We start from the raw sequence: 72,089 nt of genomic DNA, 5'->3' as shown, positions 1-72,089 counted from the left end.
ATCATGGACATACTTTCAAATGTTTTAAGTGATGCTCATGAGTGTTCATTTGATCATGTTATTATAACAAAGATTTTTGCCCCTTAGCATAGCTGGCTCTACTTGATACTTAGATATATAACAGAAAGTATGAACTTGCCCAATGTATGTAGTTCGAGGAACCAAGTATAACTAGGGTTCTGTTTGATTCTTAGGTGAATAACTTGAAATATCAATTTACCTAATGTATGTGGTCCGAAGAGTTAGGCATGACCAATATTCTGTTTGATACTTAGGGAAACAGCTTGAAATATCAATTTACTCAAGGTATGTGGTCCGAGGAGTCAGGCATGACCAAGGTTCTATTTGATACTTAGGAAAATAATAGGAAGTATTAATTTACCCAAAGCATATGGTCCGAGAAGCCAGACATAGCTAATGTTCTGTTTAACACTTAGATAGATGTCAGGAAGTATTAATTTACCCAAAGCATGTGATCTGAGGAGCCAGGCATAGCTAAGGTTATGTTTAACATTTAGAAAAATAATTTACCATATCAATTTACCCAAGGTATGTGGTCCGAGAATCCAGGCATGAGCAATGTTCTGTTTAACACTTAGATAGATGTCAAAAAGTATTAATTTACCCAAAACATGTGGTCCGAAGAGTCAGTCATAGCTAAGGTTCTGTTTAATACTTAGATAAATGACCCAAAATATCAATTTACCTAAGGTATGTGGTTCGAGGATCCAGACATTACCAATGTTTTGTTTGATACTTCGGAGAAATAATTTAGAATATTAATTTACCCAAGAAATGTCGTCCGAGGAGACCGACATGGCCGAGGTTCTATTTGATATTCAAACAAATAGTTGAAAGCATGATGCACAATATAACAAACCCAAAATATCGTAAAGAAAGTTTTCATTAATAATAATACCTTCTTAGGTTGTTTACATTCCAGGGGCGTTGTACACCTTTTTCATCTAGATCTTCAAGGTAATATGCACATATTCCAGCCACTGATGTGATACAATATGACATTTCCCAGTTAGGTCCCAATTTTTCCCATGTTGGGTTCTTTGTAGTTCCCAAAACATTTCTTAATACCAAGTCTCCAAGTGCTAGTAGTCTTAACTTTACGTTGGCATCATACCCCTACTTGAACTTGTGTTAATAATATGCCAATTAGACCATGACATTTTCTCTTCGCTCTTCAATTAAGTCAAAACTTTTCTTTAATAGCCCATCATTGCTGCTCGAAGTGAAAGAACTCATTCTCAGTGTAGGGAATCCAGTCTCTAAAGGAATAACAACCTCGGCCTCATAAGTCATTGAAAAAGGCGTCTCCCTAATGGACCTACGAGGTGTAGTCTGGTATGTCCAAAGGATGTGTGGCAACTCTTCTACCAATTTTCCCTTTGTGTCATCCAGCCTCTTTTTAAGTACACTCACTATGATTTTATTGACAGCTTCAGCTTGTCCATTCTCCTATGGATATGCCAGGGTACATTGCTGCTCGAAGTGAAAGAACTCATTCTCAGTGTAGGGAATCCAGTCTCTAAAGGAATAACAACCTCGGCCTCATAAGTCATTGAAAAAGGCGTCTCCCTAATGGACCTACGAGGTGTAGTCTGGTATGTCCAAAGGATGTGTGGCAACTCTTCTACCAATTTTCCCTTTGTGTCATCCAGCCTCTTTTTAAGTACACTCACTATGATTTTATTGACAGCTTCAGCTTGTCCATTCTCCTATGGATATGCCAGGGTGAAATATCTATTTATTATGCTCAGGTCACAACAATACCTCCTGAAGGTTTTGCTATCAAACTGAAGACTATTGTCCAAGATGAGCGAACGAGGGATTCCAAACCGAGTGACAATATTTTTCTAGACAAATCTCTTGGCATCTATATCCTTAATATTTGCTAGTGGCTCAGCTTCAACCAATTTGGTGAAGTAATCCATTCCGACCAGCAACCATCTCTTATTCCCTGTTACTTTAGGGAAAGGCCCTACAATATCCAAGCACCATTGAGCAAAAGACCAAGGACTGGACAAAGGATTAATGACTCCTCTAGGTTGGTGAATGTTTGGGGCAAATCTTTGGCATTAATCTCATTTCTTTACATTCTCTTGTACTTCCCTCTGCATATTTGGCCACCAATATCATTAAGTGAGGGCCCTATAAGACAAAGATCTGCCCCCTGTGTGGCTTCCGCAAATCCTTTCATGTAATTCTTCTAGGAGTAGTTCAATGGTTTCAGGGTGTATGCATAGCAAATATGGGTCAGAAAAAGATCTCTTATACAACTTTTAGTTCCCGGACAGCCAAAACCGAAGAGCCTTTCTCCGTATCTTGTCGGCCTTGGACTTACTCTCAAGAAAGATGTCATCTTTAAGGAATAACACAATAGAGTTCATCCAGCTAGAACCCACCTTTATTTGATGAACATGAACCACATTTTTTCCTACCTCAATGGGTTTACATAAGTCCTCCACAAGGATCACCCGAGGTAAACTTTGTATGGAGGAGGTTGCCAGCATAGCAAGAGAGTCAGCATGGATATTTCTACTTTTAGGGATTTGTGACAAATTAAAAGACTCAAATCCAGACTGTAAGTGTCTAACTTAGTTCTCCATTCTTACTTCTAATGGGGATTCAGCAAACTCGGCTACCAAATCAGTAAGGACCTGACCCTTGACAGAAGTGCGAGGCATGTACTTGATATCAAAAGCCCCTAGGATCGTACCCCACTTGGTAATCCTTCCTGTATAATTAGCACTTCGAAGTAGAGATCTAAGCAGAAGTTGGGTTAGGACAACAACTGTGTGATTGGAAGTAGTGGGGGGAGCTTATGCATAACATGCACCATTACTAAAATGGCCTTCTCCAATGGTAGGTAACAGACCTCGCCTCATGTAGTGACTTGCTCACATAATAAACTGGCCTCTGCGCACCACTATCAACGCGTACCAACACCAAGCTCATTGCATGGGAGGCCACTACAATATAAGCAAACAAAACCTCATCCACCTCAGATCTGGACATAATGGGTGGCTGAGAAATGTATTCCTTCAACTACTGGAAGGCTAGGATGCACTTCTTAGTTCATTCAAATCCCTTCCACTTATTTAGCAACTGAAAGAAAGGCTTACACCTGTCTGCTGACAGAGAGATGAATCGGTTTAAGGCAGCAGTCATTCCTATCAACTTCTGGACCTCTTTGGGGTTTTGAGGTGGTTGCAAATTGTTTATTGCTCTAATTTGGTCAAGATTGACTTCAATTCCACGGTAAGTAACTATGTACCCCAAGAACTTTCTTGATCTAACCAAAAGAACACTTAGAAGCATTAAAGTGCAGCTTGTGTCTCCTTAATATCCCAAAGATATTCTCGAGGTCATTAATATGCTCAGATTTTGCCTTACTCTTTACCACCATATCATCTATATAAATCTCAATGTTCTTTCCTAGCTGTGGCTTAAACATCGTGGTCATCATCCTTTGGTAGATAGCCCCTGCATTCTTTAAACCAAATGGCATCACCTTGTAATGGTAATTCCTAATAGGAGTAACAAAAGTTGTTTTCTCCTGATCATCTAGGGCTAAAGGTATCTGATGGTACCCTTGAAAGACATCTAAAAAGCTCATCTGAGGATGGTCAACAGTTGCGTCCACTAGCTGATCAATCTGAGGCATGGGGAAGGGTTCTTTTGGATAGGCTTTGTTCAAGTCTGTGAAGTCTACACATACCCGTCATTTCTCATTTAGGGTAGAACACTTCTTTAATAGTTACAACCTGCTTAAGCTTGTTCACCGCTTCTTTGACAGCATTAGAATGCTCCTTAGATGAGCACCAAAGTGGTTGCTTTCTAAGGAGGATAGCTAGGTTGACATTCAAATGATGGCAAATGAAGTTTGGATCTACCTTAGGAGCTTCATAGGCATTTCAGGCGAACACATCAATATTCCTCCTAAGAAACGCTAACCGTTCTTTCTTCTCCCGAGGAGGCAACTGAATTTCGACCAAAAAAAACTTCTCCGGATCACCATCTATAGCAATTTCCTCCAACCTCTCAAACTTTACCTCTTTTGACACCACATCTGTAGATAGAACCGAAATCCTTAATTGCTATGAGCCCCCCTCAGTAAAGGCTAAGGACTTAGCTTCAGGCTGATGTATAATTGCAGCCACAAGGCATTGCCAAGCCATAGATTGACTCCTCACAAGCTCCTCAATCTGGTCCCCTGATGGATACTTCACCTTCAAATTCAGAGTTGAAGAAACGGCCCATAGGGCATGGAGCCAAGGCCTTACCACAATGGCAGTGTATGGGGAATAAACATACATTACAATAAAGTCTACCTCTACCACATCCAAACCTGCCTGTACGAGCAATCTAATCGACCCCTTGGGATGACAACTTTCCCATCAAAACTTACCAAAGGTGAATCATAGGCTGTCAAATCCTCAGGTTTTAAGTTCAGCCCTCTGTATATGTCAGGGTACATAATCTCTGCACCACTGCCTTGGTCTACCATCACCCTCTTCACATTATACCCTCCTATCCTAAGGGTGACCACCAAAGCATCATCGTGTGGTTGGATGGTTCCAATTTTGTTCTCATCCAAAAAACTTAGCGCCGATCGGATCTCCACTCTAGCCATCTTGGGCTCAGAATTAGAGTCCTCGGCTGGTAACCAAGCTACAGACATCACCCTAAAAGGATGAGAACTAGTTCTCCTATGTGCAACAAAAATGACATTAATTGTACCTAATGGGGGCCTTGAAGAAGCATTCCCCTGATCTCCTAACCTTGCTTGGTCTTCTTGCCTACTGGGCCGATACAGAAACTGTTGTAACCTTTCATCTCTGACTAGTTACTCCAGATGATTCCATAGAGTTCTACAATCCTCGGCGGTATGCACTCATTCTTGGTGGTATTGGCAATGAAGACTTTGGTTGCACCTCATGGGGTCTCCTCCTATCTTGTTCGGCCATTTGAAGTATGGCTTATTCTTGATCTTCTCCAAGACTTGATGCACTGGTTCTCAGAACACCGTGTTAACCACTTAAGGAGCCGTAAACCCAGATTGTCCAGCAAAATCCCTTTGGGGTCTGTTATTGTTGTAGCGGTCCGACCTGAAATCCCTCATCTCTTGAGGGATAACCTTACCCTTCCCCTTACCTTATTGTTGGTCTTCCTCGACCTGCTTGTATTCATCAATGCGGTCCATAAGCTGACACACACTTCTTACCAGCTATTTGGTCAAGAATTTTCTCAAATCATGCTCGGTGGGCAGGCCGACCTTGAAAATTCTTATAGCCACGTCATCAAAATCCCCATCAATCTTATTAAACATCTCCCAGTATTTGTTCGAGTATGTTTTCAAGGTCTCACATTCTCGCATGGACATGGACAATAAAGAATCTAAAGGTCAAGGAACCCTAATGCACGTAATAAAACGAGACTCAAACGCTCGGGTGAGCTCCTTGAAGGAGTCAATAAAACCTACACCCAGACCATCAAACCACATCATCGCCACTGGCCCCAAGTTGGATGGGAATACCTTGCACATCAATGCCTCATTCTTGGAGTGTACAGTCATTCTCTGGTTGAAGTGACTTATGTGCTCCACAAGGTCTGTACGACCATTGTACATGGTGAACGTGGGTTAAGTAAACCACCGAGGAAGTCTCCTTCCTTCAATTCTGTGCACGAAAGGTGATCTAAAAATTTGGTTGAGTGCTCTGCTCATCGCATCATTTCCTAAGCCATTGGAAGGTGAGCTCCTGTTTCTGCACTCATGGTGGTAGTTCTCATCATACGAGAAAGACTAATTGAGGGGAGTCCTCGGTTTGGGCCTATAACTGCCATCTCCTTCCTCACTGGAAGAAGAAACAGACCTTAAGGGAGTTTTTCTTCGTAGTTCATGACGCAACTTCCTTTGCAGATGATCAATCTTCAGTTGCATGTTTCTAGCATTCTCCTCATAAGAGACGTGGCTCCCACCCCAAGACTGGCTCCTAATATGGGTAGTGTACACACTTCCCTCCCAGTCCCTTATTTGTTCAACATCATGGAAGTGATCTTGCCGCTGAGACCCCATAGATTTTGCTTGGTTTGGACCTAAACCTACCATTGTTGAACATTAGACTCACTATAACACCAGAAATTTTCACAGACAATGCCAATTGTAAGGAAGCAATTTAGGTCCCTAACCCAAAGGATAAATGAACGTATGCTCAAAAAGCCCAATACAATAAATTTGTAGAGAGTGGGTTAGAAAACTAGGCTTAAATGAGGTGAACAACAAGTAAGGTAGGTTCAGATGACAAGAAAGGGAAGATAGATTGATTTAAACTAAAGAAAAACGTCATCGGCACAGTCTGAGGAGATCAGTTCTTATATATTTCTCTCAAGTTTGATTATAAATTTAGTTATTGATTGCTACAGTGTTTTTTTCTTAATTTCTTGATGCCTTTCTTTTAGGGTATATCTTCCATTTTATACTATCTTCACCTTCCATCTCCACCCTTCACGTGCAGATCAAATTGTTGGTATTGATCCTTGTCCCATCAACACCTTCCTGAAGTCTTTGAGTAGTAGCTGTAAGACTGAAAGTTACTGTTCAGGTATCACTTCCTCATTAATGCAGCCAGAGAGTTAGCTGCAAAGCATTTAATATGGTGGTAGCAGCTTTCCCTTTAGATATTTCATGACTTTCCTCTGTCCTGTTCCTTCCTGATATTTATCCTCATACATGAAATGATCCAATATGTTACTCCCGATGACAGACCACACCCTTTGACCTCGGCTTTGCTCAGCCGAGGAGGTATTCTTCCTCGAACCACCCTTTTGGATGGCTTTAATCAGATTTCACTTCTTCACTTACTAACACTGATCCTTATGAAAGTATTTACCCGTCCTCGGATTGTTTAACATCCTCGGGTTGGGCCCCTGGCCCAATATACACATAAATATGGGCTCCTAGGCCTATCACCCCTACAATATATATTTGGGTGTCTCACAAATTTGTTTCTTGGGTCGAAGAATGCATCACAAGTAATCATCACAATTCTTTAGAGGTAATTTTTTAAAGGAGTGAAAGGGCAACATGAATTGAAATTTATTAGCAACTATATGAATTACAACTATTCTCAATTAAACATGATAAACTAAGCTTACTTACTCACACAAATAATACTCACAAAAAGCTTTTTTTTTTTCCTATTCGGATTTAGAAAAACCTCATGTTCTAGTGTCTCGGAAGCATTCTATGTCGAATGCTAATTAGCACCATTAGGCAACAAAATATGCTGAGATCCATTGTGGTAAAATAGAAGCTATTCCGAAAATATATAAATGGAAGGTTAGAAGCATTATGGGGCTAAAAATGCACATTAGGCAACCAAAAAATGTTGAGATCCATTGTGGTAAAATCCAAATTGAGGAAGCTATTCCGAATGGATTCTGTAGGACCATCTTCGATAGAGCTTGGGTATCTCCTTTTTTGTATTTGAGATTTCAAATTTAGACCCTTAGTTTGGAGTTTTAGGATAAATCAATCTTGTAGTTCTCAAATTTAAATTATATATATTTATTCTGAAATGAGTGTATTAATTTTATTATGTTATCAACATTTTAATTAAAATTGAATATCGCTATTTTAGTATTTATTTAAATTATTTGTAATATGACATTTTCCAAATCTACTGATTTCAAAATTAATGAATAAGATTTTAAAATATCCATAGTAAAGTTATTTTAAGAACTTTAGAAAATAATTATTTAAGGATAAAATTATTAGGATAATCTCAAATTTAAATAATACATTTTCCTTTTCTTTCTTTTTTTGACATTATTCTATTTTCTACTTGAACTTTTAAAATTTTTATTTTTGTTTTTTCATTACAGTTCTCTCTTATAAAGTAGCAAGAGTAATAAGGAAGGGTCTTATTTCGTGACCCCATTTACGAATAGCACAAAAGGTAGGTAACGTAAATATGTTAAAGGTTTAAAGCACTTCGGATTCGGAAGGATGGGCATGATAATAAAATGCATGGGTCCAATTCAGCAACCCAAAAAAGAAAAAAGAAAAGATAAAGTGGGTCCCAATACCCAACCACATTTCTAATTACAGACTCAGTTTAGCCTGGGCACATTCCTTTCCATGAGGTTGATGCATCTTAGTAGCTTTCATTAATCTATAATATAGTTAGTTTCTAATAATAGCTACTTGAATTATCATATGTGATTATCAAAAAAAAAAAAAAAAAATACTTGAATTATCATATGTATTTTTAAAAATTTTTTTTTTTCGGTTTCATTTTAAAATTAATATTAACTTTAGGAAATCAAGGATAATTACCATCAATTATAGTCCTCAGCCCAACTAGATTGTGAAAACTACGAAGAAAAATTCATTATAAAAAAGTGTTAGGACATATATGTTTTCACTTGTTAAGAACATATGTCACTTATTTATGTAAATTGGCTAATCCTTTGACAAAACGCACTCTACTTGTAATTGGGTAATTTTAGGTGTTTTTAATACTTCAAGAAATAAGGTTTCAAGGTCAAGTGTTGAAGTCATCAAGTCTGTCCAAGAAAAAGCAAGTTGAAGTGCAAAGTTTTTAAAGCTCGACACCTTCTCGACAGCTACCTCGACACCTGCTATCTGTCGAGATTTAAAATTTCAGATTTCCAATCTGATTTTCTTGGGATCCGTGAATATGTTTTTGGGCCTTCTTTTCTTCTAACCCTAAACATATAAAAGGATTGTTTTAAGAGCCGTCAAGTGTGACACAAGTTGTAAAATCATTGAACAATCTCTGTTCAAGCAAATTGTAATCAAAAGACGAAGTTCTTGACCTAGTTCAAGAAGTTGCTGTGTATTTGCACCGTAGGGTTTTGTAACCAAGCATCTTCCTGCTATTCATCATAAAGGACGAACTGAAGAACTTTGCAGCCAACCTTTCTTCCTTAGTTGGTGTTCTGAAGTCGCGTACTAGGATCCGCGCATTGGTTAGTCACGTACTTGGGAGCCGTGCATCGAAGGTGGGAACTGTCGCTATAGATCAAGTCCAATTGGGTATTGGGATAAGGGTTCAACTGTAGGTTGGTAAGGTACTTGGGATTCCTTTACTTGTAACCGCTTGATTTGATAATAGTGGAGTTTCAGGAGTGGTGACCTGAAAATCACCCGGTGGGGTTTTTGCCGCGAGGTTTTTCCCCATTCGTAAACAAATCACCGTGTTATTTAATTTCCGCTGCATATTTAGTTTTTAGTGATTTGTTTGTGCTTCCACGCAATTGCATGATAAATTGATTAATTAAAAACTTGGCTAATTAATTAATTGGTTTTATCACAAGGGGTCATTCAGTTTGTGGTCTATCAAAAAGTGAACACTGCCAAGAAAAGATTACAAATAGCCTTACCCAAATTCATCCTTTTTAAAAATATATATATATTTAATGATCATTATCATGAGTAAACTTTGGTCACATCGGCTTGTATCATGTATCATAGATTCATTTCATAATTCAAATTAACTATTACAAATTTAAGAATGTATTCAATGTCTTTCTCAAAAAAAAAAAGAATGTATTCAATGTCATATTTTTTAAAATAAATTACATCAACTTCCATCGAGAATGTAGCTATACTTGGACCAAGGGGGCAACCCCCTTGGCTCAATGAGAAAAGGCAAAATATAAAATATATAAACCTTGGTCTTAAATTTTCATTCTTCATTTTTGTTCAATACTTCCATGCTTTCACAAAAAGTACATTTTCTTTATTCAAATTTTCATTAAATTTTGATTCTTTTTGTGAGTCTCTATCTGAGTTCTAAATGATTTATAAATTTTATTTTAAAGTATTAGCATAAAATAATTGCAGCTAAAGTGTTTGATGAAATTCTCCAAAGAAGCTTGGGATAAACACACACACACACACACACATATATTCTTTTATAAGTAGCTTGGATAAAAAAAAAAACATGGTTGCCTTTGGGTTAATCTAGAGCTACAATATGAAGGTTTAGATGGTAACTAATATAAATAGGCATGCCTACTAAAAAAAAAAATGCAAATATCCTTCAATAATTTTATATATATTTTTTTTAGAGGAAATGTTGTAAATTTTATTAAGATAAACTAACCAAATCAACTAAAATTACAATACTGAGGTATGGAAGAACATTCTCCATTCACACAAAAAAACCACTACTAACGTGTCTAACATGCCTAGTAAGGTTATGAGCAACATAATTTTCTTGTCTCTTAATTGGTATGGAAAAAAACAACATTAACAAAGGATTCTGCTAGAATTTTCTCTTCATCAATGAGGTGACCATAAGAAGCCAATGAAATATCTTCACTTATCAAATCATTGAAGACTACTTCGGAATCACCTTTAATAATGTTAGAAGAGGTACCAACATGTTTAGCAAAAAGGAGTGTCCGAACTACAGCCACGACCTCAACTTCACTTACTGTTTGAGTAAGCCTACATTCTTGATTGTGTGTTATTAAATTTTTTTTTCTTTTGTTGAACTTTGTTTCCACTTTTGCAAAAGTAAATAAATTTGAGCATGAATACCATATTTCTACCAATTGTTTCTCATATCAATTTTATAAAACTAACATCAAAACTTCATTATATTTAAATAATTAATGCACTACTTAAAATAATTAATATAACAATATATATCATATCATATTAATAATCTTTTAAATTACAAAGAATAAATACTACAATGTTATTTATATAAAAAATTTCATAGCTTTTGGGTTAATTGTTGTCAAAACAACTAAACTCAAGGAAGAATGTTATATTTTAATCAATTATTATTATTACTATTATTCTTATAAACATAAAATATTGTCTTATATAAAATTTATAAACACAATCATTTAAATCTCTCCAATATAAATAATTCATGTACAGTTATAGATAATTAATATATATTTTTACTCCATTAGCTAATTAATTCAATGAACTAATACTATGATTTAAAAGGAAACTTTGTTGAAATAGAAGTTTAAATAAAGAAATTCTCAATGAATGTATCACATGGTAGAACTAGGAGTGTCAACTTGGGTTAGGTTGTCATGTCCAGTTCATGTCGAGATAGGGGTATTCAGCTAAATGGTTCAACCTGAGCCTAGCTAATCTATTTAATACTCATGTCATAACCCTTTAACCCTAACAAGACATGTTAATGAAGAGAATTAACATGACATGCTTAATAAACAAGTCATGTTGGGTTGACATGAATGTGATACGATCCATTTCAACCCACTTAATATTAAATAAATTGGGTTGACACAAATGTAATTCATTTAACCCATTAAAAAAAACACCTAATTAATATTGTTATTGATTTAATAAACAATAAATTTAATACAAACTCATAACATCAAAATACCTATTAAGCATACAATTTTTTTTTAAGATGGATTAAGCATACAATTTGAAAGTTAATAATAACATCAAATACTTAAAACACATCATCCAACAATTCAAAATAACATCAAAGTACTTAGTAAATATTAAGTCAATAATTTAATACCATCCATCTAGAGTGAGAGGGATGATTTAGGGTTTAAGAGTGAGAGGGAGTGGGGATGGCTTAAATTAAAAAAAAAAATGAAACTAAATATTTATATAAAGGTTTATGGAGATTTAGGATTTGTAAAGTTTCAACTTACAATTACATTAACTATACATTTTTGTAATCACTTTTTTTTTTCTTTTTTTCTTTTTTTAAGTTTAAAATATAGGTTGACTTGCTTATGACACATTTTTTATCGTGTTGCTTTCGGATTGATCGGTTTGTTTATGACTCAAACTCACTAAGACCCAACCTTAATTAGTAAAAAACCTATGTTGTGTTCGCAGGTCATGTTAAACATTGACATCCTTAGATAGAACTTTATGCTCTCTTACTTGCGATCTTTTTTATATGTATAACATGGACCATAGGAAACAGATGCAACGAAAACGGTGAAGGTGTGCCTATTGCTAATTAAGTAAGAGCAGCCGGGGAAAAAAATGAAAAGGCAAATTTTTTTGGAAGATGATTAACATGATAAAGAAGGTAGCTTGAATTAAGTTTTACCATGTCGATGTACAATTAATAACCACATGGTGTGCTCCATCAACATGAGATGAACATGAGGAGCATATATAGCTAATTAAGCTTAGTCTGTGAAGTTGGGGTGGGTTGATTCCCACGCAGGCTTGTGATCATACATTAATTTGAAGACATATATAAAAAGACTGTATCCGGTGCACAAAGCTCACGAGTCTACACGAAAAATTAGATACCACCCTGTTGAAGAGGCTCACTGAGTAGAGAGGTCCAAATGCAACCCAAGCCATCATCTTCGAGTGGCCGCCGTAAATTATCATCAAACTTTTCCTCATGATCATCGGGTTTGTTTAGGAGTGCTGGCTCCGGAGTCTGACACAAACACTGGCCCGCAGGAAACTCATCAATACCAGCTTCATTGGTGGAAGAGGTGTCATAGAGTGAGGAAGAAAAGGTGTCTTCCAATTTCCAGTCTTCTGATTTGGAGATCATACCATCTTTCAGCCAAGGGAAATCAAATACACCTTCATCTAATGCCAAGGAGGAATCGCATGATGTCTTTTCACTGTCCTTGTCATCGTTCACGTCGTTTAAGTCGACACCCTTGCTGCTATCTTGCTTCTCTGCATAGATCTTCTTTGAACAATTTTGGTATTCCTCATCGTCACCTTCCCTTGCTCTCTTATGCTGGTTCTCTCGCTCCATGTATTATTTGTGAAAAGTTGGCCTTTCTGTCAACTGTCAAAGATTAGATATAAAGATTGAATTGAGAGAGCTCATAAGAACACATTGCATATGACAGTTCTAACAATAGAGAACTACTTTTTTTTATAAAATAAATACTATAAGATTTCAAATCTATTGTGTTTGCTTTATGCTATTTATCATCACGCTAAACACTAATTAATAAACAAATTTTTTGTGCAAACGAGATTCAAGCTGAGGTCTTTTATTATTTTTTTACCAACTATTGAGTTAATTGAAACCCATAATTTGATAAACTCAAGAAAGGAAATAAAGGAATAATTCTACAATGTGATACACACCTATTTATGTGCTAACTGATTATGAGAGAAGCAAGAAAAACTGCATAGAATGTCCTCTACTCTTCTTTGGGAGACAGGTTCTACTCTTTATGGAATGAACTTGTGTAATTAATACTCCTATACAAAGTAAGGAACTGATTCGTGGACCAATAAATTCCTTGAATGATCAAGAACAGCTTGGTATCAAAGAATAAAATTAGGGGCTAGAACTTTATATAAGAGATAGAAATGTCGTATTAAGAATGACAAAACAAGAACCTAGCCGAAATGGTTTGAGATTGGGACTGAGATGCCCCAACATTATATAATTCTTAAATGATATATTTACGGAACAATCGGACCTAAAGCTTGACATGAAAGAATGCATGCATCTACAAAAAGCAAGAGAGACTTACATGAAACTGAAAAGACAGAACATGCAATAAGAATAAAAGAAATCAAAAGAATAAGTAAAATATATAATAAACTAAAGCCTACTGTGTGTGAGAAAGAGAAGACTCTAATGGAGGTTTTGAAATCAAACTGAATATCAAATTATTCGGTCAAGAATATATTATTATAACACAGAAAAGTTTGTTACCTTATGGCTGATGAGGCTGAGAGGCTGAGACACTTTTGTTATATCTGAAACTGCTACTGGTAACGTTTGCTTTGCTATGATGATGATGATTAGATTTAGATTAGAGAGCTTTGCTGACACGCTACGCGATTCTAAGCTAAAACCGTCTCCAACCACATATATATGCACACTTTCTCTCACGCTTTTTACCCATCTCCCCTTTCTCTCTCTCTCTCTCTCTCTCTCTCTCCAACATGATGAACTAAAATGAAACAGATGGGTTGCGTTGGGCCCTTCTTTTTCTCTCTCTCTCCTCTCTATTTTTAGTTTCCAAAGACCACCAGGCATTGGCAATACCATCTTTTTCGTTCACTTCTGTCTCTCTTTGATTTGCCTCTCCTATGGGCTATATGGCTATTCTTCTCTGATATGCGTCCACCATGTACCAACTACGTACCTATATATTCTTGCTATACCTCGTTTTGCCACGTTATATTTGTCCCCAAGCAGCCTAAGAAATCACACCACACATGTCATGCATTTCAATATAAAAGAATCATTAGGATTCAGCCTAAGAAATCACACCACACATGTCATGCATTTCAATATAAAAGAATCATTAGGATTAGGGCAAGGACACAACTTTTTCATAACAAATTTCATGATTAATTGCCATGGTAATCGAGTGTGATTAGAAGAGAAACGGTGATGAGTTTATCTATTTAGGAGTGTTAATTAGTTGTATCCACCATTCACAATTAACCACTTCATCTATTATGAAATTTGATGTGAAAATAAGTTTTGCTAGTAGCATATTATGTAAATGAAAAGGACAAAAAAATTATTATTCTTATACATTACATTAGTATAAAATTAAAATCAACTGTCAAATCAATCTCATTCTATTTTTATCATTTAACCTAGAGCAAGTTGATGATGTCGGTTTTGGAGCTGAAACCATCACAACTAGGATGGTCCAAACACTAGCAAAACCTAACCCATTATCAAACTTGATAATAAAGTGCTGAATTCACTTTGTTATATTGCTCTTATGCTATATACTTAACAATATATGAAAAATAAAGTTATAATATTAAAAACATAAATAAAAATATATTTAATATTAATAAATACATGTCATCGTCATATTGTACGTTTTTTAATTTTTAATTTTTTTAAATTGTCGTATCGCTGTATCCCATGTCATTTTATACCCATATCCGGCTGAAAACATACGTTAGCTTCCTAGGCTTGGAGGTGATCTTCTAAATGTGGGGAATTAGAACTACGTTTAAAGATATTATCAGGCATCATTAAATCACATCACCCCAATCAATAAACACAAGTCACCCAACAATTAAAGAAGACAATGCTTGCTGGAAAAATCGTAGATGTGGAAAGCATAATGGAGGTTAGTTGTTTTTTTTTTTTTTTTCTTAGAATGAATGCTACCTTTAATTCTCTAGAAAAATCTTTGGGAAATAAGTCAATAACTCTTAGGCACATTCTAGAACACACAAATGTATGCACACTTGTGATTTAAACTGAAATTGCATCACATAAATAAACTGAAAAATAAGTGTTGTGCCCACAATATTTTCACAACGCTTTCAAAGCAAATCATAAATGATTAGTTGTTATTGATTCTAGTTTAAACTTACTATTGAAATTACTTTTTTGTTCACTAATAACAACAAATAACAATCTACCATATATGATTTGTTATAAAAATATTGTGAACATATATAGCATTTTTCAAACTAAAAACGTGTTGTTTGTGTGTGTAATAAACACCAACTTTTATTATTTAATAAACACATCATTTAATAATCTTTGTTTAGATCTAACCCCATCCTCCCTCCCTCATGATCGATCTACCTATTTTTTAAAAATAATAATAATAAAAAACAACATCATTTATTATGCTCTCTCTCAAATGATGTAATTAGTTTTAATTTTATTTAATGAAATTCTAGTCTTTCTATAAAAAATTAAAATAAAATAAAAAAATTACAGCTGCCTACAGATGATGATCCGCTCTTCATCAGCAAGAAAAGCTAGCCATTTTATGGTAGTTTCTTCGCAGTTGGTACTCAAACATTGGTTTCCACATCATCGGTAGCAGGCGGGAAAAAAATGTAGTAATTTCTGCATAATATTTGCTGTAACAGATCTGTGAATATGATACAATCTCATATCCAAGAAGACAACCTTGAGAGGATCTTCCTGAACTTCAGCCCTGGAACGCTAAGCATATACAAAAAAAATCTTATGCAGTCACGCTAAGCATAATATTTGCAGTTACAATATTTTAAGGCAGCAAGTGGTTCTTGAAGAAGATGATACAGATGAAGATTAAAGACTGAGGCCAAAACGCACCGTATCATTTAGTCATCAAGTCCAATACGCAACGTTTTGGCATGACTTAATGTTTAAGTTAAAAAACACATCGTTTACTAAGGGTCCGTTTGTTTTGGGTGAAAACAATTTCAGGAAAGCATTTTCCGTAAAATAGGCTGTTTGGGTGTGACGGAAAATTCGGTCAAACGGAAAATCATTTCCGTTGACCTTCGAAAATACCCTCAGTTTACGGAAAATCATTTCCGTTCTCATTTTACCTTCAAATAACTTCCGGAAAATGAGAGAGAGAGAGAGAGAGAGAGAGAGAGCGAGGAAGCAGAGAGCGAGGAAGAAGACCCACGATCCACCGCCACTCGCCGTCGACCCACGACCCACCGCCACTCGACGTCGACCCACGACCCACCGATCTTCGACCCAAACCCAGACCTTCGACCGTCGATCGCACCCCACGATCGCACCCCACGACCCACGATCGCACCCCACCGAGATCGCATCACGCTCTTCGACGTCGCCTGCGAACCCCGAGCTCCAGTCCATCGATCGCAGCACCGCGCCGATCACACCGCGCCGCTTGATCTGGCCGCTCGATCTCGCCTCCGCTCGATCTCGCCTCCACTCGATCACACCGCGCCGATCCACTCGATCTCTCCCTTTCCATCCATTTTTGATCACTCTCTCGTCCTCGCTCTCTCAGTTTGACCGAATGTGGATTTGATCGAATGGAGTTGTTGTGATTTTTGTTTTTTGAAGTTTATACATTGAAATTTCTATTATAAAATTTGTTTGGGAACTGAGAAAATGGCAAAGAAAATGTGAGAAAGTGTAGAAAAATAGCATTTTCAGTATACAACCAAACACATGAAAATATTTTCTTGAAAATTTTTCATAATGCAGCCAAACACTCAGAAAATATTTTCCTTTCCCGAAAATACCATTTCCGGAAAATATCTATTTTCCGGAAAATATTTTACGGCAAACAAACACAGCCTAAATGTCTGTTATTAGCACGTGTATTTAGTAGTTAATCTGTTATAACAAATTTCCTTATCTTGCGCGAAGTCTCTCTCTCTGCTGTTAGTACATTAACAAATCAAAGACTCTCAATGCAATTGTCACACATTTTATAAAAGATCTTTTCCTTTTAGATTTTCTTCTAGACTTTTCTCTTCATGGTATCAGAGCTCTGCTTCCATGACTTCCACTAGCTCAACTTCATCTTCTACCTCCACCACAGCCACAATGGCTAATCACTCACACAGATTAATCCCTCACTACTCCTATTATCAAATATGTCTTCAATGGTGATAGTCAAGCTAGATTACTCCAACTACATAGTCTAGAAACACTAGATTGAAGTAATTCTAGAAACCTATTCAATGATTGATGCAATAGATGAGACTATTGTGGCACCAAATCAGTTTTTGAAAGATTCCTCTGGGAATGTTACTACTAAGATTAATCCAACTTTTCTGAGTTGGAAGAATCATGAGCATGCTTTATTCACATTTCTTAACTTAACACTCTCTCCTTCTGTTCTTGCTCTCATTGTTGGACAGAAATTAGGTAGAGGTGTGTGGAAAGTTTTAGAAAAATGTTTTGCTTCAGTGTCTAGGTCTAGTGTAATAAGTCTTAGAAATGATTTGAACAATGTGAAGAAGGGCACAAATTCAATTGATGTGTATTTTAAGAGAATTAAGCAAGTTCGAGACAAATTAGCTGCTATGTCAGTCATCCTAGATGATAAAGAGCTTCTTCATGTGGCACTTGATGGTCTACCATCAGAATATGCCTCCTTTAGTTCTGCTATAAGGACTAGGAGTGATGTTTTCTCAGTGGAAGAGCTTAATACTCTCCTTAATGCAGAAGAGAGAGAAATCAAAAAGAGATCTAGTTTTGTTGATGTTAATACTATGGTAATGGCTGCAAATTTTCAATCTCAAAGGTTTGGTAGAGGAAGAGGCAGAAATAATAATCAAAGAGGTTGTGGTGGTAGAGGTTTCAATGGTGGTAATGGTTTCAATGGTGGTAATCATAATACTTGCCCTAATATTTTCACTAGCGGGAACGTCTCTCAATTTGGTCAATCTAGTCAGGCTAGACCTCTAGGATTTTAGGGGCAACCAAGTCAGAATCAAAGGCCATAATGCCAAATTTGTGGAAATAATGGCCATACAACTCTTGACTGCTATCATAGGATGGATTTTTCCTTCCAAGGTAGACATGCTCTATCAAAATTGGCAGCAATAGTGGCTAATTCATCTCAGATTCATGGGGCTAATGGTTGGCTCACAAACATTGGTTGTTCTGATCACGTGACATCAGATTTAGCCAATCTTTCACTTCAATAGCAACCTACCTCTAGTTCAGAGACTGTCACTATAGGGAATGGTCAAGAGCTCCCTGTTACTCACATTGGTAATGGTAAGTTATGTACTTCCTCTCATAATTTTAGGCTTGATGGTATACTTAGAGTTCTTGATCTTGCATCCAATTTATTCTCTGCTCATAAACTTTGCTTGCAAAACAATGCTTGTTGTTATTTTGATGCTTATAGATTCTCCATTTAGGATTTACCTTCAAGGAAGATCCTCTACAAAGGATTGAGTAAAGATGGTGTCTACCCTATTCCATCACTCTCTTCTCTCAATCCTACTACTTACACTGCTTCTAAGGTTTCCAAATCATCCCAAATTTCTGGTCTGTTAACTGATAGTTCTACTCAAATTCTGCTTTGGCACCAAAGACTTAGACATCCAAGTGCAAAGCTTCTTTATCTTGCTATTCATTCTGTAAATCTAGAGTTTACTTTTAATAATGTTGATGTCTGTTGTTCATTTTGTAAATAATGTATAAGTGCTAAGATGCACAAACTTCCTTTGAACAAACATGAAATACAATCAACTTCTATGCTTTAAATTATGCATTCTGATGTTTGGGGTCTAACACCTATCTCTTCCTTTTTTGGTTATAATTATTATGTTGTGTTCATTGATGATTTTACACATTTTACATGGTTCTTTCTTCTTAAACAAAAGAGTGAGGTGTTTACTGTGTTCAAGCACTTTAATAATCTTGTTGAGAATCAATACTCCAACAAAATTAAAGTTCTAAGATCTAATAATGGTGGTGAATACATTAATTCTCAATTTCAAGATTTCTGTTCTGAACATGGTATACTTCATCAAACCTCTTGCCCCCATACTCCTTCACAGAATGGTGTCTTTGAGAGAAAGCATAGGCACCTTGTAGAAACTAGTCTAACCTTGTTGTATCAGACTCATCTAGCTCTTAACTACTGGTCTTATGTTTTTTCCACAGCTTCTTTTCTCATAAATAGACTACCCTCTTCTGTTTTGGGTTTTATTTCTCCTTGGGAAAAAATAAATTCTGTTTCTCCACCACTTTCAGCCCTTAAGACTTTTGGTTGTGCCCGTTATCCCTATCTTAGACCCCATAATAAGCATAAGCTTCAACCTAGTTCAGTGGAGTGTGTGTTTCTTGGTTATCCTCCACTCTTAAAAGGATATTTGTGTTTGGATCCCACTACTAATACTGTGTATACCACCTACTATGCTTTGTTTGATGAAAATGTTTTTCCTTTTGCCCAAAAGTCTGGTCTTACTAATCCACATATTCCTTTTTTCTAATTCTAGTATTGATTCTGCCTGGTTCTTTCTACATCTCCACCCACTAATTCCACTTATGCATCTTCTTCTTCTCCACAAAAGTCATTTGATGAGTTCATTCCTTTTACATCAGTTTTTTCCTCTTCTGATACTGTTTCATGTCTGCCTAGTTCATCTTCATCTTCTGCTCCTTCAATTCTTAGTGTTCGTATTTCTGATCCTGTTTCATCTTCTTCATCTGCTATACCTGCTCCTAATGCTTCTGTTTCTCATAATCCTTTACCCATTGTTAATCACCCTATGGTTACAAGATCAAAACTTGGTATTCATAAGCCTAAGGTTTGGAAGGTTGGTTCTAACTACACTTACCAAGAACCTCCCTCTTACCACACTGCTATTAAATACCCTCAGTTGGTTATTGCTATGGACTCAGAATTTCAGTCTCTCTTAAGACAGAATACATGATCCCTTGTTCCTCCACCTGCAGGCAAAAACATAGTTACTTGTAAATGGATTTTTTAAGCTGAAAAGGCACAGTGATGGGACTATAGCAAGGTATAAAGCTAGATTGGTGGCAAGGGGTTATCTCTAACAGTATGGCTTGGATTATGATGAGACCTTTAGTCCTGTGGTGAAACTTAATACTGTGAGATTGCTTCTTGCTTTGGCAGTCAACTATGGTTGGGATCTTAAGCAATTGGATATAAATAATGCATTCCTTCATGGTTTGCTTAAAGAGGAGGTATATATGGCTCAACCTCAGGGTTATGCAGATCCATCATGTCCAAACCATGTTTTCCTTTTACATAAGGCCTTATATGGCTTGAAACAAGCCCCTTGGGCCTAGTTTGAGAGATTTAGCACTGAATTACTTTATGTTGGGTTTATGGCTTCAGGAGCTGATGGTAACCTGTTTATTTACAATCATGATACTTATCTGGTTTTTCTTCTGCTCTATGTAGATGACATCATTGTTACTGGTAACCATCCTTCCTTTATTTCTTCTCTGATTAATTCCTTGAGCCAAGAGTTTGATCTTAAAGACTTGGGCAGACTACACTACTTCTTAGGGCTTCAAATTGATTATACCTTTGCTAATTTGTTTGTTCATCAATCTAAATATGCTTTGGATCTTCTTCACAAGTTTTCCATGTCAGAATGTAAACCTTGCAAGACTCCCTTCTCTCTTAATACTCATCTTATGCCTCATGATAGTCCCTTACTACCTGATCCTACCTTGTATAGAAGCATGGTGGGTGCTTTGCAAAATTTTACTTTCACACAGCCTAATTTATCCTTTGCAGTTCAACATGCTTGTTAGTTTATGGCTAATCCCACTTCTAATCATCTTTCAAGCTACTAAGAGAATCATACGTTATCTTCTAGCGACCGTTCATCAAGGCTTGGCTTTTACCCCTGGTCCTTTTGTTCTCTCTGCCTATAGTGATTTAGATCGGGCAGGTGATCCTTTGGACAGGAAATCCATCTATGGTATCTTAGTGTTTCTTGGCAATTCCTCCATTACATGGTCTGCTAAGAAGCAGCCCACAGTCTCTCGTTCTTCAACTACAGTTGAATATAGAGCTTTAGCTTCTGCAGCTGTTGAACTTTGTTGGATCCATATGCTTCTCAAGGATTTGGGGGTTTTTCTTCGTGCTGCTCCTATTCTATGATGTGATAATGTGTCTACTCTTGTCGTTGCCTCTAATCCTATGTTCCATGCTCATACAAAGCACATTAAAGTTGACTATCATTTTGTTAGGAAACATGTTCTTAGGCATGATCTTCAAGTTAAATTTGTTACTTCTTAGGATCAGTTGGTTCATCTCTTGACTAAAGGTCTTGCTTCTCCACGTTTTCATCTGTTGAGTTCCAAACTCATGTGGTCATCTCCCTTGAGTTTGAGGGGGGATGTAAGGCAGCAAGTGGTTCGTGAAGAAGATGATACAGATGAAGATTAAAGACTGGGGCCAAAATGCACCGTATCATTTAGTCATCAAGTCCAATATGTAGCATTTTGGCATCACTTAATGTTTAAGTTCAAAAACTCATCGTTTACTAAATGTCTGTTATTAGCACGTGTATTTAGTAGTTAATTTGTTATAACAGATTTCCTTATCTTGCACTGAGTCTCTCTCTGTCTCTCTCTGTCTCTCTTCTGTTAGTATATAAACAAATCAAAGACTCTCAATGTAATTGTCACACATTTTATAAAAGATCTTTTCCTTTTAGATTTTTTCTAGACTTTTCTCTTCAATAAAGGCCACACATTTGACCTTGTTTTGTGTGCAATTCATGAATTCTCAACTTTGCATGGCTTTTTCCTCTCGTGAGCCATTACATATAGGTGTCAAAGTCAATTGTCCTTGTGGATGCTTCAAAGGGTTCCTTGGCCTTTACAAACAAATCATATAAGCCAAAAAAAAAAAAAAAAAAAAGCTCTTCCTAATTTAATTTCTGTATTTTATCTCATCAAGAACCGGTACGGTCAAGTTAAAACCTAAAAAGTACTAACATTTTGTTTAGAGTGTTATACTCGTGTCGAATATGAGATATGCTTAAGATATTTTTGCACTTGTATCCCAGGCATGTCTTTTTTTTTTCTTTGAAAAATTGCTGGATATAGGAGGGACATTTATCTTTTATTTCATTTTAGTTTTAACCTTGAAAACTTATGTTAGTTACTATTTTAGATTTTTTTTTTTTTTTGAGAATGTACTCTTTTAGATCTTATTCTTCATTTGTATTCTAATTTTTAAACATCATATATTATTTATGAATTTAATAAATAATTAATATATATGTATCTCTGTTATACCTATTTCCTAATTTTTCAAAAATTGTTGCATCACAATATCATACCCTACCTGTACTCGTGCCTGTGCTTTATATGTTAAAACTTAAAACTTAATAATTCATTGCTATGTCTATGCCAACTCACACCTTGAAGAGCTAGAAGTTGGTGACTTTGAGGCTTTTTAGAACAAGCACCAAGCAATGCTTTCCAGACTGTTGCTATGGGTTCAATGGACATTTTCTCTTGCTCTCTTTCTTTGATCTCTCCCTTTCCCAAATGGGTGCATTTGTTTTGGAACTTGCTGTGTACAGTATGGTCAGCTTCAAGAGAACTGTAACTAGGGGTGTAATCGGTTTGGTTTCGGTCAGTTTTCTAAGTGTTGGCCAACCTGTTAGGACATATGTGATTTATGTTAGGAACATATGTCAATATTTATGCAGTTGACTAATCCTTTGACAAAACACACTTTACTTGTATTTGGGTAGATCTAGGATGTGTTTAATACTTGAAAAAACATGTTGTTTAAGTCTAGTATTAAAGCTATAAAGATTGGACCAAGAAACAAGTGAAGAAAAGCTGTTCACTAAAACTGGATAGATATCTCGATGGACAGACGATAGTTGCTCAAGACCTCTCGACAGCCAGGCTATCTATCGAGCTCTTCAGTTGATTGTTATCGCAATCTCAACACTTCTCAACAGCTGGTGGATTGATCGAGAAAGCTCCTATCTCCTCAACAACTCCTCGATAACTTCTTGATAGCTGTATCTATCGAAGTTTAAAACTTGACACCTTCTCAACACCTCTTGATCGATCGAGGTTATGGGAATTCAGATTTCCAAATCTGATTTTCAGCCCAAACTTATGTATTTATGTAGAGTTTCTTTTCTCATAACCCTAGACCTATATAAGGCTTGTTTTAGAGACCGTCACATAAGAGAATACAAGGAGAACATATGAAAAAGGTGACTGATGCCTTATTCTCTCTGAAAGAAGTTACTGCGTCTTTGCGCCTTAGGGTTTTGTAACCAAGTGCTTCTTGATCTTCATTATTGATGAAGTGAAAAAATTTGTAGCCAACATCTTCTTCTAGTTGGTGATTAAGTTGCGTACTAAGATTCGCGCAATTGGTTAGTCACGTACTCGGATTCGTGCATCAAAGGGTGGCGTTCATATATTAAAGAGTTCAGAGGTTCTGAAGCAGTATAAAGTTTTTACTCCGAGTTCATCTACGGGGATTGTAGAGTTTAGGGACAAAGGTTTTGTACTAGATCTGAAACTTTTTTTTTCTATAATGGATTGCTTTTCGAGAAGGTTTCCCCTTAGGTTTTTTACTGCGAAACTAGTTTGTTTCATTGGTTTTCTTGGGTCATCATATCTTGTCTTATTTATTTTTCCATTGCATGATTTTGACATGATATTGATGTTTGTTTGTTTTAACAAGTTTTATTCATAATAAATTTAATTAACAACTTGGACTTAAAACTTGTTAATTTTATCAACCAAGGTCTAAATTTCCCAACACAACCGAAATTGAAATTTTCGGTTTGTGAAATTCTCAACCGAAATCAATCGAAGTAATTGGAAATCAATTGGTTTCGGTTGGATTTCAATTTTGGTGGGTTTTTTTTTTTTCGGTTTCCTTATCATTTATTTTCTAAGAAAGCAAACAAACAAAAAAAAAAAACAAACAAACAAACCCAGAATATAAAACAGAGAGAGAGAGAGAGAGAGAGAGAGAGAGAGAGAGAGAGAGAGAAATTTAAAAAATAAACAAACCTAAAATATAAACAACCAAGCACACGGGTTTTTTCAAAACCCTAACTTTATTTGCACATAAAAATTGAAAAAATAGCATTGATTCAATATTAAACAAACCTAGAATATAAAAAAGAGAGAGGAAATTATGGAGAAATCAAAGAGAGAGGGAGAGAGAGGGTCACCATGAGAATGAAAAGATTAGGTCGGTGTGTGGAGACCGGCATGTGGAGGCCAGCATAGGAAAGTCGACGTGTGGAGGCTGGCGTAGGAAGGCCGACGTGAGGAGGCGGCATGTGGAGCGGTGAGAGAAGAGGAGGGCTAAACTCTTAAGAGTGGAGGCTGTGAGAATGAAAGTAAAATATGTAGGCTGTGGGTAGGGTTTTTAACTTTTGTTTTTATAGTTAAATTAAATTAAGTTTAATTAGGTTAATTAGATATCAAAGTAGTAATTAGTTTAATTATACTTACTTAGTCTAAAAATAAAATGAAAACATGGAAAAGGGGAAAAGGCTAGATCTAATTCCTATAATTCATTGATTCCTATCAAAAACAAGAAAGGGCCAAATCATATTAAAAAAAAAAAAAATCCAAATGGTTTAAAAAAAAAATGAAAATGCCAAACATGTATGGCAGGCCTAAATATGTACAGGAGGCCTGATGCCCAAATGTTATATATTATATATTTTATGTAAAATATATTATAATATGTTCGGTTTGGTTTCGATCGGTTCGGTGTATTCAAACTTGAAACCGAAACCGATCTGAAATTTTCGCAACGGTTTGGTCGGTTTCAGCCGGTTTTTTTGGTTTGTCAGTTTTGTGCACACCCCTAACTGTAACCACACGCATAGAAAATGAGGCTATGTAGAGGAATGCAGGGTCTGGCTCTTGTAGAGATGCAACTGGTCCAGAGAATTGAAAGTTTTCCTCCCAAGAAGCTTCTCTTTCTTGGAGATTTTCTTAGCACAGTTGGGAAATGTTTCACTTAGATAATTTGCTTTCTTTGAAATTTCAAGAAGAGATTGGTTTTCCAGCTTTCTTGAGGTGAACATAATTTCGGATTTTTTAATTTTATTTTTTGAGACTTTGTTTTTATTGAATGAGGAAGAATGATGAAGGTATCCTTGTTGAATTCTTTGTTGTTCGTAATTAGGCGTGGACGAAGATTTGGAAAGGTTGAACAATTGCATAAACATGGGCTTTTTGTTCAATAATCTGAACTGTCTAGAATTGAGGAATTAGTGAAGGAACTGTAACTCTGTAAATGGGTAGGAACAGGTTAACAAATGGGACCAGGTTGAGAAGGCGTTAGGATCCATTGGATTGGGCCCAATGAGACACTGAATGTGTATCTGCAAAACAAAACAAGAGGTCCAACTTAGTAGTTTGGGCCAACCTAGTAGGGGTTGGCCGAAGACAGTCTGATGAATAAGTCAGAAAAATATTGTTATTCTTTGGGCAGAAAATATCACATACCTCATCTCAATGGATGAGCATAGCTCATATAAAGAGGTTTTACCATCCTTTTTAGCGTGAGTTAAACCCCTAGATCAAGTTTTTCAATGTGTTTGAAGCCAGTTTCCTCATCTATTGATTGGGTGTATTTTTATTTTAAAATAGCGTCTCTGAACAGACAAAATGAGATAAGTCCAATCACATTAAATATGACTGAAGGTAGGTGAGACACAATAAATACTAATGTGATACTGATATTTGAAAGCCCAAACAACACTTCTTTTGTAAAAATTTGATCACAAGACCAATCAAAGTGCCGAATTTAGATTGCTATTGAAACTCAAATGTTCACGAGACCAATCGAAGTGCCAACTTTAGATTGCTATTGAAACTCAAATATGTCATTGACTAATGACGAAAAAAGGAACTTATAGGTCTAGGGTGGTGGTGTGAACAATCAAGATTGACGAGGTTGAAATATAATGTCTAAATCAACCATGGTTAGGAGTTCACTGTTCTTGCTTAAGTGATCAGGAGATTAGTGGTACTGGTAGAGGGTGATTTGTGTATTGTTATTTCATAATAATATGATTGACCCATGTTGAAAAAAGATAATACTTTTACTTATATTTATTTATTTTTTCAACAGCTTGCTCTAAGGTAACATCAAGACTTTGTAACTACAAGTCCATGTTTCAATTTAATAGGGGAGAATAGCGTGTAAAATGCCCTCTTCGAGACAGACTGAGGAGGTTTTCATGTTACTTACTCTAATTGATATTTGTGGAAGAATGTTAAATTATATACACACTGAAAGATCCTGTGATTTTAATGATATTAAAATTGAAAAAAAAAAGTACCAGTAGGTTTCTTATTTTAATGCTACAGCCAACGCAAGAACGTGAAGTAGAGCATCTTCTGGAAGATCAAACTCAAAACACCATGGGTGTATGATTGTATTAAGTGCAAGAACATGACTGAGTTGTGTTTGGTGAACATTGCCAACTAAGAAAACTCTGACACACCCTTTGGTTGGATGGTTGGCATGTGTACCCTCCACAATCTTTAACCGTACAGTGTGCTGAAAGCTCAAAACTGTCAAAGCAAAAACGTAGGCGCCCACTGCCTCACTCTCTCCCCAAAAGGCCTTATAATATTAATAACTAGCTATACTTATATGCACTGTCCAAAACCACCCAGAAGCTAGATTCTCAAGTCCCCACCCCAATATACTCCTCCATTTCCACTTATATTCCATTACGTAAGCTTTCTATATTCACGTTGGATTTTGTAATCAGTTTCCTTCTACTTAACACATTCAGAGTCAGTAGCAAGAACTGAGTAAGAACATGTTAGGAAACTCCACCCTTGTCACACCAAAATCCTCACTTGGTTTCAAAATATCACACCCAAACAATGAAAATGATGAGGGAATATGGCCTAGAAAGTCTTGTATAAGATTCAGAAGAACCCAATTTAAGACCATTATCACACTATCGGATGCCACTGCAACTGAAAGTACTGTAGATGGTTCTGAGAGGACAATGAAATCATCATCATCTTTATTGTCAGCCATAACTCGCACTGCTACTACTACTACTACTACATTGTACAAATTGCTACGTGTGAAGCAAACTGCTTCACAAGCTGAGATCAAAGCTGCATACCGTGGTTTAGCAAAGCAGTACCACCCAGACGCTATGAGTTCCTCCAATCCTAATGGCCCAGACTTCATAGAGATTCACAAGGCGTATGCAACACTTTCTAACCCCATTGCCAGGGCTCGCTACGATTTGTCAATTGGTGTCACTACTACTACTGCTGCACGTCGTGGATATAGGTACACAGCAGCAGGATTCCCAACTCCCACAAGGAGGTGGGAAACCGATCAGTGCTGGTAGAACCTGCAAAGAACAAGTTGAGGGTTGCATGGCTAAGGCAAATTAAGGTCTAGAGCAACGAGTCATTTCCTTCTTTTTTCTTCTTTTTTTTTCAATTTCCTCCGGATCATTGCTTTTCATGTTCAGCAATCAAAGCTGACAGACAATCCAAATGCCAGAATGTATCACTACTAAAGTTGGGTTTTTGTCAATCATTTTCCACAATACATGAGAGCTAAAACTTTATTTTTTTTCTTCGGAGTTTGTGGATAGACATGATGAAACACAGGATCGTTACATTACAATTAATAAAAAATAAAAAAAAAAAAGAAAAAAAAAAAGCACACACTCTTACAACAGCTATTTGAACTTTGATGACTCTAGAGATGCAACACATTTCACAACTTTTTTTCACAAAGATTGAGGTAACAAGTGATATGATTGGTGTACCCAAAAAAAAAATGTAATTTTTCACAAAGGTTGAGGTAACAAGTGATATGATTGGTGTACCAAAAAAGAAAAATGTAAGGAGTGATCCCATATAAAAATGATGTCGCATTATTCAAATGTCATACAAATTAAAATTTGTGTATGTAATATTGTTCAAGCTATAAGTAAAACATTTTAACTACTCATTTCTGCTGTCTCCACGTGCACTCTAACGACACATCATCGTGTGTTGGCTAAGAATTTCAGGAAGGTAAACGGGAACAAAAGGTAACAAGATAAAAAATAAATTAAAAAATGAAAAGTGCAGTTCTTTCATATGACGTATTTAAAAAGTGAAAAAAAAAAAATAGTAATAAAAAGAGAGAGATGCAGGACTGCAAGCATATACCAAAAATTTAAAGGGACTAAAAAACCTATTTCACACATGTCGTCAAAATACTAACTTGTTACATAAACTATGCTTTCTTTCCTGGACCTTCCTAGATTTCTATACAACCCAATGTTCCACTTACAACTTGGCACAGATTATAGAAGAGACAAAGTGGGAAGAATCATTTACAGCTCATTAACACAGAATTAATAACATGCATAAGAAGGCGGAGGCTGTTTGCTTCAGAAGCAGAGGTTGTTGGTAGGTTCCGATGATGACCCAGTAACTGATATACCTGCTCAAAGATAGGACGAACGTGCACTGCAATCATCGGATCTGCTGGGTTTATGGCAACAGCTACATCCGTCATCCATGCCAATTTTCTAGATGTTTCATTGCTAATATCACAAGCAAGTTGCTGGAGAAGAGCCAGCAGAACTCCTTGGCTTAGAGGGAGTGGCATTGTCGACAAAATTCTTTGTAAATCAACCTGGCGGAAGAGCATAAAATATATGAATGTTGCTGACTTCATACTATATAAGCCTTGTCATTGCATAGCAAAAGCCAGTAATTAGCGTACACAATACAACTCAAATCCATCAAACACCAAATGGACTCCATATACACACAAAGGACCACTCCCTCACCCACCCCAGGTCCTGGAGCATTCATGCATATGCCAGACCAGATTATTTCGAGAAATTTTAGGCCTAAACGTATACCAACTATTGATTTTCAAGTAAGTAGTCTAAAAGACTCTTAAACTTTCTTAACTATGCATTATGCTAGACATGTATATCTATATCTACATGTATCTGTGCTATACTATACTATATATAATAATCAAAGCTTAGCAATTAATTTCGCTCATCTCTCATTACGCCACATCAGCCACCTATTTTCAAACCTTTCTCTCCCCTTTTTGGCTCTTTTCCTCCCTATTATTCCCCACCTTACTGTTACACTTCCGCTAACCTTTCTCCTTTATGTCTTTTTTTCTTCCCATTATTCCCTAACTTTGAGCTAGGTGGGTTACTGTTTCAAGGAGAAAAAATAAAAATAGATAAGATCTGGGAGGTTGTGGGTTGGGTTTTAGGACAAGTTATACTCAAAATATATTTTTTTGATAAGTAATTTACACTAAAAATATACAAAATCAATGGTTTATATCAATAATGTCAAGATCCTATAGCTTTAATTCAGTTTTGGTTTTTTTTTTTTTTTTTTTTTGAAAAATATAAAAAAGCTCCTAAAAGCGTGCTTTGAGCTTTTTGAAAAAGTGCAAAAAAGCATGCTTCTTTGAATGAGCTTAGCTTTTGAGGCAAAAAGTGCTGGAGCCTTGGGGCTTCAAGCTTTGAGCTTAAGCGCGCTTTTAACAACACTGCCTCACTCAGAACTCATTAATATGAATGTTGGTCTTTGATGAGGAATATTCAGTCCCATATTGCAAATATTGCTCATATTCAAACTAAAAGGCATTTGTTGGGTCCTGAGGGACTTGAGAAAAGAGACTTGCATGCAACAAATGCTTAACTCTATATGCAGCACATATAATCTTCCACTAGCAATCTTCAGCTTTGAAATGAGAGTAACAATATGTGGTGGTGTGTGCAGAGCAGAACATACCTGAGAACATAACCATGAAACTATTGAGACGTCACTTCTCTGCAGGGCTCCAGTAAATGCTTCCTCAAATTTGCACTCAGCCATCAATCTAGATAGTTCTTTAGTTGGATCCACAGGTGCCTCAGCCTACAGACATGACCCTCTAAATGTTATAAAGCCCAAAGAGGGGTAAATGGACAAAATTGCAGATTAAGAAGGAAGCTTATATGCAGGTACCATCTCATGAAGACCAGCCAAAGGTCCATTGCTCAACTGTGTTACCAAGGGATTTACTGCTTTTGGGTTAGCACCTGCGGCTGCAATGGCTAACAGCTTTCGCTGGCCATCAGCCAACTCTCCGCTCAAGGTTTGAGTGATTGCTGATGCTGAAGTAATTGCATCCTTTGAATCCATACATAGCATCATACTATCAATACATATAGTTTTACAGGTATGTTGTGACAATCAAAGCTTAAAACAAATGCCCATAATCACAAAATAAAATCTCTGACTCTACTTTTGTTAGTGGCTGGAATTTGCATCAACTATCCCACAGAATTACTCTACACTATTATATCAATTTTTTTTTTTTTTTTAAACAACAACAAAACAAAAACAACAAAACAAAAAACAAAACAAACCAAAAAGGGGCATTGATAATAACATGAAGCACACTTAAATGACCAAAACATCCAAATACTGTAAAAGGAGCAATAGCCTACATTCAAGATACACCATGAACCAGATTAGGAATTAGCTGTTGCAACAGAAATTTTGATAAGATATGGTTGAAGTTTATTGTAGAGAATGTCCTTCGCATTTTTTTCTTAGTTCTTACATAGATCACTCATATTATACCACAAAATTAATATTTTAAAAGCATACCGATGACAAGAAAAAGTTCAAGAATAGAAGGATGTAAGCATGGATGAGAGTGAGACCACTGTTCATGCAGTCAACTTCAAGATTATCTATTAAATGAATCATATGGGTTACGTCCTTCACACGTTTCAATTTCAAAATGCATGTCATTATTATAAATTACACACTATTTCTAACTAAATAATACAGAATTCCTCCCACCCCACCCCACCCCCTGCAGAGAAGGTGCAAATCATAGTCTTCTGAACACATATAATTCAGAAGATGAAGATTACATGCTGTTTAGAGATTTGTTTCACATCCAATAAATATGCCATCCAGTGAGAAATATTCCCAATTACTCCAGCACAATTTGCAAGAATGAATGGTGATCAAGAAAATAAACATAAAATAAAAAAACACCTGCTTCCTACTAAATCATCATGTTAAGCTATATTTACCCTTAAAGCAACGGCTAATGGAGAATGTGCGGACTCAAACTGCTGCTGAGTAGCAGATGTATGTTTGACAAGCCCTTTCTGGAATGTGGTATCAACTTGCTCAAACAGAGTTTTGCATGACATCTCAAATGCAGGGATTATTGAAGCTTCCAGACTAGACCTCAGTGCATCCTGCAATGTACAAACCATTATCAATCATCAGAACCAACCTGAACCCACATACAAAATACGGGTATGTGACCATTAATTTCACAAAATCAACAAAACAACCAAGCTAAAGAGAAAAAAAAAAATGTTAATTCAGTAAACCCAAAATAACACCATAAGGAAAAGCAAGGCTTTTACAGATCCGCCTAATTAATCATATCCAACATTAGTTGAGATAGATTACAGATATGAGATATGAATAGACTAGTATGTATACAGTTAACTCAAACAAGCTCTGAATGAATGAGCTACTAAAGGGTGAAAGGCTTGATTCGATGGAGACTCGGGCGACCTGAAAGAAAAATCCACTGATGCTATGGTCCATCTAATTATCCAGAAGCAGGGTATGCTTAGTATAACCCATAGAGCACAGGCAATGAAATGGCATGTACAATTACCACACAGGCAATGAAATTGGAGTCTATTCTAGAGTGAAAGTTCGTCATGATTTATGAATGGCAAGTCCAATGAGTTAGGACTAAAGAAGATGCCAAATAAAGAAAGCCATGTAAATGAATCCAGACTTTTGACAAGACCAATCAAGATATGCACTTCTTAGAGAACTGTATCAATTAGATCTTTATATTTATTTTTTGGAAATTATTTTAGATATAAATTGATTCTCTAAAGTAGTCATATCTGCATAAAATTGATTAATGATGAGTTGTATTTTTTTTTTTTTCAGTAAAACTTTGACAAATTATCTAAATTTTCACCCATGCTTCAACAATCATAGGGTTTTGAATTGATTAATGATGGGTTTTACTGCCCTATTGCTACAGAATTTTGGTCTATGGTGTTGGGTTTATTTGGAGTTTGTTGAGTGATGCTGAAGATTGTTGTTGAGTTAGTAGCTTGTTGGTCAGGATGTTTTCAGCATCTTCAGAATGGTCATTTGTGGATGGCTGCCCTGCATTACTTGATGTGGTGTCTGTGGAGGGAGAGGAACAACTGGAGTTTCGAAGATACAGAGAGAACTATGCCCAATCTCAAATTACTTTTCTTTATAACTTTTTTGGATTGGATGTCAGTTTTGCATAATCAGTTCTTATGGTTTGTTATTGATTTGATAGATTTATGTAATTTATGTGATTGATTTTTTGGTCCCTAGTCATATACTCCCTGTATATTTGGGCAACTCTATTTATAATATCAATAAAACTTATCAAAAAAAAAAAAAAAAATTAATCATCACTACATCCTGCTCAATGGTTCTAGCTTTCCAACACATGAATATCCATGCCTTGGATAATTTACAAAAACACAATCATGAACATAATTGTAAGATTCTTAACATGTACAGTGAGCTATATAAGAAGGTTCAGGTGAAGAAGATAGGGTTCACATTATAGCTCTAGTGGATGATATTTATATATATACCAAACTTAAAATTACCTGAAGAGCTTGCTTCCCAGAAGTTTGAAATTGTGCTTGAATTTGCCTAGTCATGCTACCTTCAAGTTTTGAACTAACTGATCTTTCAAGTTGGTTCACACCTTTCTGCATGGTACACAATATAAAGCTTATTCAGCCACATTTGTTTTGCAGACAAATTAAGTTGTGTTAGTGCAGCCTATTGTTAATTTAGAGGCTAAATTGTGCTGCATTATTTAAAGCAAATCCATTGTTCAGAATGAACCCATTTAGCAATTACTGTCATAGCAATTTATAAAGCATGCTCCATCAGAGACTTTTATCTACTGATTTATAACAATAATAAGTATAAATGAAGGGTGTCACGACTTTAATCCTTATGCCATTTTCTATTATTTGTGACATTTACTATATTTCATGTAATGGTTCCATTCATAAAGGCAGATTCCTCCAATAAAAACAACAGAAACATAAAAAATGAACATTCAAAAAGCCAATAAGACATCCAAATTTTGACAAATGTAAAAATTAGAACCTGGAATGACTCCATAATAGCTGATGACATTGTTTTATCCACAATTGGAGTAATTGCACGAGCTACAGTCGGTCCAACCAAAGCTATTTCCTTCTTTAAAGTTTTCTCGAGCATGGCTGGCAAGTCCTTGTTCATATAATTTGTGATTAAATTTGTTATCTGCTGCATACGGTCTTGTTCTAGCTTCTCCTGCTTTGCATTTTCTTCTTGGAAACGAGCCCACAAAGCTTCAGTGTTAGCCTTGACAACTTTTTCCATGCTCCGGCCCAAGGATCCCTCTAGTCTTTTACCTTCTTTGGTAACTGAGCCAGAAACAATCACATTCATCTGCTTCTGCATTTCTTTTTGCGTGCTCATTAACTATCACATATGAAAAATTATTAGTCCAAGAGTATATAACATGTGAGAAATATCTACGGAAGACAAATTATCTGTCAAAATTATAATGTGATCAGTATATAATCTAATATCATAAATCTTATAAGTATCCAGTTCATTGCGCTATAAAATGACATCCTTAACTACTAATGTATGTTACATGAAAGGAAGCATCCAAAGCAAGCATACCATATGATATAAAACATCATGACTTTCTCTCTTTTTTTTTAACTTACCAAAAAAATGATATTCAACATCAAAACTGATAGTAGGAGAAAAACACAGAGATATCATAAATATCAAGAGGTGGAAGTAAAGGATCTGTCTGCAGTTTGCATGACAAGTCATCTGTTTCAGGTTGTAATATGATTAATATAAGAAGCAATCTGGCATTTTTATTATAATAAATAAATAAATAAATAGAACTTCTGAAAAAGCTCCAGTATTTAACATGGAAAAAAATATCTACAGATGAGGTTAAATGCCAAAATCAACATGAATTCTAACATACACAGGAATAAAAGATAATCTCCCAACAACATGAGACTAACCAAGTTACATGATTTGAGCAGAACTCTTCAAAGTCAACCCAGAAAAAGACATGGCCAAAAATATCATACTGGTTAAATGATCTCAATGAATTAAGCTCACCAAATGTAGCTATCTATTACTTACCATACATAAAAATTTAAAGCAATCACCTGTTCAAGCATCTCCTGCATAGCCAGTAACTGGGGCAAAGCAGTTTCTAAAGATGGGGAACCTGAATCACCACTTGGTTCATTGAATGAATCTGTAGAGTTAAAAGGACTTGGAGAAGGAGAAGATGCACCAGACACTTGAGAATTTTTCCCCTTCTGTCTTTTTCCCTTCAGCACTGGGGCTGGAGACTGCAAAACTCCCATAGGAGTTTCTGATTCGCCAACCTTTGCAGGTATATCTTTCATCATATCTTGAGCTTCATCCGCACAAGGGTTAGGAGGATGGTTTGGTGCTTCAGTAATACTAACATCATTAGCTTGCCGAAATTTCTCCACACCATAATTTCCCACACAACAATCTCTGGCCATCTGAATGCCAAGATCGGATGCCTGGGAATAGAAGGATTTCTCCTTTTTCTGAGCAACCATAATGTGAGAATCTCTCTGACTGTCAAACTCATTATTTTGACTAGTTCCTGTCTCACCAATAACTTTAACCTCTACTTCAGTGCTTTCTGCATCATTGCTGACAACCACATCTTGAACTTTTGCCTCTACCACATTCACACCAAGATTAATTTGAGAATTCTCTGATGATGATGGAGCTGTAGATAACAACTCTGATGGAGTTACCAGATGTGTTGGTTGTTTAAATACTATAGGAGGACTGGGAACATTAGAAACGTCACTGTGTACAGCATTTTTATCACCCTTACTCAAATTGTCAACCGAGGGAGGCACATTAGTCATGCTATCTTTCCCAGTGTCCATTCTCCGATCAGACGTATATTCAAGAGGTGATTGATCACCCCCATAATCAGTAAGAGGTGGACTAGTCTCAGAGCTATTTGATGGACTTCTAAAACCACGAAATTCACGAGATAAACCTGGACTCAAAGGAAGAGGTGGCAATGCAGCATGGATATTTTCGGCACTACTATGAGAAGGCAAATCACTTGCAACTGTTTCCATGCCAGAAATAGCAACTTCTGGCAAGTTAGTAACCTCAGAAGAAGCTAACTTTTCAGGACGGCTTGCTTCTGGGGCATTTTCAGAGCTGCTTGAAAGAATAGGTGCTACGGTGGTTGCATTAACCTCGGGTATCTCAGTGGGTTTAGTTCCAGGAGGTGATTCAAAAGTTGCAGAACCATCAGAAGCATCAAAAGCTCGAGAAACATTGGAGTCTGATTTCTCCAACCCCACATTGTCCAGGGGTGGTGGCAGGCACTGAGATAAGTCCAATGCATACTGCTGAATGGCTTGTGTTTGGACGCAGTAGACCTGTACAATATGTTCTCCATCTGGTAAACTGTCACTAGTTCCAGTAAGAGACAGAATAGGCATTGTGACTGTAAACTCAGCAATGTAATCCATGCGGGTTGAAGCTGGATTAGGCCCATACTCTATATGTACGGCATATATAGCATTTTTCTTCGCATTTGCAAGTAGAAATAAGCCTGCACGAGGCAATGCTATGACTTGATTAAAGAATGCTTCCTCAACCTTACGTTCAGAGGAACTCTTTACATCCAAAGTCTGAGTACACCGCCATGATTCAGTATCACTAGGCAACAACCAGCCCTCCTCACTCATAGAGGCCCATATCTTCACTTCCCGATTGAGTGGCCCCTGGAAAAAGGAAAAAAAAAAAAATACAGATGATTATACATCTATTGCTAAGTGGATCTTCAATACCAGACTAACAAGAAGTGAATACCAAAGGAGCTACATAGCAGATACTCCAAAGACACCTGAAAGTCTAGTATGATAATGCACCCATGTCAAATAATGGGAAAGATTAGGAGTAGATACCGCTGTAACAAGAGCAATGTGGTCTGGACGGTGAGGGGCAGTCAAAAATGTCACAGAATTAACAGGATTGCCATCATGTGGTTTCAATACTGTAAGTGGCGATGCCTTACGGTCCTCCCAAATCTTCACCTGTTGCAAAAGAGGAATAATTAATAAATAAAAATAAATAAAGAAACTATGAAAAATGAAATTCCAAGCCCACATAAATCAATGATTCCCAATACCAGACTAACTGGCTTATGAATCACATTCTACTTAAAAGGGTAACCTTTGGGCTCTATGAGGTATTGTACAACAGCAAAAAGACTGCCACAACTCATTAGAAAATAGGTCTTCATTATTGTCATTGTTAAATTACTGATTGTTCCAAAAGCTTATGCTATTATGAAATAGTGAATTTAATCACTTAACCATAATTCTAACACTTCATCTCACATGTGGGCCGAAACTACCCATTAATAAATGGAGCCCAACATGCGGGATTTTTAACATTTTAAAATGGGAGGTAGAGTGAAGACAAAGATCAAACTCAAAATCTCCTACTCTGATACCATGTTAAATTACCGATTGTCCCAAAAGCTTAAGCTATTAGGGAAATGGTGAATTTAATCACTAAACCATGATTCTAACTGTCATAATTCATAAATTGCCATGTAATGAAAAATATCACATAGAGTGAGACAAGTGCCCAATTTTAGGGCACTTCCCCCTTCTATGTCATCCTATTAGTAATATGTATGCATAAGCATGTGACAAGCACACTGTTTTTCATTAACATTCAATGTTTTGTGGGGAACATTTCCTTATGGAAGGCACCAAAAGAGGAAAGATAAAAACTGGAAGACCACAAAGCCAATCAGGAGAGAATACAGACCGTGCCATCCATTGATGCTGAAGCTAAACGGCTGGTCATCCATTGGCACATTGACAACTCAGTTACCTCACCATCATGTTTACCAACAGATTGGACCCCGTCAATTAGTTTATCAATGAGACACTTAAGAGGTTCCTCTGCTGAAAACACTACACCCTTTCCAACTTTTGTGGTGTCGATTTTAAGGACACGGTTTCCAATTGCAACCATCAAAATTTCCTGTAAAGCAATTCTTGTTAATCAACTATAAAGACCAATAAAACTAAAAACCTAGGAAAACAAGGAGAAAATGCACAATGTAAAACAACTTTAGAACACTTTAGGGATAAATATTTGATGAAATAAAACACAAATTCATGATTACTTGTTTGTGAGGATGCCAACACACTCGTGGGTGGACTGACTCCCCTGCTCCCTCTATCTGAATAGAAAGAACAATTTTTCCTGTGATTTGAGGTTTGTCGTCCTCATCTGAGCCTTCATTGATCTTCCAAATGAAAATCCGTCCATCAACGCTAGCACTGCAGAAAATGGAAATTAGAACTTTCCAGAAGAAGACTAAATGAAAGGGCCAAATGAAAATCAGGACAAAGATCTACCTAGCCAAAAGGTGAACATCTTCAGCGAAGAAAGCCATATCAGTTACTCTCTGCATAATAAATACTAATATACATAAATGAGAGATGAGGGAGGAGTTTTAAAAGATGACTGAATATTGAATGGTGCATCAGTAATGTATACATAACAAGTAAGAGAGTAATATTGATAGGAAAAAATTATATATAAGATCCAAATTCCATACAATCATAGGGAAATAAAAATAATAATAAAAAACCAAGTTTAGCCCCAAAATTTTGGAGTCAGCTATGGATCCTCAAAAAAAATTAATCAGGGCCAGAGATGTGTATTCTTTTTCGCCATTCCATCCTATCTAAAATCATACTCTCTATCAACCCTTCATTGACAACTCATTTTTACTACTGCCACTAATGTTATTTTAGGTCTTCCTCCAATTTTTGGTTCACTCGACTTGAATCAACTTACTCATACTCATTGGTACATTAATTATTCTCCTCTGCACTTAACCAAACCATCTCAAGCAAGTTTCTCTCATCTTTACATCAATAGGGGCCGTAGCTACCTTTACTTTCGATTCCTATCTTTACTTGTATTTCCACTTATACATCTTAACATTTTCATTTAAGCTACACTCATTTCATGAATAGGTTGTTTCTAAATAGTCCAACATTTAGTATCATACAGCATAGTTAGTCTTACAATAGTCTTATACAATTTTCCATTTAACTTGATATGTATTCTGCAATCACACAATACTTCTAATGCGCTTCTCCACTTCACCATCTACTCTTATCCTAGGATTCACATCCTCTTCAATCTCTCAATCCTTACGAATTGTTGATACAAGATATTGAAAGCACTCACTATTTGGTATATCTTGACCATCAAGTCTTACAACCCCTTTATCCCCTTCATCTTTGTTTCTACTTTTACTGAACGTACAATTTATAAACTCTATACTCGAATTTAGGCCTACCTCAAGGAAAAATATAAATAGGCTACCCAAGTTTAGGGAAAACCAATCAATTTTTTAAATTTAAATAAAAAGTTTCACCCATGTAATACAACTGCATCTTACAGGCAATGCCACTTGAATTCTTTTACTTGTGCCTTAAAAATGTGAATTGATAATAACAGTCGAACATTTCTACAATAATGTATAAAGGGAAGTTCTAAATACAAATAGTGGTAAACCCAACTGCTGCACTACATAAGATAAAAGTTGGAGATTTGACCAATAAAAACGTGACCTTTGAACAAAAATTTAAAATGAGAAGTTGTAATATCTAAATCCCAGGTTCTGTTATCAATCCCTGGCATGCAGTTACAATCTATGAACATGAAAGATTCAAACTTGCAATAGCTTTGAATGAAATGATGGACACTGAAATAGCAGCAATAATTCAAAAACAAATGAAAAAAAATGAAGGGTCATATCAGACTGTACCTGGCTGTGGCCTCGGAGCAAAGATCTTAAGGCAGTGTTAATGTTAAGGACACGGATATTACCCATCTTGAGGCCATAGCAAATATAAGATCTATTAACAGCAATCTGACGGCCAAGCACAAGGCCAGGATCAGAGGCATACTTAGTGATAGGAGTGACTTCGAGCTGTGGCTGAGCCTCGTCTTCCAAGCGAACATCAATGTCATAGACAAGTTTATCACCTATTAAATGGCGACCCCTTGGGAGTTTTGTGCTGAGCAGCCTTGTGGGAGGCGCGGAAGGCGTAATGGGCAAATGGGTCATTGAGAAATCAGTGGCACTAGTTGTTGTTGTTGTTGTAGTAGTAGTACTAGTTGTTGCAGTTGGGGAGATGGGTCTGAGAGGGGCATGGAGGTTAGGTTGAGGGAACTGGTGGACAAAATGGTCGAGGGGTGTTGGCGGAGGAGGGTATGGAAGAAAGTGAGGGTGGTGGAAAGGGTATGAAGGACCAGTTGGTGGAGGATAAGAAGAAGAAGGTAAGAGATATGGAGGTGATGAAGAGGATGGAGAAGAAGTGGGGGTTGGGAAAGATGGAGAGGTGTTTAGATGACCAGGATTTGATGTGGGTTTGAAGAGTTTTTGCAAATCAAATTGTGTTCCTTGTTGATTTTGATTTTGGTTTTGGAGATTGGGATTTACAGGGGAAGCCATGAGAGGAGAGAGAGAGAGAGAGAGAGAGAGAGAAGGGGGGGGGGGGGTAAAAAGATGAGAGCTTGCTTTTTTTCTTTTTCTTTTTTATGGCTTTTGATGAGGCTGATGATGAAACATATACAGATATAGAAATATGGTATTATTAGTCAAAATATTTATAATTGATATATAGAAAGAATATACATATTGTATACAGCAGTTGGGTTCACAACTTTTTGTGAAAGATGGATCAACTCATTAAGATCTATCTAGTTATTCTCTTTCGCATAAGGAAAAGATTGTTTTTTTTTTTTTCTTTTTTGGTAAACGATTGTATTATTGATGATTGATCAAGATTTATCTCTTATCTTCTTCTTTGATCCATTTATATGATAATCTAAATTAAGAAGACTCTCTAAAAAAAATTAAATAAATACTAGACAATAATAATTAATCATTGTTAATAAAACCAGCACGTTAATGGGGCAGGATTGCACCAAATGACATGCCCCACTAGTCCAAAAACCAAAACCCTATGTGACAGAAATTATTATTAAAATCTCAATTTAATACCAATTCTTTTGCAACAGAGACGGCTTGCCAGCCTGAAGAGATTAAATTAATTAAGTTGAAATTAGCGATTTTGGAGTTTTCTTTTGTATTTTATTATTATTTTTTTTTAACGAAGGTAAAACGTATAAATTGATGTGATATTTACTATTAGCATCATCATCATCCATCACTCTGTATCTGACCTTCTGTAATTGGCGGAGATGTTTGTTTTCATTGGCACAGGTTCACCACTTTTAGCTGCTCACTTGTATTACTGTTTGCACACCTTTTGTTTTAAAAAGATTTATACGAAAAAATCTATTTTTTTTTATTTTACATATTTATTTTTACAAAACTCCTGCGTCAGTTTATCTATTCTAAATATTTATTCAATAAAATATTTCATCTTTTTACATTTTTTATTATTTCCTTCCCTCTCCTCTCACCTCTCTGGAACCCTCTCACAGACCCAACGCAAACCCAAAATCACCCACACCCAGCCGCCAGCCACCATCTTTTCCGTCGAGCTACAGCCACCGCAACTAGGACAATAAGAAAAGTCTCTGTGAGGCCAAGTTGAAGAGGTTCAGACCAAAACGAAATAAGTGTTTGTTGAATGCCTCTGAGAGGGATAGAACAGAGAATTGCCCACTGGATGGGGCGAGGATATTTGCCGAGGATTTTTGCGACGAAGTCGAGGATGAAAATGGTGAAAGCGAGGCCTGCGTGAGCCATAGCGATGTAGAGGGCAAGACGGACTTGTGGGTCGCCTGAGAGAGAATTTTGATCTGGGTTCGGTTTTGGTGGTGGCGCGTGAGTTGGTGGGGGTGGTGGTGGTGTTGGAGAAGGTTTGAGGCCGATCGGAACATGTCTTGCCATGCGAGGGTTGGTGATGATGACGATGAATTTGAGTTTTTGGATTCTGGGTCTGTGTATGGAACTAGCTCCATTTGTTTTAGTTTTTGATGCGAGAGACAGTTGTGTTTTATGTTGTTTGTGTTTGTGATCAAATAGAACAAACTCGTCGGAATCACCAACGAGTTGAACAACAAGTTGAGATGATTGGAGAGGCTGATCGGCGAGTTCAACAGCAGAGTTGAGACGAGAGAAACAAAGAGCTTTGATGAAATGAGAAATAGAGAGTTGAGATGAGAGTAACAGGTAGGAGAGAGAAAAAAATAATAAAAAATCAAATACACGAGCTACAGTGCTGTGTAAATTTACACGGGTACTGTAGCTCATTTATAATTTTAGACAATTTTACACATTTTTAAATGGATTGATGTAGGTGTTTTTTGCTTCAAAATGTGTAAAATTTGCACTTTCTTCTATTTTAGAAGACTATAAACGAACTGATGTGAATGCTCTCACAAGTTTTCAAAGTAATTTGAAAACAGTAATCAACCACTGCTTTCCTTTTCAATAAAAAAAGTGGGGGTAGTGTATGGAAAATTATTAGGTATTCTTAGATTATCATAAATACATAGTCTCCTCTCTCACGTGAATGATGAGTTCTACTAATTAGTGAAACCTACTATCCATGTAAAATGAGAAAATACGCATTTATAATATTCTGAAAGTACACAATAATTTCCAATAGTGTACTTAAGATAAATTAGCAATTCCAATTTTCAAAAAAAAAAAATGAACCCTATTGGTACTTAAGATAAATTAGCTGCTCCAATTCCAAAGACCAAAAAGCGATGAATTTCAATACACCAAGGCTAGGCTGCAATGCATCATACTGAATCTCAAATGCTATGAAAGACATTTTTCAAAACGAACCATTATAGCACAAGGCCACCAACAAAATCAATTGACTGCTAAACAATTTTCTTTCATAGTCAAGCCACCAGTTGAATGAATTTTTCACAAACTCCTGATAGGACCAAAACAGATTAACCATCCATACTAGCACCTAAGTTGCCCTTTCATAGAATACAGGAGAGTGCGTGTAAATGCAACCCAACATACAATATATAGATAATCAGACAAGAACAATGCTCACTACTTACAGTTATCACAATTTGTAATCCTCTTCAACACAACTACTGAGGAATGAAATAACTGTTAAATTTACAATCAAATACCCAAGACTTCAGAAAGGATTATACAAATATCTCATATTTTGAGCATGGATGTATTATAGGACAAGTTGCAAAGGAGGGGGGGAAAAGTCGTTAACATTCAGACCCATAAAAAGGAAGAAACAAGAAAAAGGGAAGAATGAGAAAGAACAAGTAGACACTAGACAGGATGCTTTCAGTTTAGCAGATGAGATCTCAGACTTCAACTGCAACAGCCTCCACCTTGAGCAGAACCACCATCTCTGCCTCCTGATGGTCCTGGTATGCCACCATATCCAACCTTTATTCCATAAGACTGCAAAATAAGAACAAGACTAGAGCATCAGCAACACCATCTACACCTCTCATCAATTCAACAAAACTATATTTCTGTGTAATATGTACCATTTCCAATGCGTTTAATTTATAACCACTTCATTGGAAAGGTAAACTTAATCTAAATACAAGTCAGCATATCACAAAGAATTATTATATATCAACAATAATGTGTCTCAAATACGAATTAATATATAATCGCTTCAATATCTTTAGTTTTACAATAAAAATCTGAAAATGCACCAATACTAAGTGAAATTGGATAAACTTGCATTTCTCATCCAAAGGAACTACTCACTGCTATATAATGTAAACTAAATGGTGTGTTTTGATGAGCTTTCTTTCATAAGCTTATTTTCTTTGTTGTGCAAAATACGGTTGTACTTTGAAAAGGGCGATGCTTTAAATAGTTATTTATTTCTGCTTTAAGATGAAAATAAGATCATTTTAACAATCCAATGAAATTCCTGAATTGGGGGGGAAAAAAAAAGTAAGGGATGGGGGAGAACAAATTGGAAGAAGAGGGAAGAAAAGAACAAAAGCTAACCTCATTTGACACATCAAATACTCCATCCTGAATCTTCTTGTAAATGGTAGCAGCTGTTTTTATGAATGCCTGAACAAAAAATTATTTACTATTTAAAACTGAGAAAGGTAAAGGCAAAAAACCAAACCTCAATTCACATATAGAGTTGAAGAATCTGAGGATTTTGTTACAAGGCACTTTCCAACATATCAGCAATATTTATTCTTACCTCCTCAACATTCTGAGCAGTTTTAGCAGAGGCCTCCATAAAAATCAGACCATGCTCCTTGGCAAACTGTTCCCCTTCCTCTGTGCTCACAGCCCTTCTGTGAGCCAAATCACACTTATTACCAATAAGCATTATTGTCATGTTTGCATTTGCGTGTTGCCTTGCATCTTCCAGCCAGCTAGCCAAATGATTAAAAGTCTCCCTCCTACAAATACAAAATCGAAATTGTCATCCTAGTGCCTTATTTCAACTACATGGCACAAAATGATACCAGATAACTACAAAATATAAAGGGTACCCCATAAGTACATTCATTAGAAAAATTCAAAGCTCCTTTTATGTATGCTCCTACATGTAACATATAGCCAGCCAGCTTTTAGTTTCCACTAAATTGAGGAATTTTTGTTCAACTTTCTTTGGCAATGCCGATTTTGTTTTCACTAGACATTGATTTGCAGAGTCTTTTGAAATGCAATGTAAAAGTTCTGATGATTCACTAGATCAAAAATGACTACCGGAATGTTATAAGGGTACCACACAATGATGCGTTCCTAATGATGGCAAGGTGTACAACAAGATATAATAAATTCTCTGGGTATGAGTGAAAATCCCGCTTCATAGAACAAAATCAAACAAGTAATTTTTCTGTATAAGACTATAAGCAAACGAATGATTAAATTTAAATGAAAACAGTACCTGGTTATATCATAGACAAGCAATGCACCAGCAGCACCTCGGTAATAGGACCTCGTAATAGATCTGAAGGATTCTTGACCCGCCTGGAATATTTCCAAGGAAACTTTAGCATCTAACACTTTAGTCACATAAGGTACAAAATTGAATTCCGTCACAAACTCACAGAAATTTAAGGAAATACACTTGATAAATAAGCAACCCCCATTTCATAATAATCATCAAGCCAAATTCTGAAAACGAATTAACTATTATGCAGAAAAAGCTCAGACTGATTTTTGCATCAAACTCACATTTGTATGGAATGAAAGGAAAGGTGAAGATGCCAATAGTTATAATGTGCTTGTGTTCAAAATAGAATTCAGTGTAAATTGCAAAACAGAAAAGGAAAGAAAGAGAGAAAAATTACAGTATCCCAGATTTGAAGCTTAATGGGTTTGTTGTCGATGGTGATCATCCGAGCCCCAAACTCGACACCAATGGTGAGGTCATGGACCGGCTGGAACCGCTTGTCCGTGAACTGAAGAAGAAGACATGACTTCCCAACTCCTGCACAACCATAAACCACAAATTCACTCACTCACATCAAACTCATAATAATAATAATATTTCTAAAACAAAACCCTTTCCTAGAAGCCAATCAAGTACCAAAACTCCATTTGATTCCAACCAATATGTTCAATTGTTAAAGTAAATAACTCCAGAGTCCACAACTTTTGCCACAACGAGGAACAGAGAAAAAAGTGGTGGATCCATCGTTGTCTATAAGACTCACAGTGATTACTCGTTATTTTATTAAACTCAAAAGTCTCATTAGCTAGCTACAATTTCAATTCAATTCAAAATTCAGGGATTTCGTTTTCTCGTGAAATTAATAAAAAGTCATGGTAAAAGAATTCCATTTCCACTTGAAAATATGCCCGCCACGCTGGAATATAAAATAAAGCCGAGAATCACATTCAAAAAAAAAAAAAAAACATGTACAAAATCAGAAATCCTATCAGAGTCGGTGATTGGATAAAATTAAAGAGAGAGAATTGAGAAAAGATCAACAGCGAAAGTAATTCGATGCGATTGAAACATAATAATTATTGAGATCTGAGTTCAGAAAACAAAAAACAAAAAACAAATTCGAATTTGAGAGAGAGAGAGAGAGAGAATACCAGTATCGCCGATGATGATGTACTTGAAGAGATAAGCGTATGACATTCCCAAATACTAAAATCAATGAATGAATGAAACCAAACAAAAGGCAGCTTGTAGTTTTGAATTGAATTTCCGAAGGAAGCAGAAAAAAGTAACGAACGGAATTGAATAGAATAGAAGTGAAAGTGTAAGAGAGAGAGAGAGAGAAGAAAAGAAAAACCAAGGCGAAGGAAGTTACAGCAAAGCAAGGGAAACGCGTCCGTCTCTTCTCTGCTATTTATATTTTCTTTTTCTTTTTCTTTTTCTTTTTCTTTTTCTTTTTTTTTTGGGATGGTGAACACTGAAAAGGTAGTCTATGTATAATATAATACAGTATTTGTATTTGTATTGTGTACGTATTGCCTAAAATAAACATTCAAGTTTAATTATATTATCCTCTCAAAAACAAAATATTTTAATTGTATTAAAATATAAAATTCCTAAATATATATATATATATATATATAATAATTATTAATTTAATTTATATATATATATATATATATATGAGATGGGTTCAAGTTACACATTTTTTACACCGTAGATTTGTAAGTAATCTAACGGCTAAAAAAATATTATTAAATGTTATTACTTTCCATCTTATTCATAATTAATACTAATATTTTCTCTCTCTCTTTATTTATTGTTTTTTGCTTGATTAAAGGGCACACTACCATTTTTAACAACCTGCATTTCTTTACTTGAAAAAAAATAATTAAATAAAGTTTTTGCTTAATTAAAGGGTAGCAATGAATAGTTGCTGCCCCAGAACTTGATTCTGAAAAGTGATGCAAGATTGGTGCCTTTCGAATTCCAACCATTCGGGCTAGTTCTCTAGAAGTGGTAATGTAATAATCCTACAGAAAGGTGAAATGAACACCACAGTTTAGTGATGCACCATTGTAAGAAACATGAAATTTTTTAAAGATTAAAAGAAAATGATGCGTGTAGCATATATCTTTAAGAGTATTGTTAGATAAAACATGTATAGTCTTTTTCATTAAGAATTACATGAAGTGCGATGCTTTGGTACATTTTCTTTCAAAACATATTTAGTCCATTATCAATGTGAGCTTCAAAATTTTCTTCTGTAACTTCTATCTGATTTATCTTACATGGTCTACTAGAAAAAGAATAAATAAGGAGAGAGAAAATACTAGTATTAATTATGATAGAGATGGAAAGTAATAGCATTTAATGATAATTTTTTAGCTATTAGATTACTTACAAATCTACGGTGTAAAAAATGTGTAACTTTTCAAGAGTTACACTTATCTTACATGGTCTACTAGAAAAACAATAAATAAGGAGAGAGAAAATACTAGTATTAATTATGATAGAGATGGAAAGTAATAGCATTTAATGATAATTTTTTAGCTATTAGATGACTTACAAATCTACGGTATAAAAAAGGTGTAACTTTTCAAGAGTTACACTAGGTGTAACTTAAACTCATCGATATCTATATATATATATATGGGTTGAGTTCAAGTTACACCTGATGTAACTCTAAGTAATATTACACCACTCAATATTTTTTAATTGGATGCGAATATTGACAAATCGACCATTAGATTACTTTATCTTCACATATTCTCTATGCTTGCAAACTTTCAAGGTGCTCAAAAATCAATAGTTATGTCATCTATCAATAGTTATTTCTCAAAAAAAAAAAATGTATAAATTCGAGTTTTTGTAGTTTAAAATAATGCATAAAATATGAGTTTATGGATCGAATAATAAATAACATCCGATTAGTATGAAAATTGGCATGCACATTTAGAACATATAGAACATGTAATCCAACAGTAGAATTTTCAAAATATAAATTCATTAATAAGTTATTGGGTGGTGTAACATTACTTAGAGTTACACCAGGTGTAACTTGAACCCAACTATATATATGTATATATAAAGGCCCTATTTTAGTTGTTGCCTTAGGACTCAAAATGTCGGGAATGGTGGTGTGGATTTCAATACTAAATATGCATTTTATTTGCAATTAGAATTTGATAATAATTTTTAAAAAATAAAAATTGAAATTTTTGTACATTAGCATTTAGCAATAGTTTCTAAACCGTGACAATATATCATAAATATGAATTTTTTATTTTCATGTTTATTTTTTAAAAGATATGATAGACTTTTAACGTATAAAGTCTACTCCATGATAATTATTATTTTTAATATCGAGCTTAGATACTAATTGATTTTTTGGTGTAGATAGGTTCGAGCTCTAGATCTCTTATTTGATAATAAAAAGCTATATCAATTAAGTTAACTAGAACCCAAATAAACGAACAAGACTTGTAGCATAATAAAAGTAAAAAACTGTTGCTATAGGTTCTTCATAACAATGATACAACTACTAAAATGTATCTATTGTAGTGGTATTGTAATTTCCATTAAAAATTGGGAGAAATTATACTTTTCCACCTTAAACTATACATCATGTTACACTTTGTACCCTAAACTTTTCGAATGTACTTTTTGCACCATAAACTGTGATTCTTGTTACACTTTGTACCTTGATGTTAAGTTTATTGTTAACTTGGATGAAAAAAATGACACTACGTGAAAAGACCTAACTACCCCTCTTCTTAATACTTTAAAAACAAAAGATAAATTACACTTTACTACCCTAAACTATATTTCTTATTACACTTTGCACCTTAAAATCTGAATTTTCATCCAAATTAACAACAAACTTAACGGCATGGTGCAAAATGTAACAGAAGTCATAGGTTAGGGTGCAAAACGTGTATTCAAAAATATTAAGGTGTAAAATATAACATGAGATATAGTTTAGGATGGTAAAGTGTAATTTTTCCTAAGGCTCCATTTGGGAGTTCATAAGAGAATGAAATGGAATGATCATAAGAGAATGGAAATAAATAGAATGGAATGGAATGTATTTAAGTAAGGGATNTCTTAGAAAAAATGACAGATTTTAGGCCCATTAGCCTCTGTAATGTTATCTACGAGATTATTTCTAAAGTGATTGCAAACAGGCTAAAATTGATCCTCCCTCAGTTGATCTCCCCAACATAAAGTGCTTTTGTACTTGGCCGCTTCATTACTGATAATGTGCTGGTTGCATATGAAACATTACATAGTATGCACTGTAGAAAAAAGAGTAGAAAAGGCTCTTTAGCATTGAAGTTGGATATTAGCAAAGCCTATGACTGAGTTGAGTGGTCATTTCTTAAAGGAATCATGGTGAAATTGGGCTTTCCAGAAGTATGGATTGATCGAGTGATGGGTTGTGTTACTTCACCTTCTTTTTCTATATGTATTAATGGTAAACCTTATGGCCATATTATCCCATCTAGGGGCTCCATCAAGATGACTCTTTGTCTCCTTATTTGTTTCTGTTATGTGCAGAAGGCTTTACTGTATTGCTTGCCAAAGCAGAGATGGAAGGAAGGATACATGGCATTTCTGTTGTCAAAGAGCTCCAAGCATTTCCCACCTTTTATTCACAGATGATTCCTTGCTATTTTGCTAGGCCAATAAGGAAGAAGTCCATGTCATTAACCAAACTCTCAAATTATATGAAGCTGCATCCGGCCAATGTATTAACTTTAAGAAGTCCTCAGTTTATTTCAGCAATAACACTGAGGGTGCACAAAGAGATTGGATTAAGCATGAACTAGGGGTCCAGGAAGTGGACAGATTTGAGCCTTACTTAGGCTTGCCTACTCTTGTTGGTCGAGCTAAATACCAAACCTTCTCCTTTCTAAAGGATAGAGTTTGGAAAAAGATTTAAGGATGGAAGGGTAAGATGCTTTCCAGAGTAAGAAATGAGGTGCTAATTAAAGCAGTGGCCCAGTCCATTCTGACGTACACGATGGGGTTTTTCTACTTTCGGTTAAACTTTGTAATGAGCTGAACTCTATTTGTGCAAGATTTTGGTGGGGCAGGTTGGGGATGAGAGGAAAATTCATTGGAAGAGTTGGAATGCACTATCACAGCCTAAGAAGGAGGAAGGTATGGGTTTTAGAGATTTGAGGAATTTCAACCTAACTATGCTGGCAAAACAAGGGTGGCGACTTATACAAGATCAAAGTTCGCTCCTTTATGGTTGTCTCAAAGTAAGGTACTTTCTGAGAACAAGTTTTTTGGAGGCCTCTGATACTCCAAATAGCTCATACACGTGGAAGAGCCTTATAGCTGCCTTGCCAATTTTGAAGAAAGGTTGCTATTAGAGGGTTGGCAATAGATCCTCTATCTAAGTCACCCAGGATAAATGGATCCCAAACTACCCATCAAATAAGGTGATTCATCCGCCTATAGAAGAGGAATGGGAATGGAGAGTTGCAGAGTTAATTGATTGGGAAAGGCATACTTGGAGCGGTGAGCTTATAAGGAATAGATTTCACAGGGATGATGCAGAGGCGATCTTACGAGTACCCTTGAGCAAGAGATATGTTATGGACAAGGTATTTTGGCTCCACAATAAAAATGAGGCATATACGGTGAAGTCAAGATATCATGTTGCACAGATACTTTCAAGGGAGGAGATGGGTGTGGGTGAGTGTTCTGAGCCAGCCAGAGGAAGTCATTTGTGGGGAAAGTTGTGGAAGCTCCATGTTCCCAACAAAATAAAGATTTTTGGTTGGAGGATATGTCAGGATATCCTTCCAACCAAGGAAGCTTTGTTTCGGTGTAAGATAATAAAGGATGGTGGATGCGAAAATTGCAAGGGAGGACTGGAATCTATGCTTCACGTTCTGTGGGAATGTCGGGCGGCGCAAGATGTGTGGGCGGGTTGCTCTGGCAAAATCCAAAAAAGTGCACTGGGACAACGGGCTATTATGCAGTTGGTGGAAGATATGATGGACAGGTTGTCTATGGAAGAGTTTAAGTTGTTTTTGGTGCAAGGATGGATAATATGGAACCAACGGAACTCGATTCTTCATGGAGGACACTTTCAAGACCCAGTGAAGCTTAATCAGAGAGCCAAGGACTTGTTGGAGGATTTTGGAATGCTCAGGAGTGTTTGGCCATTGGAACGAGCACAGGCGGGAGTAATGCAACATGGAGACTGCCATCGGGTTTGTTCTACAAACTGAATTTTGATGCGGTAGTGTCTCCAAACTTGCGAACATCTCGTTTTGGTGCAGTCATCCGAAATGAGAAGGGGGAAGTAATGGCCGCTTGTGCAGCCCGTGGCCCACCAGTTACAGATAGTGAGGAAGCAAAAGCGCTGGCTTGCCGCAAGGCCATGGAGTTTGTAGTGGATGTGCTCATCTCCAACCTGATCATTGAGGGAGACAATGTTGACGTTATTAAGGCTGTTTCATCATCTCGGGTTGACTATTCACGTATAGGCCACATATATGATGATATTAAATGCCTTGCAGCTAGTCTACGGAGCTGGTCCATGAGCTGGGTTCAACGTGGTGCTAATACCGTTGCACACTCTTTAGCTCAGTTTGCTAGGGAAGTAGAGAATGAAATTGTATGGCTTGAAGAATCGCCACCCCTGGCCTTAGAGGCCTTGTACTCTGACTCTCTGTTATTATGAATGCATGAGCTTTGGTTGGGTTTTCAAAAAATTATCTTAATAATTAGCATATGATTAATAGAATTTTAGTTGGAGTAGAATTTGTATTTTTTTTTTTTTTTTTTTGCAATTTAGGTGAGTTATATAATAACTAAATTTATTTTGGGATAAATATAAGGGAAAAGTTTAGTTACAAAATTGGTCAATAAAAAAAAATTACTACATATTTTGAAAATTTAATCGTTGAATTGCATGTTCTTTAAGCTTTTAATATACATGTCAAATTTTGTGTTAATTAGATATTATTTACTATATGATTTATAAAATTATTATTTATGCATAATTTTAAATTACAAAAATTCACAATTTAAATAATTTATTGATGACATAGCTATTAATTTTTAATTTTCTAAAAATTTTGCAAGCATGGAGAATATAAGAAAAAAAAAATGTAATCCAATTATAGATTTATCAAAATTCACCTTCAATAAAAAGATATTGAGTGATGTTGTAATCTTAGGCTACAACCAATTTTGTAGTTAAAACTTTATCCTAAGCATTTGGTATAGAATAATGTTTTAGGATTCCCAGGAATGTTTAAAAATTTTCATGTTTGGTTGCAAATCACGCTAGGGAGTCAAATACCAGGAGAATCTAGATTCTCCCTTTAAGCGCCTCTCAGTAGGAATGTTGATTTCTTTTAAAACAAGTGGGTATCCAAATTCCCAAGCTTAAAGGAAATTGTATTTTTTTTTTTTAAACTAACAATTTCAATCATTTTCCTTATCATTTAAGCAATTAAGATAAAATATAAAACAACCATCAATATCTTTTCCCGCCAAAACAACATAAATATGATAGACAACTATGTTGATATATTCTTTAACAAAGTTCTATTTAGGTTTTACATGTGAAAAAAAAAAAAAAAAAAAAATTGAAGGGGACCCTCCATTATTGTCAGGTATGGATAAGCTCTTATAAAAATTATTATTAGGAATAAAGCTTTGAGAATTTAAATAGTTATTTTTGTATTGTACTTGTCATTTTGAAATGTTAGACTACAGTTTTAATGAATTTGTCATAATTAATCATTTATATTTTGTTTTTCATTATTTATTTAGAAGATAATTTTTTTTAGAGACTTGGTAGTTCACATTCAAATCTAAGGATAGAATGAGAAAAATAAATAATTCATTTAAAATTCATGAGAATAAACCAAACATTATCATTTCACATTCCTAAGAATTTTAAAAGATCCCCAATAAAACCAAATATAGGAATAGCTATATTCTTAGGCATCCAGATTGCAAATAATCAAATTCTCAGAAATTTGGATGCTAAGAGTAATGCGAATTCTCCCATACCAAACGCCACATAAGAGCATTCTCATCAACAATTGTAAAAATTTTAGCATTTACAATCTCAAAACACTACTTTTACAATTTTAACACCTCATTTTACAATATACCAAACATCAAACATTCTACAATTTCATTTAAATATTCTTTCTTTAATATTTTTATTCATTTTTTTATTATTATTTCTCACTCTCCCTTTGTCTCTCTCTCCCATTGTCTCTCCATCTTTCTCAACCCATGGCACAACCCACACCCAAGGCTAGCCATTGCTAGCCACCACCGCAGCTTAGCCACACCCCAATACCAATAACCACAACAACCACCACAAAACCCACCACCTACCCACTCCGATCTCAACCCCAACCAAAACCCACAACCACCCATACCCAACTTAACCTAACCAAATCGATGACCCATCACCATCCACGGCCAAAAACCCATCACCAAAACCACACCCACAGCCAAACACTACGCTGAACCAAAACCACTACCACAAATGCAACAAAAAAAAGAAAAAAAGAAGAAACCTCCATTGTCGCCACCACAAAACCCACCACCCACCTACCCCAATCTTAACCCCAACCAAAACCCACCTCGTTCTCAACCCTAACCAAAACCCATCACCCCGATCTCAACCCCATCAAAACTGTCGCCGAGCACCACCGATACCCACCAAATCAGACCCACAAAACCCACCAAATCATGACCACAATTGCCAACCACAAACCCTTGAAGCTTAACGGAGAGCAGATGAGTTTCAGAATGGAGGCAGCATGATGAAAAGGGAAGGGAAATGATGCCTGGGTTGTGAGGGAGAACCAGAGAATAAAAGGGAGAGTCTGAGGGAGAGTTTGTGAGAGTTTGAGGGAGAGTCGGAGGAGAGAGAGAATTATAAATAATAAAATATTGTACAATCTTGCTATAGTGCGCTCTAAAAAATGAGAGTGCACTATAGCAAGATTACAAATTTTAAAGCATATACAAGTTTTGATGGAGTGGGTTTTTTTGGGTTTCAGATGCTAAAAAATAGCATTTATAGCATTTACAATTGTTGATGAGAATGCTCTAAGTATAATAACTAAATTAAACTCATTTCCATAGAGCAATATTTTTTTTCCCCTAAAGCCCATCCAATGCATTATTGGGCCTTGCCTTGCCTTGCTTGTCGTTTTTTTTATCCATCACTTGACATAACATTTTTATTATTTTTATTTTTTTGTCTGTGAACTCTCACTATAAATGGCCAAATCGATCGTAATTACATTTATGAATTTTGGTGTAACATCTTTCATCCACACTAATTCGAAGTTTAGAAGTATGTTTGAGAATAGTTAATTTTTTTTTTTTAACCTATTGTTTTTTGTCTTAACTTTTTGCAAATAGTCAAACTTTTAGCTTTTTATAAATAAGCTAACTTTTTGTCATAGATTTAACATAAAAATTATTAAAAACTATATTTTCTTAATAAATATTAAATACTATATAAATAAGCTATCAGAAACTACAGATACCTTTTCTTAATAAATATTAAATACTATATAAATAAGCTATCAGAAACTACGGATACCTGTGTCCATCATAGGGATCACTTGACTTCACATAATTTATTATTTTTCACATGTATTTGTCACTCAAAAATTTTCTTAACTAATCCGTCGTGTTTTTCATGTTATTTGAAGACTATCCCTTGAATAATGGAGGAATATGTACTATGCTATTTTTTCTTCGACAAAAAATATTGTCAAGTTACATGTTGTAATTGACTCTCATAAAAATAAAAAATAAAAAAAGCTACATTGTTGTAATTAATATCTTTTTACTTTTTTTTTATTATATTAGTAAGTTACAATAATGGATCTTGAATCCCCTTTCTTTATGCACTTAAATAAGGAGAAGGTGTCAATTGAACTAGAGCTTATAGTTTTGAAAAATGATATGTCCACAATATTTTTACAATATTTTTACAACAAATCTTAAATAGCAAGTTGTTATTGGTTGTTATTGTTGGGGTAAAAAAGTAATCTTAGTGTTAAGTTCAAATTTGAACAAAAAACAACTAACCAATTATGATTTGTTGTGAAAATGTTGTAAAAATGCTATGAACGTAGCATCTCTTGTTAGTTATAGGTAGCTAGCTGTAATTACTATTTTAAAGCTATTTTTTTTCAAAATGCCTTTTCCACCTAAACTTATCATTTCATTTCATTATGGCTTCACATTTGAAAAAAAGAACAAGCCACTTTAAAAAAAAAAAAAAAAAAAATAGAACAAGCCACACGATTGTTCACTTGATGTAATCATCAATTGTCATTTTTGAATATATTTCACTTAATGAGAAGTTATAAGAATTATATTGTGAGGGTCTAGAGCATCCTAAAAATAAGGTTATAACTCCACTTGAGCATATTAGAAAAACACAACTTCCATTTTGAGAGTCATTTGTTAATAAATAATAAAGAAAATTGAGGAAAATTTCCACACCCCAAGTACACACTATTAGAACAAGAACAACATAAAATACACAAAGCTTAATGCCTGAAATTAGACGACACAGTCTAACTAGCAATAATAAATAAGCCAAAAAAAATGCAACACATCAACAGCGTTTAGAAAGTCTCTCAAGGTGCAGCCAAGTTACACCTCAAGCTGGATATCCAAACCAATTGTTTAAACGCTAAATGATTGCACATGACTTGGCAAAAAGAACCAAAAATTTGTTGAGCACAGAAACAAAAATCTGTCACTATCCACCATCTTGTAACATGTCTCATGTGCAAGCAAGCAAATTCTATTCTTTCTTTATTTTCAGGCTAAACAATTAGAACAATACCACATCGAACTTTTCTAAGAATTCTTTCTTTAATGTTCATCAGCTCAGAAACAAAAATCTGTCACCATTTTCTCAAATGTTGCAGAAAAAAAACTTGGTAGTTCAAGAATTACATTTTCGTTTATTGATTATTTCTCTCCTTTGTTTATTATAAATTTTAAGAATAGTAAATAATACTGAAGTGAGAGACTGGCTAAACAAATAAGGCCTCAATAACATATAGCAATGTCCCAAGAACTGGTTCTGTCAGGAACTATTAATGTCAAAAGATTGTCTTCATCTCTAAAGTCAAATTCTTCAATCTTTGAGTTTATCGAGCATGACTTTGGCTTTGTGCTGGAATATGCTCCAAAATTACCTGATCCTCTCCCCTTAACATGTATTCCACAACTAGAAGAATCACTAAAGAAGTCAATTGCTTCAATGGCTCCACCAGAATTGTACATATTTATCAATCCAATTGGTGCAAACTGAATCTTTTTATTGTAGACCTGCACAAAACCCAAAAAGATATTCATATTTCAAAACTCATAAATAATGATAAGCCAGTAAAAGAAGCTAACCTTAATTGGAGATACAGTAAAGACATCACATTGCAGAACTTTCAATGTGACATCAAACTTTTCTTCCTTTGGTAATCGCAGCAAAGACCCTGAAATTGTAACAGATGTATAGGAAATAGACAGACTGATGAGAAATTGTTCTATCCCTATATGTACACATTGCGTTTGTTATCTCCTATCCAATGTTATCTCCTATCCAAGAAAACTAAGAATGGTTTGAGTTGTATGTATAAAAATGTTGTTTGGAAAAATGAAAGAACCTGTGCTGGAGGAAAATACTGCACAATCTCCAGTCCAAAGATTCCCAGAGACCTCTTCAAAATACTCTATATCTGTAGGAGAGACCTTTACAGATAACTCAGAGCTAGGATCACCTTGAGCATTAGTTTTTGAGCAGGGCCAGATTCCTGCTCCTTGGCAGTTGAATACGCCTAAAACTCCAGTGCATTTGTTTAAATTCCAAATCTTCAGAAGACTGATCAGAATTCACACAAGCTGGTCAGGAGGAATGACATATTATCAAATATTATACAACTTAAGTGGAAGGTAAATACCTTTTCCCGTCCATAACTGGGTCATCGAATAAACAATCACGTGTTGGCCTACCGGGGTATTTAGCTCTGAGCACTGATCCATTAGGAAGTACCAGCCTTTTGAGTACCTTGAAATCATGCTGACCAGGCTTGTCACTGTTATCAAATTTCAAATGTAGTAAATTAGTTGTTGCAAAACCATTTCAAAGGAAGAGCACAGATAAAAATACACTTCACCCCAATAATACATGCATCAATACAATGTAAAGAGACATACATATTACATATATAAATAACGGAGTAGGGTTTGACTGTGGGTTTCTCTTTGTGCATTATATGTAGTGATTGGCTAGAAATGACATTCATAAATCCTTAACAATAAAAAGTAGGAAAAAAAGGAGGGTGGGAGGTGGTTGTTCTCATATAGAGGTGCCTTGTATATTTCAACAAAGCATCTGAATCTCCATGGTAATCTTTCTTACTTACCTAACATAGACTCCGCAACCTCCCACAGCCCTAGCAACTGCATGAAACTCGGCTGCATAGTGTTTGCTCTGATGGTTGAAAGATAAAGTCATTAAAAACTGGATAATAAAGCAGTAGATAAAATGATGAGAAGGCTAGGCCATACATAGAACATGTCCCAATCTGGGACAACAATTTCACCGAGAAAAATGCTGTTGAAAGCCACAGAAGCTACGTGTAGTGTCTGTGTGGTTGAGTTGCTTGGGTAGTAATCATCGGATGCTCTTGTAATAGCACTTCTTTTTGAACTACATTAGCAAATGCGGGGAAGAAATTATGTTGTGCGCAGAAATATTGGCATATAAAATAATCTCCTAAAGTAGCACTCATAAGATGGCATAATATTTATAAAGAAGTGATATGCCAAGATGACTGAAAGGTTCACTTGGTCCAATTGGAACATAAATTACATTATATTGGTTAAAATACCTACACTAAGATGAAATTCAAGGTGTCACATGTGCGGATGCTTGAGGAAATCTTACCAAAACAATTTCAGGTTAAGTTGCACACTTGTAGTGCTTGATATCCCATTATTTAATTTTCAATGCTGGAAAAATATCTCCCAATGCAAAATTTCATTGGCTAATATGATTGTAGTAATCTACTCTCAAGTCTTAAATTGCTTTATACATATAGTCTTCTAAATTTTATGGAGGTGTGTAACTTGTTAGATTGCTAAAACAATTCAATTGAAAAAGCTATAGGAGAGGCCTATTAAATGATTTGCATAGTTCCTCTTATTTGGTCCATGCATTTTGCAATTCATGAAATTTAATGTGCACGAAAAATTTTCAGACTGCACTTTGGTTTGTTTAAAAAATAAATTTGGCAGGACATTGTAGTGAAATAGTTATATACTGGTAAATGGAGTCCGTGCTCTGACCCATGCAGCAGATAATGCTGTTGTCTTGAAAGTTGGCGGCTATAGACTTCTCAAGTGCTTGTTGGAAACGTCTGGTAAGAGAAACTCGACCTCCTAAACCACTTGAAACAGTTTCCAGTATGTTCTGAACATCAACCTTAACTCCATCCACATCCTGTGAAACAAGATATTTGTGTAGATCATCATAAAACTGAGATATCTTAGCAGGATCTATTGTACCAACGCCATACTTCTCCATTGCATCCATAGATCCATCCCTCATGTTTGCCAAATTCCCTGGCGACTGTACTGGGTATCTTAATTTTGGATTATACTTTTTGGTTCCTAATGCATTTGGCTGAAGCCCTCCCCAGTATCCCATCAGGGCATGCCATACATATACATACCTGAGAATTTCAAGAAAGATAAAGAAAATGAAATGTCCAGAACTAAAAAACAAAGTATAGAAGAAATTAAGATACTTGTAAGGAAGACAATCAAATATGGAGACCACACTGGTAGTTTTACACCTGGTATTTGTAGATGGAGTTGAGGATGAGCTACTCTTCAACAACCTTATGCTACAATCTTACTTATTGAAGATTTCAATCATAATTAAAAAGGGGGGAAAAGTCAGTCTTGGAACCTTACTTAAGGCCAAAAGTTCTCTTAATATCTGTAACAAAATCCTTTAGACTGCTTGGTGCCTGTGCCTCACTTTGAGGCTCGTTTTCTGTTCTCCGAAACTTACTATTTTCTTCAATGCTGAGTAATCTGCCACCATGCCTGCAATTTCAAGCAATACAGAAGGTAAATATGCACTCTGTCATGCACAAGAGAATAATGAGTAAACTTACTGTGACCCTTCAACAAATGGCTCCCCTTCTTTTTGGAATTCATTAATTGTATCTTGCCAGCCATCATCTATTATCAAAAACTTTGCTGGAGTGCCTCCCTGGGATAAACTGGGAGATACAGATATAAAATTAAATAAAAATAGTTTCCAAGCAACCCACAGAGGTAAGTGGAAAAGAAAAAAGAAAACATGAAACAGCTAATCCAAAAAAGTACTTCTTAAGGGCAAAACAAGCTTCCGCGCAAGCTCATAGAAGCAACTTTTGATATATGGAGAAATAAATGAATCATGGACTGCAATGCCAATGTGAGAATCAGATATCATCAGTTCCTCCTTATATTTGTGTGGCAAACAAAGATGATATATAATAGACACGTCTCACTTAAGAGATATGTGAATACATTAGGAGCAACATCCTTATGATAGCATATCAGTAGTTTCCTTTTGTAAGGCGCAAAACCATCCAAAATGCTTATTTTACTTGATTTTTCCATTCAACCTTACATATATGGGAATATTTAAGTATCCCCAAAAATGGTGATTAATAATTTATTTAGAATTCAATTTCATCCCCCTCAAAATGTTTCATCATAACTCAATTCCACACCTGGGATAATCAAGTATTATTTCATCATAACTCAATTCCTCACCAATAGGCATATGTCAAGTCTTGGTTAACATCCCTGACTATGTAAGTGAACAATCCTGACATACATAATGAAAGAACTTGTAATAAAGAGCTTTGTTTTGCATATCATTGTAAATCCCTGAATATAAAGAGAAAATGTATGAGAAACTGAACTAACCTTTTAAGGCCATCTTTGATCCCTTGAGGATGAACTTTCATGTAGAAGGCGTCCCAGGTACACCAACCAAACCAGTCTAACATTCCAGGCAACTGCATCATAAAATCATACCAAAGAAACGAAAGTTATAGAGGACTCTACTTTTCTTCTTTTGTTTCTTGCAAGCACAAGTTGACTAAATTTACTTGGTCTGCTACACAAAATTGGTTGGCTGACTTGCCTGTTTGGTTTCCCTAAGTGAAAAGGTTCCAAACTGCTGCTCCAAAATCCTGCATATGGTCCGAAGTGCATATGAAAAGAGTGATGATAAATAGATTACCAGCTACTAACGACAATATGCAAACTTAGATTTCACAATCTCATATGGTTTATGTCCTCTGTCTGCTGCATGAATTCACAAAAGTCAGGAGCTGCCATGCTACAAAGCTAGCATTATAAGTGCCATAATCCTAAGTAATTTCAGAAATTTACGTAACTTGAAACCTATAGCTTTCTTGGAGAGCTAACCTACTTCATAGATTCCTTGATCAAATCAAATGGATGGTTTCCATAATTCACAAAAACTGCTTTTAGGGATTCTGATGTAACTATTTCCGGGTCACCTGTCAAAATACATAGATCGTTCTAATCATTAGAATAATAGAATATGAGAAACTTGAGAAGAAAATTGGTGAGTAGGAACAAATTGGTTTTCCTTTTTTCTTTTGTCTCCTCCTAGAAGGGACAAAATGTTCATCCTTATCAACCTTCAGACATAATATACCCGTGGCTGCATACTGTTTTTATTCAAACCCAACTGAGTGCAAAGCCTTAACCTGCTCAGCTGAATTAGATGGTCCTATAACATAATCTATTGGTTTTTTGGTACATTATACATAGTGACATTAGTGCAAATGATAAGTCAGACTTATCCAGTAGCATCAACTTCTCTAATAATTTTTCGCAGTAAGTTTATTTAACATTATATGGCACAACGAGTGCTGGATGGCAAGAAAAATTTTACACCAGATTTCCATTATGCTTCATATCAATAACAAATGTGATAAAAATTAAAAAGAGGGGATAAGCAGAACTTTGAAATATTACCACTTTCAACACAGAACTGGAGCTCATTTGATGAATTCCCCTGCAAGCTACTTCTAAATTCACCATCTAGCACAGGCAAGAAAATGATATAAGAAGTTGCTTTATTTTTTGCATCAATTTCTGGTCCTTCCCTTGCTTCCAGGAGCAACATCTGAGTTTCAATAGGAATGTCACTGCCTGAATTCCCCATTCGAGGTATCATCCACCATATTTTAAATCTAAATATACACAATAATCTCACATCCCTGCATCAAGAAAATATCATTAGGAATTAATTCTAATTGGATCTTCAACGGACATGAATGAATGTGAGAGATAAAAGACATTTACGTGGGCAAACACAGTATAATATTTAGTGAACCCTTGCTGATATCATTACTGATTAAACAGAGGATTAAGAAATGAACCGGTTAAAGTTTAAAGTTTGAGACACAAATTAAAGAGCAATTTCAAAACTAAGAATAAACTAAAAGCATCAAAAGACTAATTATCCAACTGTATGCCATAAAGCTGTGTTTTGGTAACCACAATTATCAACAGATGTGAAAGATGGAACACTTAGTGAAAAATAAATAAAACTAACTTCGATCTTCTTATTTTGATAGATACAATGGGATTGAAATCTATGGCATTTTTTTGATGTAGATGGGATTCAAACCCAGGTCACTTATTCGAGTGTAAGAGTAGAATTATTTTGCTGTATCCAAACTAATACCAATCCAACCCATTTCACGAATAAAATGTGACCAATTAACCAACCAACAAAACTACTTAACAGGTCAAGGTAACTGCAATCCACAACTAACTTTGATGTTTAAAACGAAAATAATGTCTCACTTTGATTTGATTGAAAAAATAATAGGCACATACTAGAATACAACATTATATTTTCCAAATGGGTGAAAATTAGATAAAGTAAAACAATCCGATTGTAAAGTTAAAAAGCTACAAATAAAAAAAAAAAAAAATGGAAATGAATAACATGCTTACTCGATGACTCCAAGCTTGAAAACAAGTCGGGAACTAGCATCACCAGTGGAAGTGGCACCAACAAATGCTGATGAATCCGTCAATGGCGTGATAACCACATTGTCAGGCACACCCGTCAATGTTTCCTTACCTTTGATACTAAGAGTACCATCTTTAAGGACAGGTTTTGTATTGAGAAACATGGACTGTCTACATGTCTGAAGCTGACCAAGGCGGCGGCCACCATGGCCATGATAGAGAACCCTTTGGTTTGAAGGTAGTAAGAAGGAGGAGAATGGAGAGTTGAGTTGTAGAAACCTCGTAGTCGTAGGTGGAGAAAACATAGTGTTTGTGTTTGCAAGCATAGCAAATAGCACTGGAAAGCACTGTTTGATAAGTGAATTCGACCGTTATAAGGAAACCATAATAACATGTGAAGGAGGAACTGTAGAAGTATATGTGGATGTGGGTTGGTTCCAAGTTGATGGGGTGATGAGGTTAGCCTTTAAGCCTTTGCTTATTGACCACATTTTTAAATTTGGTAGTGACCTTTTCTCGTTTTGTCATTTGCAATCATATATTGATCGATTCAAACTAGATAATGAGACATATCAAACTTTATTCAATTGGACAAGATTATTTATCAAATGAGTCCTCTCTCTCTCTCTTCTTCTTCTTCTTTCTTTCTTTTCTTTTCTTTTTTTTTTTTTTTTTTTTTTTGAGAATATTATCAAATGAGTCTTTTAGTTTTAACTTTTAACACTCCCTTAACCTCTTCTAAACCATAGTTCCTTAACTTTGAACCAATTAGCCTTTTAACTACCACCACACATATTTGGCGCGATAGTGATCAATCACTCTACAAGTATTAAAGTGCTTGTGGAATGTGGGAGATAAGAACCGAAGTTAAAGTTTCTAAGATGAAGTTTTACATATATATATATATATATGCTTAGATCAGTTTAGAATAGAATTTCTATTATGTATCAAAAAAAAAAAAAAAAAAAAGAAGAAGCCTTTTAACTTTGTTTAAGGTCCAATTTGGGATGGTATGGGCTGAGTTTGGATGAAGTATACCTGAACCTGACCTAAAATCTTTACTTGAGGATGCCTGGACCCCAAAACCCAATTATTGCTTGTGCCCGATCCCTACTCGAAATTTTTGCATGCAGATACCCAAGTTTGACCCGCCAGACCTTTCTTCTTCTTCATCTTTTTTAATTAATTAATTTAATGTTAAAACATGATTTTGCATATAAACCTTTTTAAACTAAAAACCTAATCTTTTCCATTTTTTTTTTTTAATTAAAAATAGATGTATGGATTCAAAATCTTGTTTGCTAGACCTCACAAGAGCAAGCCCATCCGTTTCATATAAAAAAGATGATGAAATGTTGATTCCTTTTTGTTTTGTTTTTTTTTTCAAAAAGTAGTTTCAGTTATCTTTCCGCCTCTCCAATCCATAATAAACCATATCCTATCGGAATAAGCAAACCTCACTCTTAAAATCCTACACCCGGCAAAGAAGTCTGCTTTGACAGTGCAACACAACAGAGGACCAAATAACACGAAGGAAAATCATCTCCTTTTTTTTTTTTTTTTTTTTTTTTTTTTTTTTTTTTTTTTTTTTTTTTTTTTTTTTTTTTGAGAGTTTTAAGACTTCCGTTCATAATGATAGTTTTTTATTATTAAACCAAAACATCAATTAGTTTTTGGTGTAGACAAGAATTGGACTTCAGATTTCTTATTCAACAATCATAGACTTTACCAGTTGAGCTAACTGGAACTCACTATGTTGAAAATCATCTACTATTTATTAAAGAAAAATCAATATTAATTAAATGCTCACTTAAGTGAATTAATAAACTCAGTTTTTTATCCATTGACATCGAATTTTTTTTAATTGAAATTAAAATACAAGTAATAATATCTTTAAATAGTATTAATTATTTGAAAATATCTTAAATATGCATAATGTCTCAAAGATGGGCAAAATTTGCTCTAATAGTACATTTTTTTGGAAAAAATTTGGTGGCTAGAGTCTACCTTACTAAATAACTTCAAACGCGTGCTGTCTATCTAATATTTTTTTGAAAAAAATGCTGTTGAGCAAATTTTGCCCTCAAAGATGCATTAGATACAATCTTATCAGTTGGTGAAATCAATGCTAATTGATTAGCATTTAGCATTCTTCCTGCTAAATCTTCTATCTTATTCTTTTAGCTCTTTTTTTTTTTTTTATGTTCTACAAATAAAAACATGTCACATTTTCATCTAGTTAATTAAATATTAATTTTATGTCTCTATTATTTCAATTACCTAAATTAGATAAATAAAGAAAATAAAAAAAACCCAACAGTCAACACATCCCACCAGCTGCACCATCCCCATCACTCGCCGGCGCCTCCAACTCCTCTAGCCATCCAGCTAAGATACCATCTTGGAACAGAACAGAACAAAGCCAAGCCATATCTAGGACCTTCAAAACTCAACAAAGTCCAATATTCTGTGATTTCTTTTCTAGGCTTCCTCAGAAACTAAACATTATAGATTTTCAAAGGTCTAGGCTTCAGGTCGCCATGGCGTGCCTGCACCACTAAAATTACTAACTTTTATTTCTATTGTCTTTCGACCATATTAAAGATCATTATTCTATTGATCTTATAACAACCGTCCCTGCCTTTTATTCATAAAAAATTATATTTTTTTGGCCTTTAGTTTCTTATCAATCTATATTTTGAGGTGTGCTCTCTGTGATGTGGAAAATAACAGCCAAAGTTTTCTGCCGGCAGTGGATGGCCGTGATTGGAGAAGCTGGTGGGGATATCTTAGTGTTGGGTTTTTCTTATTTTCTTTATTTATCTAATTTAGGTAACTAAAATAATAGACGCATAAAATTAGGACTTAAACTTGAATATGAGGGGAGGGAGTATCATTTTCTGTGTTCCAAGAGTATTTGAGAATTACTCTTTTAAAATTACAAACCAAAATTAAAAAAAAAAAAAAAACCAAAATTCAATATGCAGTAATTTCTTTAGGTGGTTTATCTCCTTCTTTGCTTATTATTATTATTATTATTTTTTTTTTTTAAATACTCACACTTAATTACACTTTCCCACCAATCTCAAATACATTACTTAACCCAAAGTATCACTATAAAAAGAGAAAATTATTGAATACTGCAGGAGTACCATAAATGTGTATTCTATCATCTTATATGAATTGTAGGTCCCACCATAAATTTATTTAATTAGTGAAACCTACAATTATGTTAGAAGAGGGAGTACACATTTATGGTACTCTGTGAGTACTCAATAATTTTTTTTTTTTTTGGTTAAAGGGATAATATATATATAAAACTAAGAAGCCAAAATAGCTAGGTTCGTGGTTGTAAGCCTACAATAGTTAGATCCATTTACATCAAAGCAGACTAGAGCAATAACAAAGGATGGGAGAACATCAAAAACACAAAAATCTACATCAAGATTACATCCATTCTTTGCTAGAGCATCAGTGCAATGATTAGCTTCTCGAAACACAAGCTTCACTGTGGCTCATGGTAGCCTGTTTAGCAACCACCTACAGTCCACAACAGAGAAGAATAAGTTGCATTAGAGGAATGGTTGGAGTTAATCAAGTCCATGACAACTTTTGCATCTAATTCTATTTCCAGGTGTTGAATATCCAGCTGGTTGGCTAGCATTAGGCCATCTCTTAATGCCCAAAATTCTGGTCCCATACTCATTGCTGTTCCAATGGATCTAGAAAATCCTTTAACCCAATTCCCCGTGCTGTCCTTGATCAATCTGCCTCCCCCAGCTCTTCCTGGGTTGCCTAATGATGCTCCATCAATATTTAACTTATAACAACCAGGTGGGGGCTTATTCCACTTCACAGGAATAGCCACCATACTCCGATGCCTCTGGATCTTCCCCACATAGAAAAAAATACTCCAACGCTTGGCTCGCACACTACCTATGAAAATTAGGATGTAGGGTGATAATATCAAAAACAACCCTATTTATATGCTTCCAGAGATTCCAAATAGCAAAAGGAAGCAAATACTTCCAAGGTACTGAGGAAGGGTGACTTTCCTTGCTTTGGCAATTTACTTTGAGCCAATCCTGAAATTCATAGTTAAAAGATCCAACCAAAGAAGGGGGAACACACAACCTATGCTAGAATTCCCAAGCATAAACACACTCCTTCAGTAGGTGAGTAATTGTTTCATTATGGGCTTTGCACAGTGGGCATCTTCCTTCACAACCAATCCCTCTTGATGCTAACACCTCCCTTACAGGTATACTATTGTGTAGACACAGCCAAAGGAAATGTACAATCTTTGGCAACAAATCCAATTTCCAAATCCATTGCTCTTGAAATTGAAGATCTCGATCTTAAGGAGGCTTTGCAATATCATAAGCTGACTTTACAGAGAAATCACTATCCTTAGAGAATTTCCAAAGAATGGTGTAATCTACTCTTCCAAACTTTTGACATGGAATATCTCTAATCTTTTCTTTAATCCTAGGGGGGAGCGCAAATATAATAGCATCCTAGTTGCACCCTTGCCCTCGACCACTCATCAAATCAGCAACCACGATGTCACTCTCATGCCTTGTCAAAGGGCCTTCCACAAGTTCCCTAAGAGATTCTCCTCTTATCCAACAATCAGACCAAACTTTAATCCTGGTGCCATCTCCTATACCCCAGCAAATACCTTTAACAAAGGTTTGGAACCCAAGCTTAATAGCTGTCCAAGTAGGAGAAGCAGGGAGTTTATTCGGGTCCTTAGAACTCTTCTTGTCTGAAGAGCAATATTTTCTCAAGATTACCTTAGACCATAAAGCTTCCTTTTCTTGGTTCATCCTCCAGTTCAACTTGGCCAACAAAGTAATATTTTTGCCCTGGCTTCTTGAATTCCAAGTCCCCCATTCTCCTTGGTTTGCATGATTTTGCTCCACCCAATTAAGTGCATCTTCCTCTTTTCATTGGTGCTGCCCCAAAGGAAATCTCTATTGAATTTATCTAATTTTTCACATAAATGAATAGGCAAAACCCTTCCCTGCATAACATAATTAGGAGTAGCTGCCATAGTTGATTTCACCAACACCGACCTTCTAGCAAAGGAAAGGAATTGAGTTTTCCATCCTGCCAATTTGTTCATCACTCTCTCCACAATGAAGTTCAATTGGTTTTTGGCAGCTCCTCTGTGTTTGATTGGAAAACCAAGATATTTCCCAATCATTGTTGTGGCTCGGATTCCCAATTTTTCACTCACTTCATCTCTAACTTCTACCTCCACATTTGGAGAGAAATAAATTCTGGATTTTTCAAGGCTAACTTTTTGCCCAGATTCAATGCAAAAAATCCGCAAAACCTTTGAAATTGCCTTACAAGCTTCCTCATCAATCTTAGCAAACAATATTAGATCATCTGTGAAGAATAAGTGGGAGATGCCAACATTTTCCCGAGATGCTTTAAAAGGCTTCCAAACACCCTTAGTACATTTCTGCTCAATTAAGTATCCAAGGTACTCCATACACAGAATGAATAAGTAAGGGGAGAGAGGGCCCCCTTGCCTGAGCCTCTGTGAAGGAGTAAAAGGTTCCAAGGCACCTCTATTAAACAAGATTGAAATTCTTGTAGTCGTTACACAACTCATTATCACACGAATGAGATTCTAGGGAAATTTGAAAGCTTGGAGCACTTTATGAATGAAGCTCCACTCCATTCTATCATATGCTTTCTCCAAATCTATCTTGATGGCCATGTACCCTTGTTTCCCTTTTTTCCTATCCAAAGCATAGAATAGCTCCTGGGCAATCACCACATTGTCTATGCCCTTCCTATTAGGAACAAATGCTGTTTGAACAAGAGAAATCAGCTTACTGATCAAGGGTTTAATCCTCCCAACAATGATCTTAGAAACCACTTTGTAAACTGTGTTATAGAGGCTAATAGGTCTGTAATTGTTCAGGGACTCCGGGGATTGACATTTCAGAATCAGTGTAATAAGAGTATCATTTAGATATTTAGGAACAACTCCACCATTGAAAGTAGGGATTACCTCCGAACACACTGAATTCCCAACATCAAACCAAAAGTGCTAGAAGAACCCTGCATGCAATTTGTCTAAACCTGGTGCCTTGAATGGTTTTAAGGCCTATAACCCTTCTCTAACATCCTCTTTAGTAACCTTCCTACCAACCCAGGCCTGCTCATCGTCCATGAGGTAGCAGCAAGAAAAGTTGGAAATTTGCGAGGCTACGGAAGCCTTTTTCTAACGCTGTGGTATAAAGTTTCTCAAAACCAGCAAGAATGTGCTGCTTTACACCTTCCTCATTAGTAATCCACTCCCCTCTATCATCCTTGATACATCTTATTTTGTTTTTATGCCTCATAATAATCGTAGAGACATGAAAGTAAGAGGTATTATGATCCCCAAATGTGGCTGCATTCAGCCTTGATTTTAGGGCCCAAAATTCTTCTTCTTGTAGCAAGATTGATGAATATTCTTCAATAAGTTTCTTCTCAAGGCGAATAAGAAACTCATGAGGACTATTAGCTAGTGCTTTCTGGGCACCACCAAGTTTGGCCAGCACTCTTCTCTTCCTAGCAAACAAATTCCTAAACAGCTCATTGTTCCATTTCCTTGCTTTTGTGGTGAAATTCAAAATGGCCACAGAAAGTAAATTATTCACAAGCCATGCTTCTCTAACAACTCTGGGGAAGTCAGGGTGAGTGATCCACATAGTTTGAAAATGAAATGGCTTTCTCAAATGGTTTGGATTGAGTGCCTACTTAACTTAATTAAAATAGGATGGTGATCCAAGAAGGTTCTGGGTAAATGAGTTACAATAGCCTTAGGGTACAAGATTCTCCATAAAGAATTAGCAAAACACCCATCAATTCTTTCAAGAATTAGATTCATAATTTGCCTCTTATTGGACCACGTATACTTTGGCCCTGCAAAGCCCAAATCCTCAAACCTACACACATCCAAGCACGCCTTAAAATCCATAGCCCTATTGAGGTTTATTTGACTTCCTCCAAACTTGTCTTCTCCACATAAAACCTCATTAAAATCCCCCACCATTAGCCAGGGAAGATTATGCAGTTGACTAACTTCAACAATGTTAGACCATAAAATTTTCCTTTTCGCTAAATGTGGACTAGCATAAATAGCAATAATTAGCCAAGAAAGGTTTGTTGAGTGTACCTTTACAGTGGCATGAATTTGCCTATTCAGTAGCGGCCAAGGGCAGAACTTCAGCATCCTCCTTCTTCCACAAAATCCAGAGACCACCCACATAACCAATGGTATCCGTAGTGATGAAACCATCAAGTGGAAGCCCCTTAATAATTCTCTTAGCTCTCTCCCTTCCCACTCTCGTTTTAGTAATAACCATAATGGAAGGGTGATGATTCACAACCATTTCAAAAATCTTTCCCTTAAAATCCAGGTTTAGAGCACCCCTACAATTCCACATCAGAATATTCATTTGTACAAACTGACCAACTGATACCTTAACCTGATTAGGATTCATCATAGCCGCGTCTGTCATACTTCACCCTAGCCTCCTTAATAGGTCCTTGGAGGTTGTCCAATTTGGCTTCCATATCATCAAGTATTTCAAGATTCCCATCGTATCCTCCTTGCAGCACACTAGCACGACGCAAAATTGGATTGGAGTAAGAATCTAAATTAGTTTTAGCATTAGGTGATTGCCCATGTGCATTGAAGCCATCCCCTTAAAATCCACTAGCCTCCTCTCCTGAATGAGCCACCCCGATTGAAGTGTGGTACTATGAATGGCCTTCGTTGCCTGTTCAACATCTTTGCACCCTCCCAAGACACCGGGGGGTGTCCATAAGGAATTTCCACCATTAATTGGGAGTTTGCCCCCACGCTGGATGATCCATTGGAAGATCGCCCTCTCTAATGCTTGATGGAGTGATCGGAAATAGATTTTTCCAGGCCATGATCATCTTCGGCTCGAACCATCCCAACGTTTCTGTCGGAGCTGCTCAGATCTATGCTATTATCTCATTCACCACTACAATGCTTTTACCCTTTTACCAGATTGCCTATCTTGATCGAGGCATTAGGCTTGGACCCCATCTTTGTGTCTCCATCTAAATTGGACTGCGAATGCTTGGAGAAAGAGGCTTTGTGGAGCGTGTTAGAGAGGTGACGTTTAAGAGCTTTGGATCCTCTCACTCTCAAGTTTTTAAAACTCTTGGATTTTGAAGTCACTGAAGCCTTACCTCTAGTCCCATCACTTTGTACACTATGCGTTAGTTTAACTTGAGAGGGTAACTTGTTTCCCTCATTCTCACCCTCAGGAATGACCATCACATGGTGTTGTTGGACTAAGTTCTCACGTGTTGAAGCAGCCTTATTAACAGGCATATCTTCTTCCAGCGATACCTGTGGTGTGTCATCATCCATGCTGTTCCATCTAGTCCTGGCAATTACCAATTTACCCTTTGAGTTATCTACTTTTCCCATGTCAGGCTTCATGGGGATTCTAGCACATCCATTCCTAACTATATTTTTCTTCCTTGTCACCAGCAGCCACAGACTGTAGTTAGGATCTAACTGGTTGTCCTCTTGACTTCCCTGACTTGTCTTTTCCACATTCTCCTCTCTGGTCTTCTCCATTTTCCTGACGCTATAAGGACAAATATCTTGCTTATGTCCTAAGCGTCCACAACAGAAGCATAAAGTTGAAATTCCTTCATACATCACCTGTTGAACCAGTCTACCCACTTTAATTGAAGTTATGAGAGACTTATCCATATCAATTTGGATACATAACCTTGCATAGTTGCCCCTTGAACTCGTGGTTGTGTGGGAGTCAACTCAGAGAATTGAGCCAATCATACTACCAATTTCCTTAAGCACTTCAAGATCATAAAATTCAATAGGCAACTTAGGAAACCTCACCCATATAGTTATGGAGTTCAGTTTTGTCTCTGATGCCTTGAAATAAGGTTCCCATTGCTTCATAGCCAGAAAATGTTCCCCAATAAACCAGGGCCCTCCTCAGAGAACTTTGTCATAATCTTCAAAGCTTGAGAACTTTGAAAGTGAGGTAGCTAAATCCTACAGTCCTACCAAACACTTTCACTACCAAGGCTTTGGACCAAGGAGCTCAGATATGAGCTTTAGTTGCCTTAGAAAGCTTCACTTCCACCATACCTTTTAGTAGTGGCTCAATATCTGTATTAGAATCTTCCCCATCATCCCAAATTTTCTCATATTTGAAAGGTTGCTCATACGCACCTGGTATATCTCCTACCAGACTGTCCTTATAGTTGACAAGAGTTTGAGGAGGAACAAACTGCCTCGCACCCTTACTTTCTTTAAATTTCTTGACGCTGCGCCCCTGCTCATCTTCCTCTTTGCTCGACCTAGATGGTTCGTTGGAGAACTCAGCTTCCATCGTTCTTTTCTCTTCGCTCTCTATAACTTTTTACTTTAGCTTGTGATGATTTTTTCAATCCAGAATCAATACTCAATAATTACCCTACAAAGGGCCTTTTCTTTGCTTAAATTAAAATATCTTAGTTACTGCTAAAAAAGAAATCTAAGTTACATAGACCTAAGCAACAACAATTTCCAAGGATTTCACATCCCAAATATGATAGTCCAATCCATCGTGGATGTGCTGGACTTGGGTTATTCTACCATTTATAAATAGGCTTTAACCTTTAGGCCATCTATATCAGGTTGGACCTTATAGCGTAGAGCCCAATTATGAGCGAGCTTTCTAATTATGTATCCTCTAATGACCCAACTGCACATTCAGGCTTTCTAATTGTGTTCAAGCTTGAATGTTGGTTATTACCTAGACTGCTTTGATCACCATTTGGGCCAGCCCCATGTGTAATGGGTGAATGTAAGCTCTGATTAGTTGAATTTTGTCCCTCTTCCATTCCTTGAGTACTAAAACTAAAGGTCGATTCAAGCATTACCCTTAAGCAATCAACTATTTCTTTGAGATTCAATCTGAGATAGTTTGGAAACCTCATTCCAACTTATATTTGCCAAGACATCTAGCGTGGAATTGGTTTATTGAAGGAGCTCCAATCGGTTCTTTTCTTGATTTATTTTTTAATAGTTAACGATGAATTAAGTGCCTGTTTGTTTGCACTTTCAGAGGGCAAAAAGTGCTTTTTAAAACCAAAATTCTTTTATGTGTGTTTGGTAAGGTTTTAAAAGCTGCTTTTTGAAATGTGAGGGAAGTCCACTTTAACATTGGGTACCTCTTTTGAGCCTTTTGCAAAAGCTAATGCTTCATAAATATTACCGTTGGAGGCAGTGTTCAATTACCAAATTACCCAAATATATTATTGAAAATCTAATTTTACCCTTTGATAAATCAAAGGATAACACCTCCCTGAAGCTCACCTCACGCCAGATTCCTCTCATCTCTCTACTCTGCTACAGAACAAGCCTCTCCGTGCTACTACAAATGTGAATTTAATGGCTTAAAATGACAACAATATAACTTAAAGAACCAAAATATGACAACAGAACAAACATAAGGGATGCAATTTTTATTTTATTTTATTTTTTTGGCTTTTCTTTTCTCAAGTTGGTTTTTCCTAAAGTTATAAAATATGTGTTGACTTTTTATTGTTTCCTTCCAATTCAATGTCAACCCTCCCTAGGTGATACTAATAAAGTTGTGTTTAAGGA

At 35.9% G+C, this 72,089-nt stretch overlaps 5 protein-coding genes across 5 annotated transcripts; 1 reads left to right on the top strand and 4 right to left on the bottom strand.

The window, feature by feature from the left end:
* Positions 1-12,311: 12,311 nt before the first annotated feature.
* Positions 12,312-12,788, bottom strand: LOC112037428 (uncharacterized). Its single transcript, XM_024070241.2, has one exon. The coding sequence runs from the start codon at positions 12,786-12,788 to the stop codon at positions 12,312-12,314; it is 477 nt and encodes a 158-aa protein (XP_023926009.1).
* Positions 12,789-27,037: 14,249 nt separating this feature from the next.
* Positions 27,038-27,589, top strand: LOC112037424 (chaperone protein dnaJ 11, chloroplastic). Its single transcript, XM_024070237.2, has one exon. The coding sequence runs from the start codon at positions 27,038-27,040 to the stop codon at positions 27,587-27,589; it is 552 nt and encodes a 183-aa protein (XP_023926005.1).
* Positions 27,590-28,403: 814 nt separating this feature from the next.
* Positions 28,404-39,971, bottom strand: LOC112037429 (enhancer of mRNA-decapping protein 4). The gene is made up of 12 exons (XM_024070242.2): positions 39,223-39,971; positions 37,796-37,845; positions 37,561-37,717; positions 37,197-37,415; positions 36,323-36,451; positions 34,511-36,139; positions 33,432-33,791; positions 32,918-33,022; positions 31,316-31,486; positions 30,231-30,395; positions 30,015-30,140; positions 28,404-28,878 (listed from the first exon to the last, which is right to left on the bottom strand). Exons 1-12 carry the CDS (start codon positions 39,910-39,912, stop codon positions 28,570-28,572), a joined length of 4,110 nt encoding a protein of 1,369 aa, XP_023926010.1. The 5' UTR covers positions 39,913-39,971; the 3' UTR covers positions 28,404-28,569.
* A 2,427-nt stretch (positions 39,972-42,398) lies between these two features.
* LOC112037438 (ras-related protein RABB1c) lies at positions 42,399-45,705 on the bottom strand. The gene is made up of 6 exons (XM_024070260.2): positions 45,457-45,705; positions 44,703-44,842; positions 44,297-44,379; positions 43,601-43,805; positions 43,393-43,461; positions 42,399-42,825 (listed from the first exon to the last, which is right to left on the bottom strand). The coding sequence occupies exons 1-6, from the start codon at positions 45,500-45,502 to the stop codon at positions 42,733-42,735; spliced, it is 636 nt and encodes a 211-aa protein (XP_023926028.1). The 5' UTR covers positions 45,503-45,705; the 3' UTR covers positions 42,399-42,732.
* Positions 45,706-55,117: 9,412 nt separating this feature from the next.
* On the bottom strand, positions 55,118-61,849 carry LOC112037436 (probable galactinol--sucrose galactosyltransferase 2). The gene is made up of 14 exons (XM_024070258.2): positions 61,400-61,849; positions 60,410-60,654; positions 59,835-59,925; positions 59,544-59,592; positions 59,324-59,415; positions 58,519-58,626; positions 58,313-58,447; positions 57,658-58,068; positions 56,903-57,044; positions 56,758-56,825; positions 56,293-56,427; positions 55,999-56,213; positions 55,739-55,827; positions 55,118-55,666 (listed from the first exon to the last, which is right to left on the bottom strand). The coding sequence occupies exons 1-14, from the start codon at positions 61,741-61,743 to the stop codon at positions 55,385-55,387; spliced, it is 2,406 nt and encodes an 801-aa protein (XP_023926026.1). The 5' UTR covers positions 61,744-61,849; the 3' UTR covers positions 55,118-55,384.
* Positions 61,850-72,089: the final 10,240 nt, after the last annotated feature.

The sequence above is a fragment of the Quercus suber genome, unplaced genomic scaffold, assembly GCF_002906115.3.
Source record: "Quercus suber isolate HL8 unplaced genomic scaffold, Cork oak 2.0 scaffold_102, whole genome shotgun sequence".
Lineage (NCBI taxonomy): Eukaryota > Viridiplantae > Streptophyta > Magnoliopsida > Fagales > Fagaceae > Quercus > Quercus suber.
Note: the sequence above shows the minus strand (reverse complement) of the source record. Positions and strands in the feature narration are given on the sequence as shown.

Bases quoted from the DNA above. Each gene is read 5' to 3' on its own strand.
- LOC112037428 (XM_024070241.2), bottom strand. From the start codon at position 12,788: ATGGAGCGAGAGAACCAGCATAAGAGAGCAAGGGAAGGTGACGATGAG.
- LOC112037424 (XM_024070237.2), top strand. From the start codon at position 27,038: ATGTTAGGAAACTCCACCCTTGTCACACCAAAATCCTCACTTGGTTTC.
- LOC112037429 (XM_024070242.2), bottom strand. From the start codon at position 39,912: ATGGCTTCCCCTGTAAATCCCAATCTCCAAAACCAAAATCAAAATCAA. The intron at 37,416-37,560 runs GTAATCATGAAT...ATTGCTTTACAG, and splicing joins GTTGGCATCCTCACAAACAA to GAAATTTTGATGGTTGCAAT. The intron at 31,487-32,917 runs GTAATTTTAAGT...TGTACATTGCAG, and splicing joins CTGGGAAGCAAGCTCTTCAG to GATGCACTGAGGTCTAGTCT.
- LOC112037436 (XM_024070258.2), bottom strand. From the start codon at position 61,743: ATGCTTGCAAACACAAACACTATGTTTTCTCCACCTACGACTACGAGG. The intron at 59,926-60,409 runs GTAATATTTCAA...GTATTTTGACAG, and splicing joins CCAGTTCTGTGTTGAAAGTG to GTGACCCGGAAATAGTTACA. The intron at 58,448-58,518 runs GTAAGTTTACTC...TTGAAATTGCAG, and splicing joins CCATTTGTTGAAGGGTCACA to GCATGGTGGCAGATTACTCA.
- LOC112037438 (XM_024070260.2), bottom strand. From the start codon at position 45,502: ATGTCATACGCTTATCTCTTCAAGTACATCATCATCGGCGATACTG. The intron at 43,806-44,296 runs GTACTGTTTTCA...TTGTATTTGTAG, and splicing joins CTTGTCTATGATATAACCAG to GAGGGAGACTTTTAATCATT. The intron at 43,462-43,600 runs GTAAGAATAAAT...TTTTTTGTTCAG, and splicing joins CTGCTCAGAATGTTGAGGAG to GCATTCATAAAAACAGCTGC.